We start from the raw sequence: 69982 nt of genomic DNA on the forward strand, positions 1-69982 counted from the left end.
ATATATTATAAAATTTGTTTTATCTCTAATTGAGTTGGGACTTCAAATAAATATTGAGTATTATAAAAAGAATAAAAAACTTATGTAAATTTATTGTTCAAAATATCGATATTTCAAAGTTTTAAAAGGAAAGAAGTATACATCTTCTATAAAAGTTGAGTTTGTTTCTTATTAATGTTTTATTTTTTTGAATTATTCTTTTAAGAAATCTATCGCTAATATTAGAAATATAAATGTAAGACTAAATTTTATATAAAATAAAAATAATAAAATTGAATAGCATAAAAATTATACATTTATTATGATGGTTCTTTGAAAAGAGTATCCTTATAAAAATATAACACGAGCCAAAATTCAATCTCCACGTGAATAAATGATTGACATCATCTAATAAAAAAATTTAAATTTATGATTTTTCTTCTTTTCTATATATTATTATACTTTCTATTTTTACATAGTTAAATTAAATATTATTTTAACTGCTTTTGTTAAAAGAAAGTTTATAAATTGATTATGGAAGTTGGACTCTTATATTATAGTGTTATATCTTTTTTTAATATTTTTCTCATAAATATCCATCACTATTAGAAGGCACTTATTTTTAAGATTAATAATCATATGAGAGTTTATGATTATATCGCCGTATAAAATTATAAAATTATTATGTAGTTATTAAACTCAAATAATATACTCGATTCTTAACATGGAGGTAGAGTATATAAGGATTATTGGATCCGTTTGTTTAAGATTATAATACAACTTTTAAAATAATTATTTATCTTTATTTTTTATAAAAAAGAAAAAGTGATTGATTTCTAAAATAAAAAGAAAACAAACATATGAACTTTAGAAAGCTTATTCACATATTTAATGTTTAACTATTGGAGTTGCTTGTAAACAAAAATTGTGTTATTTGCATTCATATAGTACTGGAATTTAGGATGAATTTTGATTTTATCAATTTGTTGATAAATATTTGTTAGTTAAATTTGTAGATAATTTAGAATTATTGTTTTTGAATTTTTTTTTCCATTAGTAAAATAGTACTATATTTTTCATTTTCTTTTAACTATTTTATAGTGAAATTTATTGATAATTTAATTTTCATCTTATCATCTCTTCGAATGTAACAACACAACAATATTCTAGTTATTTTTTAAAGTTAAATTTTATATATAGATAAGATTTTAATGAAACAAATAATAAAGGTTTATATCTATTTATAGATTTTATATTATTTTATCTATTAAAATTTATCTTTATTATATTTAAGTTGTTAAAAAATATCAAAATCATATTCACTCCTAATTTAAAAGAGAAAACTAAAAGTTTGTGTTCTTCTATTGCTTATAACAATGTGGCTTTCAAAGTTTTGATGATGAAAGATTCTTTCACATTTTTTTTTCGGTCGGTCGAGACTTTATAAAATAATTGTCTATTTACGATCTTTATGCAAATATCATATTATTCTCCGTTTTCTTGAAATATTTTAGAACAATAGAAAAGTACGAACTTGTTACGACGTTTTTCATATCCGTTTTTTTTATTATTTACTGATATTACAGGTATAAAGTACCATAGATGTTATTGGCAAAGAAATAGAAATTAAATATTTAAATTATTGCGAATACATTAAAATATGAAATTAAATATTTATGAATGCCCAAATATATTTTATAATTGAACCATGATTATCATAAATTAAAATTATTTGTTGTGATATTATTTTTAAAAGTTATTGAATACAAAATTGATTATTCTGAAGTAATACTACAATAGCAGTTATTAAAAAATGAAATTCAGATCTCCATAAACAGGTCTTAAAGGCTTAAACAATGGGGAAACAGAGAGTTGAAAGTGGATTAATTAAATTTTGATGAGAAAGTGGGGCCATCTAATTATAAAAAAGAAAAAACAAAGAGTGAGAAAAGAACCTTTTTTATTGAGTGAGAGTGAAGATAAGGACGGTTTTGAAGAGAAAAAGTGTTATGAGATTTGATGTAGGTTTATTAGGTCTTGCTTTGAAAAGTGGAAGTGGATTATGGGAGTACATGTATATTCATCTTTTTTTTTTCTCTTCTTATCTTAAATAGTTATATTCACATCTCAATTGATTTAACTCAATCACACTCAGATCCTCACGTCCTTTGGTACAAAATTATATATATTCACCTTTTCTTATGCTTTTAATAAAATAATATTTAAATTATTTCTGAATCATTATAATATATATGATTATATATATATATATATATATATATGGTTTACTCAGTGATTCTTACATTTTCAAATTACTCTTTATATTTTTCATTTTTTACTAAATTGAGTTTTAATATTTGTCAAATAAATATAGTTAATTTAGTCTTTAAATCTAAATTTTTTTGTTATTGTGTTCTATTGAGCTATATATTGAAAATTTTGTTTTTTTTTCTAATTACATAGGACTATTTTCTTTTATATGATACGTTTTATTCTTCAAAAATGATTTAAAATAAATAAAAACTAATCCAAATTTTGATGTATGATTAAGGGTGGTAACGCGGACCGTTCTGACCCGTTTAGCCCGACCTGCACTTGGTTCATCTCACATATTTAATGCGGATTGAAAAGTCTTGCCCATCCCATATAAGTGCAGGTTCACGGACCTGCGAGTTAGCCTGCCTTTCCTTCTTTTTCTTAAAAAAAAAAACTTATGATAAAGCTTTCGATATTCAATAAATTGAAAAACTTTAACAAGTTTACAAAATTAAACAAATACTTTGGAGAGTTAGATGATAAATTGATAATTCAATATTTTCATCGTATTCATATTCATACTTTGACATACACGATGTATTCTTCAAATTTTAACACATTCAAAAATACATAATACTTGTCTTTTTTCAATCATATAAGAATTTGGAACATTACGCAGGAGTCTAGAAGAAAAATAACTAATATACATAAATACAAATTATTTTTTATGCGGACTAGCAGATCAACTCGCGAGGACTCAATATTTTAGTCCACCCTGCATTTTTTTGACGAGCTTGCGGATCGGCCCGTCAAACCAAGCTCACAATAGTTAACAAATATATTTAACAAATATGGGGACTTATAATAAAAAAAATATAAGACCAAATTAATATATATATATATATATAATTGTTTAGTGTATATTTATATGTGTATTTTATAGTCCGATGCGGGAGATTTTTTTATTTTTTTCTAAATTTCTAATTTTGTAACTCAAATATTTTGAAATAAGAATTTATGCTTTTAAAAGATAACCATTTATGTTCATAAAATAATCTTCTAGCAAATGTCCTGTCAGACTTTACTAATAAGATAACACGTTCTTATAAAAATAGTCAAATCGTATTTAGGAAGTAATATTTTTCAGACACATTTAATTTATGACACTGGTACACTTCTACAGTAATAATCTAAGTATAGTATAGAGGCACTATTTTCTCATAACTTTCTTATATTATTTATAGATTTTTACTGTAATAATCCAATTACACTAAAGAGGTAATATTTTCTCTGACTTTTATCCCTTCATTTCTGATTATCACACCAAAAATATTAACGATCCAAACAAAAATCCATCACTCTCATTGATTTTGGAACTAGCAATAAATATTCTACGATTTTTCATAGAAATGGTAATTGGTTCTAATTAACTTATACCTATGAATAGAGGGTTATTTTTTCTCTCAAGTATTCTATATTTATAGAAGGTTAATTTTTCTAGCAAATATATTTTTTTCACATTTATAGTTTTTCTGTTGAGATCTTTTTGTGATTTGAGCATTAATTACAGTTTGTGTAATTAACAAAAACCAAATTCTCTCTAATTTCATCTCCACTTTCAAACTCTCCATTTATAATTGACCTTTTAATTAGTTTTTATTAAAAAAAAATTGTAATGTAATCATAACTTTCTTGTTAAATAATGCAACTAATTCAAGCTTAATCAAATGCTTATAAAGAAATATAAAAATCATATCAGTACATTAAAAAAAACATCTACTGTACTAAAAACATTGATGCATGTGTCGGTGTTGATGTAAACGTTACAGTGAAGTATAGCATTAAGTGGCGAAGAACATAAAAAAAATGACATTAATATTTTTTTGCAATCAACGACAAAAATTAATCACGGACCTAGACATTCTAGGTTGGCCTTATTGGGCTTTAGCCCATTAAATCCAAAAGAAATTTTAATTATATATACAATACAACAACTGTAGAAGCCTATTAATACAGGACTACTATTAACTGATGTAGGATAAGGATGTTCTGAATTTTCAAAAGATTAATTACCGATAAACTATAATTTTAAAAGATTAATTAACTTTCTAATGATGAAGTAAAACCACTTTTAAAGAAAAAGGAAACTTTAGCATAATTTTTAATTAGTTTGGGGTTATTTGTCTCGATAAATTTTAGCACAAACTTTTATCAAGAAGATTCGCGAAAACAAACTTCAATTTAAGTTAAAAAATAATATGAATTATGAATAAGTTTGTCCTTTATAATTCATGTTGATGGTTAGGTGCTTAACTTAAATTATCAAACTTCTCTTAATTCGGCATAGTGCTATGTCTAGATTGAAAAGGGGACAATTTTGAATTATGACTTTTTTATACTTTTTCATGAATATAATTCAGTCCAATAAAAATATACAAACAAACAAAAATAATTTTTTATCAATATATTTTCTAAATGTTATTAAGTATTTTGAACCACGAACTCATTTTTTTATCGCTAATAATTTAAAAAATAATAATTTTGAAATTATTAATACATAATTGTGTTAAATAAATACCTATAAAGTATCTTTAGGATCTAAATCCAACCTAACAGAATTAATATATCATAAAAAGTTATTGATAGATTCTTTTCACCACTCACTCTCCCATTAAAAATTTCACACTCTAACTTACCACCCTTACAATATTTTAATTCAGTATTTTTTTTTTTAGTCATTTTTACGAATCATTAAACAACATAGAAGCATGAATGATAAAAAAAATTAGTCAGGAAGTTCATTTAGTAATAGTGGGTAAACAAATAAAATATTGTATTATTATAATTTAAATCTTTTTGATGTAGTGTATGGTTGTTGTATTCAGCTTTAACTTCAGTGGAGCCATCTAATTTTGTCAGATTTTTTAGGTGACTATTGTCAACAATAATTAAGTAACATCAACTAATAAAGATGATTTGCCTTTTTTATGTTAAAACAATAGAAATAATCTTCATTTTTCGTCATTTTTTTTTTTTGCTAAAAAACAAAAAAGCTTACCTTATTCATTCCATTCACATGAATTATGCACATGTAAGCACGGTACGTCATAAGATTCTCACGTTCCCAAGTTTCGTTGAATCCACTTGAATTATGTGAATGCAAACACGCTTTCCACTTTTATGCAACATTTTTTAATGTTAAGGTATGGTTTTCCACTTGAGTTATGGTATTTTTTTTTAATTGATTATAGTAAAAGATAAAAAGATGGACAAAGAATTTTCGATAAAATTAAAGCTAGTCAAATTGAAGTATATATATCCAACTCTCACGAAAGTGAAACAAAAAATAAAGTTAAGAAAATTATAGCATAATATGAGCATAAATTTTATAATAAGAAAATGTAACTCTTACAAAACCACATGTAAATAGGTTGGCCTATTATACACAACTATGTGTAGGGATTGCAAAATGGACACCATTCAAAGTGAGATGAGAATTTTAAATCGTCAATCAGTTTTGGTTTTATGTGTTTGGTTTGTGAATTTGATAGTCCAAAATGAAGAAAATATTATATTTAAAAGATTAAAATTTTTATATTATATTTTTTGAAAGTTTAAATATATGATAATATTGTATGCTAAATTATTAATACTCACAGATTAAATTTTAATTATTAGTTTATAATAAAATAATTTAACATATAAATATAATAATTATTTTAATTTATCTAATTAAAAATATTAGCTAATTAATTAAATGTTTAAAAAATATACATATGATTAAATATGTTTTTAATATTTATTTATATATATATATATATATATATAATATTTTTTTAAAAATAATTAAAAAAATAAAAAAAGAAAATATCACGTTTCATCTCGATCCAATTCACTTTTGACGGGTCAGCGACAAGTTAGGTCAAAACATGTTAGATTGACTCGTTTTACCTGTCCTAACTATATGGGTATTTAATGCATTTCCTCGCAACATATCTTAATTTACTTTTTTATGTTTAAATTTAATATTCAGTTATGGATTTTTTTATTATAAAATACTAGAAACAAAAAACACGTTATTATTTTTTTTAAGTTTGAATTTACTGATTTTATAGTACGTAGGATTGAAAACGTATATTCTCTAAGTATTATTCTTGAGTAGTATTGTAAAATCAACTCATTTTTATTTTTATCTTAGCTACTTTAAACGATTTATACCCATCACTGCATTCATACCTGTTTTTTTGCATCTGGGTGGTCTTTGGATGATTTTGAAAAACATTTTGGTTGTTTGATTAAACCTTAAAAGCATCTTTAAATATATTTAAAAGATTTTCATTTTATAAAAACCCTAAAAATATTTTTAATCGATTTTTATTTTTAAATAAGATTTTTTTTAACTAGTAAAGATGCCTTTATAAATAAATAAGTTTTAAAACAAAAAACAAAAAAAAACAAATAGACTTGGCCACATCAATTACATTGTAATGAATGAAATGGGCTTGTTTTTGGATTAAGCACTGCTTGAAGCAGAATTGGGCTATTTCGGATTACCCAGAAAATGCCATGGCACTCAATTGAGGGAGTTGCTATTTACACTCCCCTTTCTATTATTATTTCCACAAACACTCTGGAAATTATTCTTTATTTTTTCTGTGAACAATGATTCTCCTATGCACATATTTTATTTCATATATAACATCAAGTTTGTTAAGACAATATCATCAAAGTCAATAATTAAATTTAAGATATTGGTTTGTTTTAAAATTTGATAGTTTTATTCTGGTTTGGTTTTAAAAGCCGTCTTAATAAATTAAGATAGAAAATGATTTTAAAATATTTTTTTTTATGTAACAAATTTTGAACGTTGTGAAACAAGAAGTCTTTTTTTCTTCTATGACTTAATTAATATTTTGATCTTTGTATTAATATATTTATTTTGGTTTATATATTTTTTTACTCAATTAAGTTGTAATATTTATTAAGTAAAGTTAATTGGATTCTTTTTATTAAATTGGTGTTAATGGCATATAACTAAATATACGAAGCCAATAGTTAATTAAGCCTTTTTTCTCAACTCAAGACTAATCATAGTCTAGAAATAGAAGAAAAGAAAAGTTCAACTACTTAAAAGTTTAAGATGGAGGGGAAAGTACGTGTGGGGGTATTTTTGGAAAAGTAACTCTAAAAGATGTATATTAGTAGAACAGGGAGGTGTTTATAGAATAAGCGCTCACTGGACTCTGAATCAATGAATCTACGGGCTTTTGAGTCCACTAATTTGCTGGTTCATTCTGAAAGGAGTGTGGTGTAGTATAAGAAATGAATGAGGTGTAACAAGAAATAACCGATACGTGTGGTGTATCCCTTAAAGGGAAAGATAGCAGCGGAGACGTATGATTATGAAGTTAGGTTTGGTTGAATTGAATTGAAGAAGAAAACAGGCCAAAGAAAACTGCGACATTATGGGATTCTCAGGTCAAATAGGCTGCTGCTGATTTTGTTGTTACAACACGAAACCCTAATCAATTTCTTATTTTAATGATGTTTTTTCTTCATTCATCCTATTCTTTCGCTCTACGTATGCGTCTACCAGGTTGCACTCCTTATTATTCCTACCTACGTATTTCACTCAGCTGTATACAAATAATTATTATCTCAAAAATTAAAATAATAATCGTGATTATCAAGGCTACCCATTTCATTAAGCTGTTTACAGATATTACTTAATTAAAAAATTTAGCATTACATAAAGAATAATATTGTCTATATTTATGTTTGGTAGCTTGTCATTGCCTTGTCTTAAATAAAAGAATACACGTTAAAGATGTTGTCAAACTAGATTTTGTTCTATATTTTTCAATAATTTGTCAAAAGAATAAATGTATAAATTATTCTAAAAGTTATTTTAGATTCTAAAAAGGGTAATTGAATAACATCTCCATTGTTTAACTACTCTAAGACGTGATCCTTAAAAAAACTCTAACAATTGTTGCTTATAAAAAAATTGCATTGAAATTAATGATATTCTGTTGCTCATCAAGCAATGATTATTTCAATAAAACATATCTTTCAAGAGTGTACGCTGTCACATTTTTTATTTACGAAGAATACATTGGGTTGTGTATAAAATAATTATAGGATGGAATTCGGTGTTGTTTCTGTACTATTTAAAAAAGTAAATATATAATATTTATGTATGTATGTATGTATGATTAGACCAAAAATTATAGTCATTAGTCAGGATGTAATTTTTTTTTTACGAAAGAGTATACTAATAGTCCAAGCATTACGATTCAATTGTGATCCAACCCAATTGACTTCTATTACAAGACAATTGATGTTACCTGCAATAATTTCTCCCTCAACTGTTGTCTTACTATAAATTTTACTAACTTAGTCCACCTGACCTCCGTCACAGAATAATTTCACAATCTGCAACAATGTATACCATTATAATTTATTGAAAATAAAGATATCGATAATTATATTTAATAAGTTAAAAAATAATTTTTATAAAAAATAGAGATCATTTGATTAGTATTCATCGTAATGTATTGTGTGTAGTGTTGTTGGGAGGCCTAGTTGAAGGTAGGCATGGCCAAAATTAAGCAAAAGGAGAATGTAAGAGCCAAATATGGGAAAGAAACATATTTGGTTTGTTTTTCTTTAGGTAATTGTCTATACACTCAATCACATACACATTTTTCAGTACATGTTCAATGAATTGAATTAGGACAAGGGTCGTGAAAACTTGTTTTGCCTTCACATTTATGGATATTTATTTTTATAATTTTTTAAAAATAAATTATTTTAGAAGATGCGCATTATAACTTAACCCTAAATCGTAAGAGTTAATGAAAACCTAACGTTGTGATGATACATAGATAGATACATGCAGTAGTATTATTGCCTAGGGTGTGATGACAATAACATTGACACACATACCTATGACATTTTATGTATGACAGTGTATGAAAAGAAAAGGAGTGAGAAAAGGACAAAAGCTTCTCATTATTAGTTTCTAAAGTTATGTGCCAACTTTTCTCTCACCTCTATTTAGTCAACACACACTCACGTATTCTCACATGCACAGGCTACTATCACTGCCCTGTCTTATTGAGTTTCCACAAAAATAAAAGAATAATAAATAATCATAATAATATCGATAATAACAATGATGTTGCTGTAAAAGTAAGACTATTTTATTTTTACAAATTCAGTTAATAAACTAAAATTTACACGTCTTGAATTTAAATATATCCCAAGATAAAATCAATTTAAAATATATACTCATATATTGATTTTGATATTGAATTAAATTTAAAATTTATTTTGATATCAAATTTATTAGTATATTATATTATTCGTTATTAAAATATTTGTTATTTGTTGATTTTACAATGTTGAATTATATTTCAAGTTTGTTTGTTAATATATACTGTGATATTTTCTGCTAAACTTTTGGTTTAGTACTCTTATAAGTGTTTTTTTATATATATTTTTTCTTAATAAATTTGATGACTACCATTTTTATTTAGTTTTCTTCTCACTATTGCAGTGACTCCGTAGTGTTAGAGAATCTTATTACGAAGTCTTAGTGTTTTAGTATATTTACTGGATATTATAAATAAAACTAATACATTAATATAAGTTACTTTATAAAGAATTAGCGAATTTTGACCACTCAGAGAGTCAAAAGAATACAACCTATAAATTACTTTATAATTATGATGTCAACATAACTGTTTAATTATTATCAAATTAAATTAGCTATCAAATAAACCTCTGTTATTAAAAAGTCGTCTTTTAATAAAAGATTTAGCTTTGAATATACATATTTCTTTTAATTTATTCTTTAACCAACTAGACCTACCAAATAAACGCATTTCTAAACTCTTATATCAACATATATTAATATATTTTTTTGTAACAGCTATAGCGAAAAAACAAAAATTAATCCTAAAAACACAAATGTCCTAATCTGAAAGAAAGAAGACACTTATGTTAATCAAAATACTGTTCAATTATTTTACATTTACTTTTTCTTATCCTATAACTCGTAACTTTTAGGAAAAAAATCATTAATAAAATCTATAAAATAAAACAGGGAAAATTTAAACTTTAAGAAACCAATTATTTTATAAAAAAGGAAGAATAGGTTTACTTTATATATTTAACTTTTACATCTCTTAGTTGTTCATTAAATTTATCTTTTAAATGAAAGACTACTGCTACATTCTTAAAATTTCAAAATAACCAAAATATGTTATTTTAATCAAATTATGCACCTATGCTATAAAAAAAAACTTTACATTATCAATAAAAATATTATTGTTAATAATTAAAATTAACAAAATGTATTAATTACTTAAAAATCAGTTAAACTTACAATTTATTTCCTTTTTCTTGAGAAAAAAAGCTTATTACAAATAACAATTCTGATTGAATAAATTGTGTAATTTATTTGAGGTATGAATATATAATTTGTGGAAAGAAGAGAAAACGACATTGAGACCTTGTTTTTCGCTGGTCACATTTGTTTCCTCCCGGAATTCTCTCATTCCAAAAGTTTTACTGTATAAATCAGTACACTGTTCTGGTTTTGTTCAGAACAGAACTGATACCATTCTGCAGAAAGAAAAAAATAATAATAATAAACTTTATGATTATATTTGACAATAAACAATTATTAAGTAGATTCTCCTCCCACTTGCTATGTATTTCAGCAATTCAACAATTACTTTCATGATTTTGTCCCATTGAAGAAAAAAAAATGCACACTTTATTTTTATGTTGAGTTGGGTTTCTTAGTCATATTTGTGTTTCCAAAATAACGGCTACGACGGTAAACTTTCTCATTCTACTCAACAACAAGTTACTGTTATCAGTATTTTGCGTCATTCTTCGCTCAAACCTTCTTTCTTTCTTTTTCTTGCCGTCAAAATTTTTCTGAACTGGATATCAAACCCATGCGTGATTATTGCACCATTATTTCATCATTAAATATTGCTTTCTTCTCTATCATTACAAATTTATTAAACACGTACGAGTTGGTGACAATGCACACGTCCACTTAACCCATTAAATTATTAACCAATTTCACCCTTCTTTCCGTCTTTGTTACAGAGAGGTTATGCAGATATCTGTTATATGATTAAATAATACGGAAACGATGAGGATTTTTCTAAACAGTGAAAAACTATAAATTGAGTTAAATTTAAGTGTAAATAAGTTTTTTTACGTATGATGATAAGTTCAAAATTGTTTTAAGCGCACTTTATTTTGTTTTTAATTGGTAAAATTTTTTAACATAATTAATCCATGTACATGTTGAATATAAAAAGATTAAATATTAATGAATGATCTTATATTATAAATTTATATTATTTTTTATATAATTATTATAAAAAAATATGTTTAATTTTAGTGGAAAAATATAATTAATAACTATAATGATCAATTTATACCAATTCATATTTAGAGACATACGTACATCAAAATTGTTATCTTTTATGAAGATTTTTAGTAACAATTTTAAAATTGTTACCGTACTGAAAATCATAATCTATTATCTACCGCTATGCTTATCTAGAATACGCCTAAAATATTGTTGTCTAAACTTTAGTACATAATTTTTGTGATTTAACTCACAATTTTGTGTTGTTCTCTAAAGCAACTTTTGTTGTAGTGTGTCAATGATCAATTTAGAGACCAATTCACTATAGAGACAAATTTAAAAAATATTTTAGTTACCAATAATTTTTAATTTATAAGTTAGTATCTAAATTGGTCACTACAATGATGAATTATATTTTATTCCTAAAATTAATCATTAATTAAATATATTATTGTAGTGGAGTTTATTGTAAGTGCAAAACTAAACATTAATTAGTGATCTAATTGTAAATAGTATGATAAATCTAACAAACAATAAATCTCACTAAAATTTAAATGATTACGATACTAGATTAAAAATATGTTTTAAACCAAACTTACAAAAAAAAATTTGAATTCACTTTATAAACTTGTATGGTGTAACTGTATTTTATTTCCAATTATCGTAAAACACCCATTAAATAAATAAACGATGCGCAATGCTGAGAGAATAAAGTTATCGGACTTTTTCAATTTAGATAAGAAATGATCTAATATTTTATATGAAGGGATGACACGAAGAATTGTCAAAATTTAAATAAATAATCCTTCTTAGAATGTAGCTATATTATGTGAATGATCTTTGTAAGAATGAAAGGTTTTTGAAATTAATGCGAGTAAACAGATTCTTATTACAAAGCTCAAACCTGATATTTCAAAAGATTTCAAAATTTGGCAATATGAGGAAAAATACAAATTCGTTTTGTGACCGAAAGAAGAGGACCAGTATTATAATGATGCAGTAAGTTAGAATTTGTTGGGAAGATGAAAAATAGGGTTCTTGGGTCCATTTTTAGGGATAGATTTATGAGATATTGAACAGTGAAATCACGTGGAATTGCAGAGCTTAAATAATGGTTTTGCATCGATGGCGTAAATCTTTAAAGTGAGACGATAAGGGCATTAATAATGTATGAATGAAAATTGAAGAAGAAAAACGAGGAAGCGAGAGATGACGTGGCAGGTCGATCTTATCCAAAACTGAGGAACCTAGACGCCCACGAGTAAAATTCCAAGTGGGAGCCACGTGGCATGGAACCATGGAACATTGTTTGAGTAGTTCTATATTTTTGTTCCGATTCGGTTCGGTTGGATTTTGGATATTTAAAATTGAGGTTGGTAGTTTCCAGAGAGAATCAGAAGTGGGACCCATCACCTGTTCTAAGACGTCACTGTCATTCCCACCACCACCACCCTTCGCCGACAACTCCACACTGCTTCTTCACACTCTCTCACACACACCTCACCAACCTCTCTTCAATTCTATCTTTTTCTTTTTTATCCTCACTCCATCTTTTCGATCTAGATTCTCTTACATGCTCCTTCGCAATAAAAAAATATAACACTTTTCTTCAAAACAATAAATTATTTTTGTATAATAAAATTGTAATCTTACGGATTGCATTATGACTGTACAGTTATTATTACACTCGATCAGCAATAATAGTTTTCAAACATTTAGTTATTTTTAAAACTATTTAAAATAGAAATATATATGTTTCTTTTTTTGTGTTTGTTACGAATTTAAAGTACATATATATTGATGTAGGCATAATTAATTATATAAATAAGTCAACTATCTTTATTACATTTGTTTACGATCGAGTAACATACATTTATTTCAAATAAAAGAGTCAACTATGTGTATAAATATGCCATTATTAATTATTTAAGTAAATTAAAATTTAAAATTTAATTAAAATTAATTTATAACAACCAAATGCTATATACATTACTTTAAAAAATAATTAATCTATCGTCATCAATTAAATTATTCATAAGTTTTTCTCTATCTTTTTCTTTCAATTACTGTTTCTTAAACATTAAAGTTAATTTTGTCTTACTATTACCTTTAACATTATTTATCATGATAATGAATATGATTAAAATATATAAATTAAATAATGCAATTTGTGGCAAGTATCACTCTGCATAAAATAGTGTAATTTGTTATAAGATGTTTTTGAAAAAATTCTTATTAAACATGCACAGATAAAAGGGTCACAACATATCCATTCATAAAGTGGTAAAATATTTATCGAAAAACATAAACATAATAATGATTATGTAATGAAACTCACTTAAATTATTCTCATTAAATTTTATTACTAATAAAGATAAAATTTGCTTCCATTTATATAATGAAAATCAATATATTCTTATGGATATGAAATCCCCAATACATTTTTAGTGCCAAAGATATTTATGATCATGTCTGAGAATTGAGAGCACATAAGCAAGTCACACATTAAACTTAAATTTCAATCAAATTAAACTATTTGTGGTTACAATATCATATTAAAGTAAAAAAATTTATGTCTAACTCAACTTTATTAAATCAACTTAGTAAGGCAATGTTTGTTCTTATTTATATATTACAAAATTGTCATTTCTCTTAAAGACGTAAGTTTTTACTTAAGTAATACAAACAATATAGAAATAAATAAATAATAAAGATGACAAATAATAAGATTTGTCAAGAAATTGATTTTAGTGACCCGTTATATATAATTTTTTTTCTCATTTGCAAAACAAGTTTAACCATGCAATTAATTTTAAAATCCACAAAAATAACTTCATTTTTAGATTAACAACAATAAGCAATCAATATATATTAATTTGTTTGTTTGCCTAAGATAATTTACAATGTTAGTAACATTCCATTTTGAATTTTTTATTTGAAGTGTACTATCATATAACATATCTCTTTAGGTGAAAAGTACCAATGATTATGATAATTATTTTTGACAATTCTTAAGAGTAGTCATGGTTTTATTTAAACTCCATCAATCAGCTTAATGATTATTTAAAATAAAAAATATGTTAATTAAAGAATAGAAAAACATAAAATCATAATAAAATAAGTTAAAACTAAAATGATTTAAAAATAAAAAATAAAAATCTAATTATAAGTAAAACTGTATAAGTGGAAATTATTTAAAATAAAATTAAACAATAGCTATAAGTTATAACATATTAATGATAAAAGAAACTAATTGAGTATGTCTCGGGAACAATATTAAAATAAAATCATAATCACTACATTGACATCCATAAATAAAATCGACCCACGTAGGAGAAAAAGTATGACAAATTAGTTTATTGTTCGCTTCTGAACACTTCTGTAAAAAAAAATATTCCTTACTATAATTCCATTTTTCCCTATCGGACATTCCATTTATTGTGTCTCTATTTTTTCGACCGTATCTTTTATCCGTTTTCACCGAATAAAAACTCATAATTTTTGAATGGTTCTAAGTTCTTAATTGGGAAATTTCTGACAGTATAGGATTCATCGATCTGATTTTTTATTTAATCGATTTAATTCGGGTACTTGTACGGATAAAGTGTCACCTACGGCATGTTTACACTTTATACTTACATGTCAGTTGTACGGTCGGTAATAAAAACATTTAATTTTATTCTTCTTAAAGTAATTACTGGGATGTGACGTGCAATTTAATTTTTTAATAAATATTGATGTCTATTTCCATAATTAAAAGATTAGTACAAGTTGACAAATTTTATAAGAAAGAAAAGAGCTACTCACTCATAATCTTTTACAAGTAGGGTTAGGAAACTAGTTTTTATGTAGGAAAGTCAAACTTCTAATTATATATTTAAATATAATTCCTTTTATTGAAATACCTTAATATTACATATTGTTTTAACTTTTAATTATAAAAATATAAAGTTATTATGAAATAAAAATAAATTAAAACATTAATTAATGTAAATCCTATAAAATTCTTGCATTAAAGTAAATATTGTAGGACAAAGTCTTTTCAAATATTAATTAACTATTATTTGCTTTTTAAATCAATCTCTCTGTCCGGTAATTTGTGTTATTATTTAAGTCAAGTTTGGAGTTTGAGTTTTATGAGTGAATTGAGAAAAACTTTTTGAGTTCCATTAAAATGTTTTTAATAAAAGTTGTTGTTTAAGTAAAAATATTGTTCTAATGAAATATTAATAAGGATATTAAAGTGACTTAACTCGGTTTACATGATCAGGTTAAAAATAAGTTAATATAATTTGGCTAATTTTGTGAAAGCTTGTAAATTTTATAGTTTGTCTTGACTTGTCCAAACATTGCGTTATGTAGTAAAATGACTCACATAAATAAATATGATACCCAATTTATTTTATATATTTACGTAATATTATTAATGTGAATTGATTCAATTGATGTGTTATAGCATATTAATTAGAGATAAAATAAATATATGAGTGTAAATAACACTTTATAAATCAATTTTGTAAGGTTAAGTTAAGTTTGAACTCTTTTTCTTAATATGATATAAGATCATAATAAAGTTAGTTATTTGTTAAACCTATTGTATCATCCATTGTTGGAGACCTATTAATGTATAGTCTCACTTTGAAAACGTATAAATTTTGCCTTTGACGGGAAGAATGTATTTGAGATATTACATCAACTAAATAAGATAATTTAAAAAATATAAATGAATACAAATATTATTTATAAACTAATTTATAGGATTATGTTAGATAAAAAAAAAGTAAAAATGATAATAAAAACCAAAATATCAACTTATGTAATTAAATAAACAAACAAACATTTTATTTTTAACTTGTCAAACTACATAACTAAAACTATTAAACAAGTAAAAAATAATTAAAATCATATACAAATAATTAAATGTTGTTATTAGTATGATAGGATGAAACAAGCTTTATATATTTATTATTCAAAACATTAAATTAAATATTAATAAATGATAAATATTTTATTAAAATCAAGTAATATAAATAACTTATATTTTTCTATTTTCTCCACCGAAGTATACTTTATTTCAATTTCTATTTATTTTTAACCAAATAACTTCCGTTTTCCCCAATTTATTTTCCAATCAAACAAACTACCTTATCTAGTCTATTTCTAATGTATTTATTTACTTTTTTTTTTCCTTTAATAAACGAGGGAACTTTTACTCATATTATTACTATCACGAAGAAAAAAATAGAAAAAGAAAAAAAAGAATAATTCATTTAAAATTTATGTAAAGTTGACATTCATGTGAATAAAGCTGCTGCTCCACCGCTTTACTTCTAACAAAATATCAATTGAACTGACATCTGAATACAAAATTTAATAGTTTTTTATATTTAAATGAAAAAAAAACTTTTTATTTGCTCCTTAAATAAAGCCACACATGACATAATAATGTAGATGTTTTTACTTATAGTGATAGTATGATACGAAATACCAAACAATTAAAATACATATAATATTTGTATATGTGATTTTATTATAATCTGTAATATATAAAGTAAGCATTCCACACAATGGTAAGGAAGAAAAATATGGTAATGTCCATGGATGTAAAGTGTCATTTAAATGAAATTTCTCGGTGTGGTGATATGAGAAACTTTAATGTTTTATTTATTTTTAGAATGAGTAAAAAATTTACAGAAGAGGAATCACATTGATAAGTAATCGTTAAATTTTAACCTTTATTGCACCCTTTTATCATTACCAGATATTTTTCTAAGTGTATTAACACTGGTCATACAATGATGGTCTTGTGCTTGGTCCTGTGTATTAGGTTTGAATTACAATAACAATATTATTAATTATTTTGCTTTTATACACTTGTAATAATATAGTCACAAAATTTATTATTTATATTTTCAGGTTATTAATGAAGTGAAAAGTAATCAATAAAAAACAATAATTACTGTTAAGTTGTACGTAATGAAAGTGTTTTGAATACAAATTAAAAATACAATTTCAATTTATTAGAAGATATTTTTAAAATAATATAATTAAACAGGACATAAGTAGTTAATTTATTTGTAAAGGCTTGGGAAATTAGTCAATATTCCAGCTATGACATATTTAATTAAATTCTGTCTTTGAAACCGAGCAACTGGAGCATCACAAACATTTTTATTTTGTTGAATTCTTAATCTTTTCAAAGTCAAACTATGGATTTTTTCCTGTCAAGTCAAGTTGTTTTATTCAGGCATCGTACGGTTGATTTTAGGTAAAAAATTATTACTTTTTTAAAGTGTAATTATAAATAGAGAATTTTTTTTCATCCACGGTACAATAGCTGCACTATAATTTTAATACAATATTTCTCCACACAATCACTTGAATGTTTGTTAGTTTTTTCTTCGGTGTTCCAATATAAAAGAAAAATTCTTACACATTTTCAAACAAAAAAAAAACAATTATTAGGAACTTTAATCGAACATGTGGCATACGTCATAATACATGCACCGATACTGAATTGAATTTGAATCTCAATCGGTGCTTCTATTCAGAAACAAAATTTATGAGTTATGATTCTACACAGTCAACCCACCTACATTGAAAATCACTCCAACAAAAGCAATATTTCAGAAACGAAGAACTTTTTACGAAAAACATCATATTTACCAATACATAGTTTATTCAGTTTTGCATTCACGATGGGTCAAAATCAGTGTTGAAGAAGTATAAAGCGAATTAAGCAGCATTTTTCTAAAGTGTTTTTTACCTTTCCTATGTTCTAACACGAGGGGTAAAGAAAGTGTTTGATTAAAATAGTAAAATTTAAGAAGTGGGTGAGAGAAGAATAGATAATTGTAGATTCCATGGATAAACACAGAAAAGATTCTACAGTTAAATTGATGGAAGAAGAATAAAGTAAAAACGGTTGGTGTTGGATTCTATTCGCCAAAGAGTAATTTATTGGTGTCGGTTTGACCGAAGAGACTTTTTATACAGAAAAAGATGATGAAGTTCGACTAGAACACATTCTTCTCTCTGCAACCACGCGAGGTTTCAGGAATTGGAATGAGAAAACGGTACTCGAAAAGCACAACAAAATGGAAATTTTCTTCTATTCGCTTATCACTCACACCTTTGTTTTGAAACCAAATTGGGAAGTGCGTAAACCCAATACGTTACTTCTATATATCTTCAACTGCATCTTCACTCTCACCCACATTCACAACGAAAGAAGCCACTGTCAGAGAATGGAATCGTGTTCACTTCACTATGCACACACCAAAATCATATTCAACCAAACCAAACCACATGCAATCACATTCAAGATACTATGTTTCTCTACTTTATTACATTTTCAATCTCATCAATTTTAAACTTTTTTTTTTACTAATATTTGCTGAGAGTGAATTTTAATATTAACCCAATTTTATAAAACTGATCTATAACATGAAATTTGTACTGAAAACAAATTTAGTAATTTTTATATAGAAAAAATCATGTAAATTTCGTTAATTTTTTCAATTTTTAATTTTATTTTATGTTTGAAAATGGAAGTTGATCATTCAATACATGAAAATCAACTAAAGTCGTACAATTTTTTGGAAAAATAAGTCATTGAACTTGTTCTCAATTTACATCACTTATGTATCATAAATTATTTTTAGGTGTTATTGATGTAAAACTTTCAACTCATGTCTTTATATCAGAACATATACATATTTAATGAAAAAAAATAGTGATATTTTGACAACTAAATTTTAATAATTTTTTTCTATAATTTTTAAGTGATTTTAAAATATAAAAAAATAAAAAACTACTCAAAAGATATCGTCTCATATAATAATAGAAAATTGTCAATTATTAAAAAATTATTTTGCAAAAGTTGAAAATAAACATTAAAAAAATTCAATAGCGATGAAATAGAAAAATATATCGAATAAACAGTCATATTTAATTATGTGAATTTCATTTAACTCGTATTTGTTTTGAAAAGGGCTAAAAAAAGTTAATAAAACTAAAAGTGAGTATGAGAAGTGTAAATAAACACACTTGCATGAAGCACAGCTGTCCGACACGTGTAGAAAATAAATAAGAAAAGTGAAAAAAAAAAGATGAAAATGCAATGAATTTGTATATGAGGTTGGAATGATTAATTATAGTGATTGTTTTCCATAAAGAGAAGAAATGAGAGTGCAGGTTTCTTAGCATGCACTGTAGAGTTTGAGAAGAAACAAAAGAAAAAACAATAAAAGCAAAAACGTGTTGGTATTGAAGACCCTATGAGCTGGTCCCACCAGAACAGATTTTCCCAAACCCCACCTAAAACTAAAATAGCTTTTTTCATCAACAATGGTTTAAATATTAATTTTCTTCAAACCCAGTTTTAATTAAATTCGCCACCCCTATAAATAAATCGCGTTTTTTTCCCAAATCTCTCACCAAACGCAGAAGCGAAATCTCCTAGAAAGCGAGACTCTTTCTCTCTTTCTCTTTCTTTTTTTTTTCTCTCTCTCTCTGCTTTTTTGGTTTCGCGTAGTCAGCGAAAACAAAGAAACAAACAAAGTGTTGGAACACGAAACACGACCCCAATAGAAGCAGAACCTCACCTTGTTCATTGTTTTCAATTCAACTGAGAACACGACACCCACGATGTTTCACGACAACAGCGTGACTCGGTGGCAGCCCCAGCCGGTTCAGCCCACTGAGTGGACTCGCTACCACGACAAGCTCTTCGAGCGCGCTCTGCTCCTCGTGCCCGAGGACCTCCCCGACCGCTGGAACCAGATCGCCGTCCACGTTCCGGGCAAGACGCCGGCGGAGGTCAGGGAACACTACGACGCGCTCGTTCACGACGTGTTCGAGATTGACTCTGGCCGAGTCGAGGTCCCGAGTTACGTGGATGACTTGGCGCCACCACAACTCAGTGGCGGTGCCGGGATTTCTGCGTGGGACAGCGCTAATCAGATCTCATTCGGGTCCAAAGGCAAGCAGGGCGAGACCGAAAGGAAGAAAGGCACGCCTTGGACTGAAGAGGAACATAGGTTTGTCAACGATTTCGCTTCAATTCGATTCCTTCTTCTTCTTTGCGTGTGTTAGTGTTTGGGGTTTTCATTTTTGGGTTTATTTTCTTTCATTTCTCAGCGACCTGTTTCGTAATTGTGTGGAATCATCTTAAAAAAAAGAAGGGGAAAAAGTTCAAACCAATTTTGAGTTTTGCTGTTTTGACCCGCAAAAAAAATAAAAATAAAAAAATCTTTTCCTTTTCATTTTTCTGAATTTTACTTTTTTACGATCGTTGTGTGTTTTTGTTTCTAAAATAAATCCCTTTTATTTCGAAGATTTTATTTTTCAGCTACACTCAGCTGGCTCTTAATTTCCTCTTCTTTTGTTTTCTTAATTCGCGAAATCGCGAGTCCTCTGTTTTCTTCCCTCTATAAGTTACAGTGACACAGCGTTATCGTCTACGCTTACGATAATGCATTTTTTGTTACTAACAGAATCAGAATTTCGAAAATCGCAAATATCAAACGTGTGCATTGCAATACTTTTTTGATCGTCATGCATGCATTTGAAGATGGTCGAAACCCGCAATTTGCTTCTTCTCACACGTTAATTCAGTTAAACTTTCACCAGCAGAATCCATATCCCATCATCACTAGTTTTGAGTCCTTATTTCAAGTGCATTCATGGTTACTGATATAGTGTTTGTGTGACATGTGACATGTGACATGTGATATGTGACACAGGCTGTTTCTGATTGGGCTGAGCAAATTCGGAAAAGGAGATTGGAGAAGCATTTCAAGAAACGTTGTTGTGACAAGAACACCAACTCAAGTAGCTAGTCATGCTCAGAAATACTTTCTCCGTCAGAATTCTGGGAAGAAGGAGAGGAAAAGATCAAGCATCCATGACATAACCACCGTGGACAGTAACTCTCTGCCTGTGCCCATTGATCAGAACTGGGTTCCTCCACCTGGTGCTTCAATGCCTCAGTCACAAGACATGCTCTCGTACGCTTCCACCAGCATGCAAGATCAAATGGGTCCATTTGGGTATTCCAACTATGGCTTTGAAATGTAGACACAACACAAGTTGCTGTGTATAGTGTTGTAGCTTCGGGTCGTGTCGTGTCGTATCGTATCGTATCGTATGTTTGTAAAGCTTCCATGGTTTCGCTAGCTGACAAGGGTCTTTAGTAGAGTCGTTGTTGCTGTTGTCGTTGCTGCTAATTATTTTATATTTTAGTGTAGTGTAGGTTATGTTCTGAGTACGTACGTGTACCTTGGTGAATCCTATGAATGAAGCAGTGAGGATGAAAGGGTTACTTTAGTAGTCAATAAAAAAAGTTAATCTTTTAGGATGAATCGAATAGTAATGCAAATTCTTTTCATGTGTTTCAATTCAGTTACTGCTTTGCAATTAGGATTAAAGCGTTGAATCAGCGATCAAAGCCTGTTTTGATGGTTGTTTCGACTTTATGGTAAAAGTCTGTAATCTTATTAAAGGTAATGAAAAGCGTTGCAGAACTTTTATCAAGCATAATGCGGGTGTCTCAGAGACGCACATTGTTTACTGATCTGTGCCCACTACATCATTGTAATTTTCCCCGTTCTTAGCCCAAGACAAATCAATGCTACCTTAAAGTTGGTAACAAACGAAATAACAATTAATAAACCAATATGTCTAAGAATTCTGAATGTAAATTTTGAGGATCCAGAGTACAGTTACGAGTGTGAACTTATTGCTACACCCAGGCCTCAGGCCCAAATAGTTTGTGTTGAGAACAGTGATGATACGACACACCACCAGGTGTAAATTCCTACAACATGTTTCGATCTACCTTTTTGCAAGCTATTTTTAGTGGCTTTAATTTAAGATGTTTTATTTAGGTAATTGTAATTACAACATTTTTTGTTGTTGTCGTTGTCGTCATCAAATGTTAACAAGAATATCTCAGATGATGGTCGATTAAATAAGTTACATCATGTTCGGTGGGTCATTGACAGTTTTATCTTACACTTGACAGAGAAAATCAAACAACAGTATGAAAATTAGAATGGGATGGTTAAAACTACAACTCATAAAACTAAAAAGGAAAATTCTTATAACTAGAGATAAAAAAAAAAAAAAATAGTAATTAAACTCGATGTCTGCTATCCAAAACTCCACTTCCACCCCGTGAAAATTAATAAATACCTTGAGTTTTAATAATTTACTCTGGTCTTGACGAAAATATTCAATTTAATCTCTTTCACTTTGTTGTTTATTGTAAAAGGCAAAATAAATTACGTTAGAAAAGTTAATTAAAGGTGTAATTCGAATAATATAGACTATTACGGAAAATTGCTTCATAAATTACTGCATTGCAACTTCTGGGTTACCGTTCCTTTCATGTAGCACCATTATCCGAAGAAAAAATGCAGGGAACGTAACTCGATTTTAAATCCCCAACCATAGATTGCATTCGGCGTTCATCTGAAAGATCCCGTGATTGTCCCCACTTTCTGTAATTGTATCGTTGTCACATTAAGAACACGTGATTTCAACCCTTCAACAATCATCAGTTTTGGCCCAATTTGAAAAAGCTTTTATCGAGTGCTTTTGTAAAAAATTAAATAAAAAAAACATTCTTACAAACTATATACCTTTTTACATAAACCTTACAGTTCAAAGATTATACAAAACTCTCACATTCATTTTTCTATTTGATCCTCTCATTGCCGAAAAAAGCTCATGCAACTTAATTTTGACACATATACCCCTAAAGAAATTTATTTAAAGTAAACCATAAACGAGTTCCAACTCTTTTGATATCTGTCCACAAAAATAAAAACACTTCTTCATCCAATTTATTAAGAATAAAAATCAAATTATAGATATTAGGACATACTAAATTGATTTAATAAAACATAAAATAGTAAGATCATTCTATTTCTATAAACTACTCACAAATTCCATAGTTTATGTGAAGTGGTAGATAAGAGATTTTATAATTTGACTTTTAAATAAAATGGCCTCTTTCATTCTCATTCTTATTAGTTTTGCAATGAGTTGCAATGAGAGGTGTTAAGTTTTTTATCATCTTGACACCAAACTATTTTTCTGCAAGACACTTCCCTACAATATCATCACCATAGTAAGTTTAACAACCAAATCCATAATGGTAGGCATGACATGAAAGCATACATATTCGCTATTTATTTTGAGACCCTAATTCTTGACTGAGACACCAAAAAAAAACTCTGCCCTTCAATCCTTGGATAGATAGAGAAGGCACAAAGTTTTGAGTTTTTTCATGTCAAATATTTGAACAATATGTAATCGAATTACTAATGCCTAATTGAACCTTGTAGGAACAAGTTCAAGTATATCAGTCCCTTAGGATACCTCATGCACACATTACTCCACTTCCACCAATAAGGAATTTTCTTAATAAAAGGTCCTTTTGATCTTTTAAAACAACTTGATCAAGTTGATGAATTTAGTAGACCTTTTTGTTTACGTACCAGCTGCATTGTTTTGTTCACGTACTAGCGGCATCCACAGTTTTCTTTTTAGGATCAATATCTACACTACAATTGATAAACGTAATTTGAATTATAAAACTATGACATCGTATACCCAAATAAACAAAATGTTAAATTGAATCTTACCGGTGGAGTTATTACTTACTTTTGCAGTTGCTATCTTATTTTCAAATTATTTCTTCAATTAATTAGAATTAATAAAAAGAATAGTAAAGCATTTTGTAAAAAGGGGCAAAGCATTTCTCCTCTTGGATACATACAACTTGATTTTTGTATTTCACAGCGACAAACTAAGTCATTAATCAAGAATAAGCAGGCCTCAAAATCCAAACAACAAATTTCACTTTTTTATACCTGACTTTACACTAGAGCGGTGTAGATAGTCATTGTCCGTTCATAATCCAGCCATCTCATACTTAATCCAAATATAACAGCCATGTTAAACAGTTATATGCGTTCAAATTGATAAATGGTTAGTTACTTGAAAAAAAGGTATAAGCTTTGATCTATTACCTAATCATTCCTAAACTGAATGCATCAACGGTGAAACTCATTAACTTTACCATTTTTTTTCCTTAAACAGAAGTGAAAATTAAATGGAAAGGATCATATCATAACAAACATACCAAGTTCTGTGGATGCAACGACATGTTTTCATCCATCACTAAAGAAACTACAGATCAACAAGAAACACACTCTATACAAAGACCAAAGTTCAGTACTCAGGGTCATTGTGTTTTATTCGCCATGCTTATTTCCCCACAAAGTGACGTTGACGGCTTGTGCGAAGCGTAAATCACTCCTTTTGAGGTTTCTACAGAAGAAAAAATAAGTGTTAAATTGTGGAAAAATTGGAGAGGCAAGAACATAAGATCCACAATAAAATTCCAAAGCGACGAAGATGAAAAAAAACAGATGCAATGAAAACAAATCAAGTTCTTCCCATTTCAAAGATAGATTATAAAGATCATTTTATACAAGGACCAGGCATGACTTGATGGAACATTCCAATCACCCCTAGCTGGCTTTGATAAAGTGCAAATCATGGTAAAAGGTGACCATCCCCCTAAACTCTACCGCTGTCCATGCATGTAGGAAATGGCCCTCTTGGTTTACACCAAAATGAATTTGACCAAAAACTGAGCAAAAGCAAACAAATTATTCAAGAACAAACAGTATCAGCAGTCAACATTTTAGAAGAACTTCAATGCGGTTTTTCAAGGCTGTATAATTTCCCTTTAAACATTGCATTGGATAATAAACCACAATTTCATCCTTAAACTATTATTCTCTCCAATGTAGTCTTCAAAGTGAAAAGAACAACTTGAGTAGTCTAAAAAATATTACAAATCGTACAAAATAGTCCACAAAATATTTAAAAACACATGAAATTGATCCAAAAACTTCATTGAAATACATCAACTAAGGGATAAAAGTGATTGATATTCACAGCACTTCCGAAAATACTTACATAATTCTATTGTTTTGGGAAAATCTTAGACGGTGATATGATAATTTGGAGACCAAATTAGTAGTTTGTTTAATCACAGGAAAAAAAGAAAAAGAAAAAGAGAGACAGAAAGAACGGGGCTGAACAAATTCAACAAAATGACGACTAGTAAAGAGAATTTTCAAATGATCTCAACTGCTAAATATTGCAGAAAAGAGGTAGACAGACCTACCAGTCACCCGTTCCCACAAAACTGATAACAACGAAATTCGTAACCCAAAAAAGAAACGGTAAAAATTTAGAATATGATTCACAACGAGTAAGTTCAGTGTTCTGTAAAACCCCTATATTAGTTTTAATAAATGAACCGCTCAAATGACGACCACAACAGATTGTTAGAAAAGAACTGCACAAATCAAACAAAATGTCAAATGAGTAAACCCATCAATCATGTAAAATTTCATAGTTCTGGAAGTTGAACTTCATCGTGATCTCTACAGCATGAAATAAGAAAAGTAACAAATTCCAAAAAAGAAAAATAATGTAATTGACACAGCAGTGGTTCAAAAACGTGGTTTCTTGACATACACAGAATAAATCAAATTTGACAATAAAAATAAAAGTATGAGTAGAGCGAAAAAGAAAAACGTGTACCTTATCAGCAGTGCCTTCGTTCTTCTCAGCAGCGTTTTTGTCATTCTCAGCCCTAACCTTATTACCCTGAAGCTTCTGTTTCTCCAATCTTTCCCTCTCCCATTTCTGCACACAGAAGAAAAACGTGTAACATAGCATTACAAAGATTGATTCCGAAAAGGGCGAAAAGTGAGAGTACCTGGATGTAGACATTCTCTTTGGCCTGTTCTTCCTCGCTCAGAACGCGACCTTTGTCGCTGAAGAAGCGACTGAAAGCACCGCGATTCGTTGAGTCCATCGCACGAGTTACGGATCCTCGACTCACCCACGATCTCATAGCCATTAAATCAACGATATTACACGGTGGTGGCGGTGCTTTTATCACTACAAAAAAGAAACAAGAAAGTCAAACACCCTAGAATTTTCTTTCCTTCCTTTTATAGAATCACCGTGTCGATCTCTACCCGACCCGAATTAACCAACCCGTTAATTTTATTTATTTTTTACTTCTTCAAAACGTCTTTTGAGAATGTAAAATCTTATGCATGAAAAATAAAACATTAAAGTTAATAAATGCTTGTATAAGCTGTTTTATATGATTTTCGTAATTTTTATTTTTTAATCTTATGAATGATATTATTTTGCCTTGTCAAAATATATTTTTTATCTCATCCAAATTACTCGAACTTCGTTACAAATTTAAGAAAATTATATTTGCTACCAATACTTTAAATATGTATAGATATTCTTTCTTACTAATTTAATAAGTAACTACAACGATATAATGGTTAACTAGAGCCTTTAAAGACCAATGGGTCTAATTTTAGTAAACACCACCCAGTTCGTGTTAAATAATATAAATATATTTAAGGGAATGTAAACAAAAAATTGTAATGGTTGAGTTAATTTGTAAATTTTTTTTACACCATTAAATATTGTTGATGATAAATACATACTTTTTTTATTATTTTTATTACTTATTTTGAAACAAAGCCCTTCTACTTTAAAAAAAAACACACACACACATTATTGTAAGAAAACAAATTTAAAACTTCATGATATAATATCTCATTAGGTAATTTACTTTTTGTAAAAATAAAAATAATAATATTTTTTATAAAAAAAATATAAAAGAAAAAGAAGTGTATAAATAAATAAATAAATAAATATATATATATATATATATATGTGTGTGTGTATTTGTTTTTCTAACAAATTGTAAGAGGTACTAATAATAAAATTTTAAATTATAAATTATATTTTTTTTTCTAAATTACATGACACTAATAGAATCAGATCTCACATTCATATCTTATTATACTTTATCAGTATGGATCCTTATCTATAGTATAGTATGTACTCTAAATAACTTGTTGACACCTCATCACACTCAGAAAGAAATTTTATTGTGATTTGCTTTAAAGATTACATGATATTCAATATACTGGCAGGTGGCATTGAGCTCTTATATTAATGAGAAAAATATTTTAGCACTTGATCACACATCACTTGAATTCAGAGTCATTTTACCCATTATTATTGAATTAGCTTGTTTTTTTGTTTTACATTATTAAGTATTATGCAGAAAAAATGTATTATATATATATATATATATTCTTATGTTTTTTTCTAACAAATGGTGAGAGGTACTAGTAAAAACATTTTATCTTATAAAAGATCTTATTTTCATAATTTTTTTTTTTCTAAATTACATGATAGTTACTAGAGTCAAATGTCACATTCATATCTTATCATACTTTATCAGCATGGATTCTTATCTAATATAGTATGTACTATAAATTAGTTGTTGACACCTCATCACATTTAGAAAGGAATTCTATTGTGATTTGCTATACAGATTACATAACACTCAATATACAGACATGTGAAACTGAGCTCTTATCTTACTTCATGAGAAAATTTCTATAGCACTTGATCACACATTAATTCAATTCAAAGTTATTTTACCCCTTAATATTTAATTAGCTTATATTTCTGTTTTACATTATTAAATATTATCAAGAAATAAATGTATTGATTATTTTTTATTTACTTTTTTACGCCATGTTCATATTATAATATATATATATATATATATATATATATATATATATATATATATATATATATATATATATATATATATATATATATATTCTTCTAGTTTTCTAACAAATTACAAGATGTACTAGTAAAAACATTTTATCTTATAAAATATTTTATTCCCATAATGTTTTTTTGTTCTAAATTACATAACTCTTACCAGAGTAAAATGTCACATTCATATTATCATACTTTATCAGCATGGATTCTTATCTAATATAGTATGTACTGTAAATTAGTTGTTGACACCTCATCACATTCAGAAAGGAATTCTATTGTGATTTGCTATACAGATTACATAACATTCAATATACAGACAGGTGACACTGAGCTCTTATCTTATTTCATGAGAAAAATTCTATAGCACTTGATCATATATTAATTCAATTCAAAGTTATTTTATCCCTTATTATTTAATTAGCTTATATTTTTGTTTTACATTTTTAAATATTATCAAGAAAAAAAATGTATTGATTATTTTTTATTAACCTTTTTTAAACCATGTTCATATTATACTATATATATATATATATATATATATATATATATATATATATATATTCTATCTTTCTAACTAATCATAAGAGGTACTAGTAAAAATATGTTATCTTATAAAAGATTTTATTTCAATAGTCTTTTTTTTTCTTAAATTACATGACACTTAATAGAGTTAAATGTCACATTCATATTTTATCATACTTTATCAGCATGAATTCTTGTCTATAATATAGTATGTATTGTAAATTACTTATTGACACCTCATCACATTCAAAAAGAATTTTTATTGTGATTTGTTTTAAAAATTACATGACATTCAATATACTGAGAGGTGACACTCAACTCTTATCTTCATCATAAAATATTTGTAGCACTTGATAACACATTACTCCAATTAAGAGTTATTTTATCCTTATTATTGAATTAGCTTGTATTTTTTTTACATTAGTAAATATTATAAAAAAATGTATTGATTATTTTTTATTAACTTCTTTTATACTATGGTAATTATATATATATATATATATATATATATATATATATATATATATATATATTTTGTTCAATTTTTCTAACAAATTGTAAGAGATACTAGTAAAAATATTTTATCTTATAAAAGATTTTATTCTCATCATTTTTTTGAATTACATGACATTTAATAAAGTCAAGTGTTACATTCATATCTTATCATACTTTATTAACATCGATTTTTAAATATAGTATGTTGTAAATTGCTTGTTGACACCAAATAACACTCAGCAAGGATTTTTATTGTCATTTGTTTTAAAGATTACATGACATTCAATATTCTGACAGGTGGCACTGGGCTCTTATCTTAGTTCATCAAAAAAATTCTTTTAACACTAATCACACAATACTTAAATCTGGATTCATTTGACCTGTATTATTGAATTACCTTGTATTTTTGTTTTACACTATTAAATATTATCAAGAAAAAAGTGGATTGATTATTTTTTATACCATGTTCGTTATATATATATATATATATATATATATATATATATATATATATATATATATATATATATATATATATATATATATATATATATTATACTGTTTTTTTAACTAATTGTAAGAGGTACTAGTAAAAACATTTTATCTTTTAAAATATTTTATTCTCTTAATTTTTTTTATTAAATTACATGACACTTAATAGAGTGAAATGTTACATTCATATCTTATAACATATATGTAGTATAGTATGTATTGTAAATTATTTGTTGACACCTCAACATAGAAAGAATTTTTATTGTGATTTGTATTAAAGATTATATGACATTCAATACAGTGACAGGTGGCACTGAGTTCTTATCTTACTTTATAAGAAAAATTTATAACATTTGCACACATTACTTCAGTTTAGAGTCATTTTATCCCTATTATTGAATTAGTTTGTACTTTTGTTTTCATTATTAATTTTTATCAAGAAAAATGTTTTGATTATTTTTTATTAGCCTTTTTTGTACCATGTTCATATTATATATATATATATATATATATATATATATATATATATATATTCTTTTTGTTTTTCTAACAAGTTGTAAGACGTACTATTATAAACCGTTTATCTTATAAAAGGCATGATACTTAATAGAGTCAAATATCACATTTAAATCTTATCATACATTATCAACATTAATTCTTATTTATACTATAGGATGTACTGTAAATTACTTGTTGACACCTCATCACACTCAGAAAATATTTTTATTATGATATGCTTTAAAGATTATATGACACTCGATACACTGACATGTTGCATTGAGCTCTTATCTTAGTTTATGAGAGAAATTTTGTGGCAATTGATCACTCATTACTTCAATCCAGAGTCATTTTACCTCTATTATTGAATTAGCTTGTATTTTTTTCTTACCTTATTAAATATTATTAAGAAAAAATTGTATTGATTATTTTGTATATTAACCCTTTTTTATACCATGTTCATATTATATGTATTGTTCTATTTTTCTAACAAATTATAAGAGGTATTAGTAAAAACATTTTATCGTATAAAAGGTTTTATTCTCATATTTTTTTTCTAAATTAGATGACACTTAATAAAGTCAAATGTCACATTCATACCTTATCATACTTGATCAGCATGGATTCTTATCCATAGTATCGTACTATAAATTACTTGTTGCCACCTGATCACACTCAGAAAGAATTTTTATTGTCATTTGATTTAAAGATTACATGACATTCAATATATTGACACGTGACACTGAACTCTTATCTTAGTTCATGAGAGAAATTCTATAGTACTTGATCACACATTATTTCAATTCAGAATCATTTTACTCCTATCGTTGAATTAGCTTGTATTTTTGTTTTACATTATTAAATATTTTCAAGAAAAAAATTTGATGATTAGTTTTTATTAGCCTTTTTTTCATACCATGTTCATATGTTTACATATATTTAAGTGAATGTACACTTTTACACACACACATATATATATATATATATATATATATATATATATATATATATATATATATATATATATATATAAATATAAATGATAGAGATTCTATTTATGAGAAATTAATATATGTGTTTCATTTGTATAAATATTATAATAATATATTATAATTTCAATATAAATATAATTATAATTTTTTTATAAAATTTTTTAAAACGTAAACAAGTTAAACAAAAAAGTGTTTTATGAATTAGCTACTAAATAAATTTAATTTAATTTTAGAAGAAACTAAATTACTTCATTTAAAAGTTGTTAAATTTATTTGTTAATTGAAGGAATACATAAATATAAATATAAGATACATCAAGAACAAATCTTAAAAAGCTCTATAAATCTTTTTTGTTTTTTGATTGAAAGTATTTTATTCCCCTCCTATTTTATATTTGTTCATATTTGATGGTTACCACCAGATGTGAAGAAAGGGGTGAATGATCTGAGTCTCTCTTATTTATTACAATTTACTACAGCAATATTAATTACAACTATTCCAGGCAGGTTTCTTCAGTTCAAAGTGATTTTACTTTGTTATAGTTTAATTTGTAATTTTCTTTTACATTATTAAATATTGTTAATATGAAATGCATAAATTTTTTACTATTTTTATTACTTATTTTGAAATCAAGTCCTTTTACTTTAAATAAACACACAAATTATTATGAATAAAAAAATGTAAACATGCATGATGTAATATCTCATGAGAGTAATTGTAACGTCCCATTTAATTATTAAACGAAATTAAAGGAAACGTCACGCGATAAAAGTATAGCAGCGTAGTCTTGGGGTCCTTAACTCAACCCCTACAAAAGTCGGGCACACCACGATGTCAAGGGAAAGCTGAAAGCACAACTAACAAAGAGTGTAGAGTAGGAAAACGTAAAACGATACAGGGGTCGTAGCCCTAGAGATAACATGAATAAAATAACTCTAGCCCCGATGGCTAAGCAGCGGGATCGTCATTCCCTTGTTGACCACGAGAACCTCGCCCATCTGCTCCCATCAACCAAGTTGATGATCATCGCAAGAAAGAACAGCCACATACAACACAATCATGCAACAAAACGGGTAAGCTAGAGCCAACAACATATGCATCATACAGTCAAATGTATTTTCATCATTTCACATCCATATAACAACCAAACATGTTATGACCCTTCATTCGATACACTACGACTCGACTCGACTCATCCGGATACGTATAACTTAGTCGAATTCAGCGGATGCTTGCACTTATGGTGGATACCTCTGCTCGACCCTGAGCTGCTCGACCCTGAGCTACATGTTACAAGTGTTATGATGAATCAAATTTCCCTCACCACAAGGTTAGCCCTTAATGGATTTCAGGCCTCTTGCTACTCTCACCACAAGGGTCAGTCCGCTCTAGGTGAGACTAACTGGCTCCTCAGAGTGTCAGGATGCAACCTTACCTTGAATTCTTACCTAGTTATACAGATGGGGCACCACCATGGACACCCACTAACAGGGGCCATGAGATTACGTCCCGACCACTGAAGCGCAACCTCGAAAGTCTCACCTAGAGACCCCCAAGGAAATTTACAGGCTGACATAGACCAACATTCATAAATCAGCAATGAAAGAACATTAAATCATATTTACATTTCCATACCCATCCCTGAGGTTAATTCCTCATACATATCACATTTTGAATCCACATATTTGCTCATCGCCACCCCATGAGTCTAGGGCTTCACCTCATATCAATACCATGTTCCTTTAGTTTCAAACCACTCATTCATTTCACATGCCAAGTTCCCACAACACCCATCATTCATCATTTATGAATCATATCACGCATATACAGCAGGTCATTAGGCATACATTCATACATCAGTACATACATCTCATCATGGCAGTCATACCCAAACAATTCCAAGCATAAGAGATTAAATACGCAACCAAACGCCACACTGTCTCGCCCAATCCCTCGCTCAGACTGAAGGGTCTCGCTCAGGCGGAACCCCTTCGCCTAGGCGAGGGCTCGAAGGAGGAACCAGGAGCCAACGCGGGATCTCGCTTAGGCGAGTTCCTTCTCGCCTGGGCGAGATGCTCGCTCGCTCAAAAACAAGGAGCGGGTCGCCTAGGCGACCACTCGCGAAATCTGGTCTAGGCGAGCCCCTATCTGTCTCGCTTAGGCGAGACTGACCCGCCTGAGCGAGATTAACAAGTCTCGCCACTGTTTCACCTGCAGCAGCCAAGTTCTTCACCCAAACAGTTCATGCAATATACTCTCACGCATCAAAACGAAATATCACACCATAAAATCAACAACCAACTCATACATGGTTCAGAAGAATGACTCGAAATTAAAAACCCTAACTTCCCGTACCTGAAAATAGGTTCGTACAGGACGTTCGACGCGTAACCAAGGAGCACAGCAGCTCTAGAACTCACTAAGGAGCTGAAAACAGAAAGTGCACGGAACAATGGCAGATTAGTATTAAACCCTAACTGCGAAAATACAAGGGAAAGCAAAAAGGGAACTCCGATGATCTAGAGGGGTACTTACGTGGAGTAGAAACTAATCCGGAGCTAGCTCGAGAGACTTGGGGAGGAACCCTAACAGAGCTCTAGTGCGGAAGGGGAAGGTGACGGCTGCTGAGTTTCTGCAAGAGTGAAAGTGAGTGTGGAATTAGGGCAGACCTAAGGACTTTATACGTTGGGCCGGCCTTAGGCCCACTTACAAGGACAGTCCACTAATCTTTAGGACAAAAATTATAAAAGGGCCTTACAGTAATTTCCTTTCTCTAAAAGTAATAATAGAAACATTTTTTATAAAAAGTTTATAAAAGATAATATATATATATATATATATATATATATATATATATATATATATATTGTTTTTCAAATAAATTAAAAGAGGTGTAAGTAAAGATATTTTATCTTGTAAAAGATTTTATTCTCATAATATTATTTTTTAAATTACATGACACTTAATATAGTCAAATGTCATATTTATATTTTATCATACTTTATTAGTATGGATTCTTATTTATAATATAGTATGCACTGTAAGTTATTTTTGACATCTTGTCACACTCAGAAATGACTTTTATTATGATTTAATTTAAAGATTGCATGATATTCAATAAATTGACAGGTGACACTGTGATCTTGTCTTATTTGATAAAAAAAAAATCTTTGTCACCTCATCATACCTTACTTCAATTTAGAGTGATTTTACCTTCTATTATTATTTCAGATGTAATATTTATTTCGCATTATTAAATTTTAACAAAAAAAATTGTTAATTATATTTTATTAGCCTTCTTTTCATACCATATTCATAATTTAAATTTGTTGAAGAGATTGAAACGTAAAATTATATATATATATATATATATATATATATATATATATATATATATATATATATATATATATATATATAATTATTGATTGTCACCTTAAACATTATAGAGATTATATTTAAAAGAAATTAGTATGTGTGTTTCATTTGTATAAATATTATAATAATATATTATAATTACAATATAATTATAATTATATCTTTTTATAGAAAAATGAAAACGTAAACAAGTTAAACAGAGAAGAGTTTTATGAAGTAGCTAACAAGTAAATTAATTTAAATTTAGAAGAAACTAATTTAGTTTTTTTAAAATAGTTTAATTTGTAATTTTCTTTTACATTATCAAATTCCTGTTAATAAGAAATACTACTCTTTTTTTGTTTATTTTTATTACTTATTTTGAAACCAAGTCCTTTCACTTTAAGTAAACACGCAAACTATTGTGAATAAATAATAATTAAACCTTCATGATAAAATATCTCGATAATAATTTAGTTTTTTAATAGTAATTATAGGAATATTTTTTATAAAATGGGTAATTTATATATATATATATATATATATATATATATTACTATTTTTTAAATAAGTTGTAAAAGGTATTAGTAAAGATATTTATTCGTATCAAACATTTTATATTCATATTTTCTTTTCTAAATTATATGACACTTGATATGGTCAGGTGTCATGTTCATGTTTCATCATACTTTAATACTATAATTCTTATATATAGTTTTTATTTATAGTATAGTATGTACTGTAAATTATTTATTAACATCTCATCACATTAAAAAGGATTTTTATTATTACATGATATTTAATATACTTATGATTAACATTGAAGTTTTATCTTATTTCATGACAAAGATCTTTTTACACATGATAACACTTTTTATTTTGTATTATTGAATATTACCAAGAAAATAGTTTATTGATTATTTTTCATTAGTTTTTTTTATACCATGTTCATATTTTTAAATATAATATATTTAAGAGAATGTTAACTTATATATATATATATATATATATATATATATATATATATATAAAGTTATTAAAAGATAATGTTACTTTAAACATTAAATATGATAGAGATTATATTAAATATTAGAATACATTATAATTATAATTATAATTGTAATAATTTTTTTATAAAAGAAATAAAAGCGTAAATAAATCATACAAAATTATTTTATGAATTGGCTAATAAATAAATTAATTTTAATTTTATATGAATCTGGTTTATTTTTTTAAAAGTGGTTAAATTTATTTATTAACAGAAGGAATGCATAAATATAAGCTACGTCAAGAAACAAAACTTAAAAAGTTCTATAATTTCTTTTTTCAATTGAAAGAATTTTATTCCCCCTCTTCTACTATATTTATTCATCTTTGATGATGGTTATCAAATTTAAAAAAATAAGTGAATGATTTTAGTCTGTCTTATTTGTTACAACAATATTAATCACAGCTATTTTAGACACATTTCTCCAGTTCAAAGTGATTTTAATTTGTAATGGTTGAGTTATTTTGTATTTTTATTTTACATCATTAAATATTGTTAATAAGAAAGACATACTTTTTTTTATTATTTTTATTACTTATTTTGAAACCAAGTCAGTTCACTTTAAATAAACACATAAACTATTGTGAAAAAAAATATTTAAACCTATCTCTCGAAAGTAATTTAGATTTTGTAAAAGTAATTATAGGAATATTTTTTATAAAATGGAAAATTTATATGTATATATATATATAGATATAATTATTCTTTTTTTTTCTAATAAATTGTAAGAGACATTAATAAAAATATTTTATCTTATAAAAGATTTTATTCTCATAATATTTTATTCTAAATTACATTAGACTTAATATAGTTAGAAGTGATATTCATATCCATCATACTTTATTAGTATGAATTCTTATTTATAATATAGTATGTGTTGTAAGTTACTTAATGATATATTATTACATTCAAAAAAGACTTTTATTGTGATTTATTTTAAAGATTACATGGCATTCAATATATTAACAGGTGATACTGATATCTTATCTTATTTCATAAAAACATTTCTTTTTAACCAGATCACACGCCTTACTTCAATTTAGAGTGATTTTATCTCATATTACAAAGTTAGATGGTATTTTTATTTTACATTATTAAATATTACCAATAAAAGAAGTTATTGATTTTTTTATTAGCCTTTTTGATATCATGTTTCTATTTTTAAATATATTTAAGGGAATATAAACTTATATATATATATATATATATATTTAAATATATCAGCTGGGCCAGTCTGCCACTCTTGGGCCGAGTTACAATTTTTAAACTATGTTTTGGTGACTGTTTGGTGGCGGACCATGCCGGGCCAACGTGACCTACCCTATTAGTGAGGAAGCATTAATATTTGACTCACCAAATTCAAGAATTAGATGTTCATGATCAATGATCAAATACAAATGCTGGCACACGGATTCTGGAATCCCGCTGTAGAAAAGCAGTTCATTATTTTTCTCTTTTCTTTTCAATTATTATGCACTATTTCTGAAGATTCCCCTGTCACTTAACTCCCTTTTCTGGGAACGTGATTTATGTATATCAGTTTCAAAACATATTCTTTTCTTCCCCACTTTATCAGCAGTAATTTATTTGGCCTGTGGGAATGGTTAAAAATCTAAAATATTAAGGAGAACAAAAATTAAGTACTGATTTTACATTTGTTATCTTATCATATCGTATATGTATTCTACAATATTTTCAAAGGGTTGCATGGTTAACTTCTTTCATCCATTTCTCTTGTTATATTTTAGTCTTCCATGGTTGAGTATATGTTACTTCACATCTCACAATAAAACTTTCCGATCTCTCTTAATACTTCAAGAGTATGTCGTACATTATACCGTATACTTTTTGCGTTGTCTATTCTTCTTTTTAGTTGCTTTGAAATTAGTAACACAATACAAGGCCCAAAGGAACTGAACTTTGAACTATCAATTAATGTAACTTGTTCACTCATCTTATAGTTTCTATAAATGAAGAAGAAATACTTTTATGTGATGTGTGGTGAACATGATTGAAGAGCATGCATGCAAGAGAGCACACTGGTTTTAAAGGGCGGGTTTGTAAATCGACCATTACACTACAAACCCTCTGTGCTTCGTGTCGTTTTTGTCGCTGTGTTTGGTTCATGTCAACCTCACAGTGACATATACCAGTTTTCTGCATGTAGCCTCACACGTATACAAAATCATGGCCTTACACCTATTGAGTGAAATTAATTAATGATCCATCGAATGTGCTTCTGTGCCGATTACCTTTCTGCACTGTGTCCCTGTCTGTTTCCATAATACAATAACTCATTACCTTAACTGAGGAATATTCTGTGAGGTTGTGTTGGATCTATATTACATTTAGCAAAATCTGAACCAAACTCTCTTATACTTCACACAGATTCTAGCAAAGAAAACAATGGCAGATTGGGGCTGTGTCACCAAATTTGAAGTTCAGCAAAACCCTCTCTTAAGGGTTCCAAACACAAAGCCTCCGTTCACTATTGGCCAACTCAAGAAAGCCATTCCCCCACATTGCTTTGAGCGTTCCCTCCTCTCTTCATTCTACTATGTTGTTTCTGATCTTTCACTGGCCTTCATTCTCTACACTGCCACCACCTTCTTCCACCTTCTTCCTCACCCTCTTTCCCTCATTGCTTGGCCAATCTACTGGGTTCTCCAAGGTTGCGTTCTCACTGGGGTGTGGGTGATTGCTCATGAGTGTGGTCACCATGCCTTCAGCAAGAACCAATGGGTCGATGATCTAGTTGGTTTCACACTTCACTCAGCACTTCTGGTCCCTTACTTTTCATGGAAAATAAGCCATCGCCGCCACCACTCCAACACAGGTTCCCTTGACCGTGACGAAGTGTTTGTCCCAAAATCCAAATCCAATGTTGCATGGTACCACAAGTGCTTCAACAATCCAACAGGAAGGGCTGTTTCTCTTCTCATCACGCTCACACTGGGATGGCCTCTGTATCTAGCCTTCAATGTTTCTGGTAGACCCTATGATCGTTTTGCAAGCCACTACCACCCTTATGCTCCCATATATTCAGACCGTGAAAGGCTTCTGATCTATGTTTCTGATGTTTCTTTGTTTTGTGTCGCATTCTTTCTCTACCGCGTTGCAACTGTGAGAGGACTGGTTTGGTTGGTTTGTGTTTATGGGGTGCCATGGCTCATCGTAAATGGCTTTCTTGTGACCATCACGTATTTGCAGCACACACACTCTGCTTTGCCACACTATGATTCATCAGAATGGGAGTGGTTGAAGGGTGCTTTGGCAACTATGGACAGAGATTATGGGATTCTGAACAAGGTATTTCATCATATAACTGATACGCATGTCACTCACCATCTCTTCTCTACAATGCCTCATTACCGTGCAATGGAAGCAACCAATGCAATCAAGCCTATATTGGGTGAGTACTATCAATTTGATGACACCCCATTTTACAAGGCACTGTGGAGAGAGGCAAAAGAGTGCCTTTATGTGGAGCCAGATGAAGGAACTTCACAGAAGGGTGTGTATTGGTACAGGAACAAGTTTTGATGAAGCAAACAATGGGACATTTGTTTTTGTGATGTATCAATGAATTAGAAAGTTATAAATAAGTGGATTTGTCCCTTAATGAGTTGTGTTTTGTGAACAGTTTGTTTCCGTTATGGTCATAATTGAAAAGTAATTGTGTTCTTAATTATATGTGGAAAGGGATGTGTGATGTATGCCTTTAACTTTCCTCCACAAATACTCATAGCAATGTTGTTGGTAATGTTTGTGTTTAGGTGTTTACCTATGCTTGAAGCTTTGTGAAACAATAAATATTCATCGTTTTAATAATTATTTGTCAGATATTTGATTATTCCTGGTTAAGGAAAATAATGAAAGCATGAATCAATTAATAACCTCAAATTTTTCACATGAAAATTCAAAAGAGCTACTACGAGAAGAAAATATTTAAAAAACTCTAGTTTTTTTGTGTGTATTTTCAATATAAAGCTTTTATCTAAGTAAAAAAAAAATGGTGGATATGAGTTTTGAGGCAAATATTATAGAAGTCAATTATTAGTATCGGTTTTATAAGTGATTTTGTATAAAAATTACTGATACGGATATATATTTAAAAAAAGTACGTAAACGAATAAAAATGATTAAAATTGTAAATTCTAAAACCGATTTAGTTTATTAAAAATATGAAATTGTACATAATAATAATAATAATAATAATAAGTTTTCTTTTAAAATTAAAAGTCGTACTTTTCAAAATGTGCAATAAGTAAATTTTATACAAAATTATACTAATTTTGTAAAAAAGCCGGTTTAATCTCCCAATCAAAATTATATTTTTTTATCTATATCTTATTCAAAGATATTACTTGTCTATTCGGAAAATCAACTTGTATATTAATATATATGAATGAAATTCTTCAAATATTATCACACTTAATAAAACAGCATGTAACAATTTTTAAAACACAATTTTTTTTTTCTCTACAGATATAATGTTATGTTGCGTTAGTATCTAAAATTAAGAAAAATTTAAATTGCTTCACTTAATTAAGTCTATAAGTTTTATCATTTATTATTAGTCTGCTCCTAAAATGCTAATGTTATAAATAAAGTAACACATCTTTTTAATTGTAAACTATTTAAAAATAAATAAAAGGTTTCAAGCACAATATAACTAACATATAAAATTTCATAAACAAAAATGATGATTTTTAAGTGAGAGTGTTATTGAACAATAATATAAATTTGTACTTAAAGTCTTATAATACATATTTTATTTCCATGCTTTTTATTCTTAGAAGATCTCACGATAAAAAGAAACATATTGTATTAAGAGGTAGAATATGAAATGAGGTAAATGTTAGTTATAATTTTTATGTTCCGTATTAAAACTTTTCCGATTCAAATGTAATTGTGAAATACTATTTCACAAGTCTAAAGTCTAGAAAAAAAATTAACCGTCATTAAATTAAAACGATTATATTAAAGTTTTGAAAGTTTTAAAAAAGAAATATTCAAGTTTGAAAGAAATGAATTCTAATTTATAACTTCAGGAATCTAAAAATACTTAACCCTAAGTGTTAACTTTAGAAACTTTTGTCTAAAATTTAATTAACAATTTAACACCTGATTTTTTAAAAAATGTATAAAAAAAATTTAAACATGTGATTTTTGTGTGTGTTTAATTTAGTGTATTTACAGTTTAATTATTTTCATAATGAAATTGAAACTTGTTATTGTCTGATTAGAAAATCAGTGTGGGTGTCATTCCTTCTTATCTTAATACACACGCAAAGGAAAAGATAAAAACAACAAGAAAATTGAAGAATTTGTGTTAGGCAGAAGCAGCTGAAAGACCAAGTTTCTTCTCCAAACTGATAAAGGCTAGCGTTGTGATTGTGTTTGTGTTGGGTCTTTGTTGGATCATCTCCTTCGCTACTTCACTCAGGTTGTTATCTTAGGTTTTCTCTTTCTGTCTCTCAATTTTCATCTAACAAACAATTCGCACTCAGATTCGTAAATCTCTCTATTAGATCACATGGTTCGAAACCCGTCTTTTCCCCATTTTCATGTCCGTCTCATAAAATTCAGGATCTGAAACGAATTGTTGAGTTGGAGTTTGACTTTAGATTTTTGACAAATTCAGAGTGTGCATGCACTGATGCAACCCCGTTCCCTTATCGTGAATCGAGATTTCTCTTGCGATCATTGAACCTTTTGAATCAAATTAGGTTTAGGTTCCGACTTCGATTGGATTTAGCATTTAGGGTCTGTTAGGTCAGTACTTGCTTATTGCGATTACAGTATGTGTGTTTTTTGTGATTGGTTTTTCGTTATTTACATTTTGGATTGGTTGTTGTTGGATTCAGGTGTTGGTGTAATTGTTTGTACCTTCTCGCGGAGGAACTTGTTGGAGATTGGAGATGAATCAGAGGGGTTTAATATATAGCTTTGTTGCCAAAGGAACTGTTGTTTTAGCGGAACACACACAGTATACGGGGAATTTCAGTACCATTGCTGTTCAGTGCCTGCAGAAGCTACCTTCAAATAGCAGCAAATACACGTATTCCTGTGATGGGCACACCTTTAACTTCCTCATAGACAATGGATTTGGTATTTGTTTTTATGTATTATTGCCTGCTCTACTGATTTAACTGTTAATACATATGCCAATGTCAGAATTTTGTTCTCCGCTTTGCAGTTTTCCTTGTTGTTGCTGATGAGTCAGTTGGAAGGAGTGTTCCTTTTGTATTTCTTGATCGGGTGAAGGATGACTTTATGAAGCGCTATGGAGCAAGCATTAAGAATGATAGTACCCATCCACTTGCTGATGATGACGATGACGACGATTTGTTTGAGGACAGATTTAGCATTGCGTATAATCTTGATAGAGAATTTGGGTTCGTTGTTACTGATCCTTTTCAATTTTTGTTTACTTCTGTTTGTAGTGGTTTTAAATTTTTTATCTGGTTGTGCAGACCAGCACTCAAGGAGCATATGCAGTATTGCTTGAATCATCCAGAGGAAATAAGTAAACTATCAAAGTTGAAGGCTCAAATAACTGAGGTTAAGGGAATAATGATGGACAATATTGAGAAGGTACGTATATGTAACTAAGCCTAAAGTGGAATGTTACTCCGCTCTGAATCCTTGCACAAATGCTAACTAGTTATTTTTGGATATGATGTTAGCGTTTATGTGATCTTCCTTAATTTTGGGGAAGGGTGGAAGGAGTTGTAAATAAGGGATGATAACATTAATATTGCATGCTGTTTCAAACTAGTGAAATTTTCATGTGGTTTCCTAGTGAGACTCATAAAAATGTGAAGCCCGTATGCTTAATATGTATTTGTATTGCTACGACATGATAGATATGGACATACTGAAAATTCTTTCTAATATAAGATATGATACAGCCTACATATATTAACATGAATTTAGGGGCGGATAAACACCTTACATAAAATGCACAAAATGTTAATAGAGAGAGTTTACCATTGCTCGAGAAATACATGACTATCTTAGCGTATGCGGTTATTCCTATGTGTCTTTGAACACAAACAATAAAAGTTAAAACACAACAAAATGTAGAAAAATAAGAAAGGCTGGGTAGTGGGATTATTATCCCCAGCCCTTTCTCAGCTTTTTCGTTTGCCTTCCCATTTCTGAAAAGTGAAATCATATTCTATGGACCATGGCATTCGATGTCCAATTTTTCTTAATAAAGTTAACCACAATATGAGATTCATGAGAACTTGAATTGAACTTAAATATCAGTTGCTCTCATAGTTCACTACACTGGACTTTCTTTTTCCATTTTTCTTTGTGGACCACCGATGGAGTTTTTGTATTGCTCAAGAAGGGAAAAGGACGATTTAAAAACAGAGAAGGGTAGAGAATGTGTCACTGCACAAGGACTGTGCTGCTTTCTTATTGTTATCATTAATTAACTTTTCTTATTGTCTTCTTTTATGTGTAATATTTTGTTTGGTTGTGTTTAAAATATCAAATGTTAGGTTTGTGCTATTGAAGAATTACTCGGTGGGTGATGTTCTCTACAAGTTAAAATAAAATACTTTTAACTTTATGAGCTCTTTTTTTGTCTGTCTTCTATCATACAAATATTAGCCATTTATTTGCCTTGTTAATAGAGTAGTAAATGAAAGGCATGTTAGGGAATTACTAATATTTTCAATATACATATGAAAAAGGATATTAGTAACGTTTCTTAATCACTCATCAATAGCCTTAAAAGAGAGTAAAAATGGCATTGGTGTTTGAAAAGATGTATACTTTTGTATTTTGGCTTTAGGATTGTGAGTATGTGAAGACTGGCTGCTGAAGCTTTTTCTCGTGCATGTATAAAAGACTGGCAGCTTCTGTTTATTGAGCCAAGACTTTTGGAAGGTTTTTAGGCTTGAGAATAAAAAATATTAGTTTCCAGTGCATGCATAAGAGATTGTGCTCATATGGCTGGTAAAATGACATGGCTCATACAAGAAATGTTTTCATATATTTGAATTTCAAGTTTAGGCATACTAAAAGATCCTTTCCTATCACACAGGACCATTATATTAGTTGGAGAGAGACATTTCTCTGAGTAGATACCTGCCACTGTGGGTTATAAGGTCCTTTAGCTGTATTTAGAACTGCACCTTTATTTCTCTGTCTGAACCTTCTATTGTTATTTTAACAAGAGAGGTTCTGGATTAAATATTTACTGGAAATGTCCATTTTATGCCATGGTAGCTTGATGAGATTGCTTGGTTTGACTTCATAGCATATTAGTAGGTTCTTCAAAGGCTGTAATTCAATAGTATCCTTTTGGTTACTCATAAATGTATATGCGTAAAAGCATAAGTTCAGTGTTGTAACAGTTAGACCAACAAAAGGGATATTGACGCCCCTCGGTAGGTTTGGTGGATTGATATTTAAAAAGGTATGCTACTGTAGAATTTGACCCATGTAGGATTTAGGAAGAGATTTTCATCACATTAAAACTGTCATTGAACTGGTAAATCGAAACTGAAATAAGAGACTGCTTAAACATTTCAACTTTTTTCCAAAAGCCACTTTTCTCTCAATGTTAAGCACTTCTAAAACATTTGTTTTTTTCCGTTTTGAAGGTTTTGGATCGTGGAGAGAAGATTGAGCTGCTGGTGGACAAAACAGAAAACTTGCAGTTCCAGGTATGTATTATTGTCCAAATTAAGCATTTGCATATCTCCTTTTTTAATAAATACTTTGTTTATCTAAAAGAAACATTGTTTGAATCAACTAGCCTGAATTCTGAGATAATCATACGGATGCTATTGTATTTCCCATTCAAATTTAGGCTGACAGCTTCCAGAGGCAGGGCAGGCAGTTGAGAAGGAAGATGTGGCTGCAGAATCTCCAAATGAAGCTGATGGTGGGAGGAGGAATCCTTACCTTAGTCATAATTCTGTGGGTTATTGCATGTGGGGGTTTTAAATGTTGATGGAACCACAAGAAGTTGAAGTCATAAACTGTAATTAAGCTTGTGTGGAGAACTGCTAGTTATCTTGAATCAAGCTTATACTTTAGATGCCATTTCTGGATTTGTTGTGTATATCATGACAATGATTTTAGCATTATATAGACTATTGCCACTTTCCCTGTCTTCCCAGTTTTTTTTTTTATTTGTTTCAATTAAAATTGTTAACTGTAGCAGCAGGGTTATGCAATTGCATGCTTCCACAACTTCTATTAGCATTAGCCTGAGACCTGTCCGGTTACCAGTAGCCGAAAACTCAACCACAATTTGACTTTAACAAGATACAACTTCCATTAGCATTCACCTGAGACCTGTCCCGTTACCAGTAGCTGAAAATTCCAAAATTAAATTTTAGTCGATAAGTTTCGTATATAATATTTAAATTTTCATCAATATTAAAATAAACTATTAAGTATAAATTTTAATATTAAAACTACTCTAAGTATCAACTGAAATTATTTAATAAAATTTAACATTAAAACTCTTAAGTAAAACAATTTAAAAACTTTAAAAACGTAATTTTATATTAAGACAATTCTTAACGTAATTGATAAACATACTATACTAAAGTGTCCTAAATATAAAATAAATTTAGTAAATGTTCAATAAAAGAAATTATTTCATTTTTTTAAAGTTTCAATTTATTTCATTTGTATTCCATTTGGGTTAATCTTCTTTTCTTGGATTGGATTCATTTTGTGCACATCCTTCTCATGTGTGTGGAACCTTCTCCCTTCACACATTTTTTTTCATTGATGAAAAAGGATAAGTACTTCTCCATTTCAACAACAATTGTGCTGCAATTTACAATAGGAAAAAACTCTGGATATTCTACACATAATATGAGTTGCCTTATATGCCGATCTGCTAACGTATTGAATACTATAATGAGGATAGGTAGTAATAAAACTATGAATCTGACTTCCAATGAATCCCCTTATTCTCTAGTCATTTGGACTGGCTAACCCTCCATATAAAACACTTTCATATTCTTGTGTACCCTAATATTAAAAGATAAAGCATTTTACTAAAATAAAAAATATTTTAAACTGCATGGAACATTAAAAAAATGAAATTAGAAATTTTATTTGTCTTCCAACATATTTGAGACCTTCCATAGTTAGTTACAAGCTCCTCTAGCTGTAGTTAAAAAAGTGTTTGTGTATGATATCTTTCTTTTCGGCCATGGTTGTTACATGGGATTGCCTGGGTTTGGCTTCGTAACATATTAGCATGTCCTTCCACGGTTGTACGTCAATAAAAGACTCCAACATTACACAACCGAATATTGCATATTCTATAAGCATTCGCAAGAAATCCCAACTCACATCAAAGAACAGAGGTGAGGGAATAGAAGTTCCACTTTAAATACAGTACGGATTCAAATTAGAAGTTAAACTTCCCCGTCTAATTCAATCTAATAGAATAGTGTATTCGATTAGGATGTTTTAGAAAAATACAAGACTCGTCTATCACACAGAAAATGGAAGCTTGGAAATGCATCCTTCCACATAAAAGATACACATGCTACAGATACACACACTTAAGTATTAATTGTGATAAATCATACTTTGCGAAGTAAAACTAGTAAGTACAAATTCATGAACTGAGAGGAGTACAACATGGAGAAGAAAATCCTATCCATAAAAGAACTGCGACTTTAAAAGCAAAACTGTTATAGGAGCTCAAATTCAAGAGAAAAGTCAATCACACAACTTGGTAGTTATCCGTTATCAACTGTGTTCTCTGAGCAAACTTGGGGGGATTACCACCCTTCAATGGAATGATGTTGGTAACCTGAATTGAACAGTCAAAAAAGAATAAGTTTAAGCTCCGTTAAATCAATGTTCGGCTCAATTAATGTGATCATTTTGAAACTTGTCAAATATAAACAAACCTTGAGATCACTAAAAGTATCAGTAGCCATAAATCGAACTGAAATAGGAAAGAAAGCTGATGAATCTGCTAGAGGAACAACAAACTCCATGGACCCACTGCCAAATATGTTAGTCAGACAAAATAAATGTAAAGAGAGATTAAAGAGAGAGAGAAATAATAGATTAGCTACAAAAAAATACTCTAGATTAAGCACACCTGCGGTTGGAATTATCAATTAGAAGGACAGACCACTCCAAAATGGAATTCCTGGAATCATACCTACAAAACCAGTTTTATAATAAATCAAGATCGTAACTTGAAATTAAATTATTTAGAAAAAAAAAAACATAATACTAATTATCATAATAAAAAATTTGTGATAGAAAAATCATCAAGTTTACTAATATCGCAACTCAAGTCATTAGATTCAGTACTTACAAGTTTCTAAGACTGCAAACCACGATTAGCATGCTTAACACGATAACTTATAATTAAAACCATCAGCATTTTACTTCAAAACTCAACCCAAAACACTAACTATGGTTGTCCCTAACACTTATTGTGAGGAAGGAAAAATAAATCCGTACCTCCATTCCCCATCAATCTGCCTAACAGATGGGGCTTCACGAAGAGCTGGAAGAGGTACAAAGATCACAACATTCCGCAGATCAAACAATGATGAAGCCTCATATTCAATGCTGACATATGTTTCATTTCCAGAAGAGGAAGGCCAACAGTTGACTGCAATAGAGACAAATAGCAGACTAAGTTATTACTACATCAATACAAAAGTAGTAGAGCGCATATATCGATTGTAGTTATTAACTCACTTGTAAGTGGCACCATTGACTCGTCAGTACTTTGCATTCTCCACTTCAAAAGACCAACACCTCCAGCATCACTGGCTTGACCAGTGGGGAAAGGTCTGTTGGGATCCTTTAGGCCTAGTATAGAATCATTGGAAAATAATTCTTTATTCATGTTAGGGTGTGTCTTGAAAGCGACAGCTTGATTGTCACCAGTTTGGACCTGCAAAAGTAAGGCACAACATACAAGTATTAATACTCTTAATTGACCTACTGGACCTATTTCTGCATTCAATACCAGTCTTGAGCAAGAAAAATATCTAGGAGCACTATAGATGAAGGAAAGTGAGGATCAACATTAATTACCATGCAGAAATTTTGAAAACAGTAGGGTGAAACAAAACAAATAAAACTGGATCTATTGGCATGACATGTTGCATTTCAAACATACATATACCTTTTTTGTTTTTCCTGATTCAATGATGAAAGAAACTAGAAATCCATGCTCTAACCAAATTGATTATTTCAGGAAACGCTTTGATATACACTACATACCAAAAGCACCAGAATACTTCATCAACAAACCAAGGAAACAACACTATTATCACACTACAGGCATTGTAACCACCACTTTTCCTTTCAATGTCCTCTTTCTTCCTAACTGAATTGCCACTGCTATACGTTCTCTTCTCCTTTTCGCATTTTCCCTTTCTCTTACTCCCTCATAATTCCTCTTTTGATTGTGCGTGGCAAAAAGATTATTTCAATGACTGAGTACACTTAGAGCTACTTATATCTAGGTCTCATATAAAATGTCATTCTAAACTTATGGTTAACTTATTTGAGGATTTCACCAGGCTTAAACACAGACTGCTTTTGAAACATTATTCTTTTGAAAATTAATTAATTGTCTACCTGATATACTACTCTTATAAAGCATGCAAACTGTGGACAGTATGAGGACAGAGTAAAGAAAACAATAAAAACAAAATATATTAGTCAGAGGAAAAAATCTGTTTCATAGATCTGAGGAATTTGTTCTTGACATGACACAATAGTGTTATTTGATCCATATAACTGATCCCACCTACCAAAAAAGGTTTTGATTATTTTCCTTGTAGGAAAAAGTATTTCATATTAATTTCTTTCCCTTAATACTGATAAATTTAGCAAAAAATTTGTCATAAAAATAAATAATCAATAAATTAAAAAAAAAATACTATTCAAATTATAAAACCCAGAAGCCTAGTGGACAGACACATATTAAGTTAGAGACAGTGAGAATCTGATACCTGTACTTGAATATGTCCATCCTCTTGGTTAAGAATTTGGAGAGACAATGTGCCTTGAACATCAAAATTACTAACACCACCATCTCGTTTCAGTGTCACATTTAGTTTCTCCTCAACAGTCAAAGTGATGGGATCAGTAGGTGGTGGGGCGGCACCACGAGACTGGGAGAGTTTTGGCTGAACATCTTCAAGAATGACCTCACCTTCCGCTTTCAATGATTCCAAAAATTGATTTGTCCTCTGAGATTTACCAAGCTTCATACCAAGACCTTTTGGTGGAGCAGTGGCTGATGAAGTTGGACGACCTAAGCAAGAGGTCAATGAAGTACATAAATGAAAAGGCTACTCATTTAACAAATGTTAATTCAGGATATAGAGTAAACCGCAACCAGGGTACAGCATGCTTCAATACCCTTTTAAGTCATTACATAAAAAGCATTCTAGAAGGATTCAAGAAAATCTATGAAAGCCAACCTTTAGGCTTGGTTGAAAAGGAATCAACATCAGTAGCCAATCCAAAACCAGAGCCGCTTCCAAAACCAGTTCCACTGCTAGATATACTCAAATCACTAAAGCTATTTTCAATTCTACCGGAGCCCATTGACTGCAATGGACCAAATCCTCCTTTATCACCTCTGTTCTTTTCAATCTGTAGAACACATGACTTAATAAAAAATATGCAATCCCAGGCTTTACATATAAGCATCACAATGAAACATAGATCCTTCAATCATACCTTGCTTTTATCAATCTCACTAGCTTTTCTCTTCATGACATCCTTAGTTTCATTAATCTTGCTCTGCAAAACCAACTTGTGCAGCTTCTCTTCATGACTCTCCATCTCACAGTATTGCTTAACTTGTGCAACAGTCACATTTTCCTTGTGCCCCAGAGAGATGACTTCATCAAATGCAAAAATCAACTCAAAGGCATGTTTGCAAATACCCTCTTCATCAAGGGAGTACGAATATTCAGGTACCTAAAAGTATTAAGGAATGAACTGACCGAATGACTCTAAGAAGACCAATAAATCCAAAACAACCTCCCACTGCAACCATTTGATCAATCTTAAACCCTCCCTGACCCTTCCTATAGAAATCAAATACTAAATGCTATGTTTATGGTAAGAGAAGCCTATAAACAAATAGATTGCACAGTTAATACCTTTTGAGAAAACCAATATGACAGGAAATTACTAAACAAGGCACAGATGAGACAAGTCATATTGGAGAGAATACCATTAATGCCACAAACCAGATAACAAAAGACAAGCAATTGAAAACAAATTTACGTAATAACATAAGATGTCAAAATTCAAGCATCAGAAAAAGGATACAAGTTTAGAGAGAAGTCTCAGAGTTTCCAAATCTTCCAGTATGTTGCTGTTTTTGTTTGTTACAAGAAGCAGGTACAGTGCTTCTATTGGCTGGTAAACATAGCGCACATTCTCAGTCTCAACATATGTGTGTTGTTTTCCAGTCCCAACCAACTTGGGAAATGCTGCTAGTAGACCCTCAATTCTTATGCGAGTCATGTCCACAAACTGTCTAGAAACTAGCACTGCAAACAAAGCAAAAGTCTTGACAGCATGAGAGCAATGATGTCTAATACAAAATTATTTAGGCACCATCAAATTCAACATCAATTCTTGTTAAGGTTTTTCTTTATAAACTAAAAAATAACCGGAATTTAAAAAAAAAAAACAATTAACGACAATTTATAAAGTATTATTGAGAATTCTACACGACTAACAGATTGAATTATCAAAGTAAGGATTCCATAAATATGCTGCTTAAAGTCTAATGAGAAGTATCCTACACACTACTACAGATATAGAAAACATACAACACATTCGGGTTATGCTTCCCAACTTAATCATACAGATTACTACGTCAGAATTGGTTTTGTCTCCAAATCTTAATTTGACAATAAGTGATAAAAAGTAGCTTTTACTTAATGTTGAAAATTTCACAAAATTGGCATAAATTTATTTGAAAATACAATTAAACTCATCCAAAATCAATTTTACAAATGCGGTCATTCAAACACATTTGGTGCACTTTAAAATCAAGTTTCCCTGTGCTCACGAAGACACACACAGACCTTTTTTTTTCAAGGGCGCAGAATAAAAGTAACATAGTTACAGCTTATGTGTCTTAAGAATTCAAATTCAGATCATACTCTAGTTATGAGCTTTTGTTTTAAGATGCTCCTTGAATAGACTGAATTTCTAATGTGTTTTTGTTCACTTTGGTGAACTTCTCATTTAGTGGTGTACAGAAAATATGAGGACTAAACATGGGAACAAAACCACACTATATCAGTGAAAAAATACCATCAACAAGGAAGGAACATGGCAGGTTAAGAGATCTAGGTCTGCAGAAAACTAACCTTTGCCAGATTTGCTCACAATGGATGCAGCAAGGACAACCTGTTAGACAGGTAAAATGAAAAGATTAATGGTGCAAAGGGAAAGTAAAAAGTTGAAAAAAAGAGAATATGCACACCCCATTCGCAAGGGAACTCAGTCATTGCACATTCCACCCTCATCATCCCAACTAACATTTGGAAACTAAATTGATCTTACTACGATGTGTGGCACTAATTGAGTATTACATTAAACATTCATAGTTCCATAGCTATAATCAAGAGAGACAAAAGGAACACATGCAGCATAAGCTACGCCAGAATATCCAACAGCACCATGGGGTTAAACATTATACAAGGGCTTCTATTCTCAAGCAGATCACGACGTATTACTATGTCCATTCGGCCTGTAATTCTAGATCACAGGATAAAAGTACATACACACAAGAACATAACATTTCTAGGGGGAGAATCATGCCACCAACATCAATATAGATAACAGATAAAAAGACACGACAAATGACATGAAGAAACTACAACAACAAAGTAATAAGTGTCAAATAGTTTAACAAAAACAAGTCCTCCAGTATCAATCCATAGGAGTGTAAGGATTATTACCATCTTTTTCCGCTTAATTTTTGAAGAGCAGAAAGTGTTTCTTGTGTCCAATTGAATCTACCAAAAAATAATTAAACAGTATTGGAAAGCGGTCAGATCCAGAAGTGAGGTATTCAATGAGATATAATTGAATGGCGAATCAGAAGTTAGAAGAAAATGGTGAAAGTGGAGACTGAGAGAGAATTTACCAAGACGCGATCTGAGATCGGAGAGCGCAGATCTGATCTCAGAAGGAGAGAGCTGAGACTAGAGAAATGGTTTCACTGAGGAGAAAGATTACAATGGAAGACAAAGGGTGGTTCATCTCATGAAAACTCCTGATTTTTTTTTTTAGGTTATTTTATTGGACTGAAAAAATAAATAAATAAATGTATATATAATTTTTTAATTAATTATTTATTTAAATTAAAATTACTGATATAAAACATATATAATAAAATTATAAAAATTATTTATCTATATTATTATATAAAATGATACAATTTATTGTATTATTTTTTAATTAAAATATTTTACTTATAGAACATAAAAAATTATTTGTTCTTTAAAAACAATAAATTAATTAATTTTTTATTTTAAAAATAACTGCTACATAATTTTAAACTATAAACTTTGTAAAACATTTATTTAATAAAATTAATAATTTCTGTATATTTAAAAAAAAAACTAAATAATTTCTCTTTTTAAAAACAAGTTACATAATTTTTTAATATTATTTTTGTAAAAACACTATATATAGGAAAATGATATTTTAACCCATCTTTTTTAACCTATTTTTAACCCAGTACTTTAATCACCATTAGATCATCTATTTTGATTTTTTCTAGTGATGTAATGTGATGATTTTGAAGTGGTAGGTTAAAAGTGGGTCAAAAAAAAGTTGGTTAAAATATCAATATCCACATATATATATATATATATATATATATATATATATATATATATATATATATATATATATATATATATATATATATATATATATATATTAAATTTTCTATTTTTTTTAAATAATTATTCATAAAAAATAATAAAATTATATATTTTTTAACGTGATAAAAAAATGTGATGTGTTTTAGTTCTCTATAAATTAAAATTTTAAATAAATAATTTTATTCAAATTTATGAATTATATCTTTCATTTATAATACATGCAATTATACAAAAATAATACAGTTTTTTAATCGACATTAATGTCATTATTTTTTTATTTAATAAGGAAATCAAAAGATATTTTTTGTTTAACTATTGTATTAATCTTTTTACATGAGAGTCTAACTTTTCCACCAAAATATAATTATTTAACTTCTCCATTTAAAATAATTTAACCATACATTTTTCTTGATTTTTAAATCTTTGGCTTATAATTATATTTTATCCACCATTGTATTATTTAAATTAAAAAATATAGATAGAAATGTAATCAGTCCTTTATACATATATGTTGTAACTTATTATTATAATTTATTTTATTCTTTTATTCTTTATATTTTATAACTGTTTTTTTAAATTCAATTAACTACTTTTAGTAAAAAAACAATTACATTGTAAGAAAAAGCATAAATATTATTTATTTTATAATTAATTTTTACAAACATATTTTTTTTTATTTTAATTATTTTATTTTATTTTAATAATTATGGTAAAAAATATATTTTTTATTTTTTATCATAAGAAAAAACTAGTAATATATAAAGGAAATTATCCAAATTATTTCATAATGCTTGCGCTTAATAATATGTATGTAATTTTTCTTCATTTTAGCACTTCATATGATGGAAATTTCTCCAACCTATCTAGACATTTTATGTTTATACTATTTTTAATTATGTAATTTTAACATTTCATTAATAATAATAATAATAATAATAATAATAATAATTTTTAAAAAGTGTATCTAACTCTTCAATTTAAATATGATAATAAAACTTCTAATCTCTATTTTTACAAAATTATTATTTTTTTATTTTAAAAAAGTTAATATGATTGGAATATGGATTCACACTTTTGTGAACCTATTTATATTTATATTTTCTACAAATATTAATATCTTAAATATAATAGAAATGTGGACTTTCATACACTGTTTCCACTAGTATTAAAAAATAATATATAAGATGTATGATTTATTTGAAATTAAGATGTAAATTTTTGTGGTTGATTGATAGGTAGAAATGACTCTTGTGTGTTTAACTGTTAAGAACAACTTTTACATATTGTAAACTTTTTTTTTTTCATATCCAACAAGCTCACAAAATACGCTTTCATAATATTTTCATCGGACCATTACAAAGAGTCAAAGGCCCAAACCAACAAAGACTCAAAATAATGTTTTTACTTCCTGCACTCCTACGATATCTTTTGCAGTCTCAAAATTTTAAAATAACTATATTACCTTCTATCAAATAACTTTTGGATTACATATTCCAAAAAAATTTCAAAATTTAAAAAACTAAGATTTCAGAGTGAAATTTTTTAAACAAAATTTTCAAAATACATTTCATTCATTCTAACTTAACTTGTTTGGAATTGAAAATTATCAGGATACATATTGTATTTTTAAATGAATTTCTTTGAACACTGGAATTTTTGAAATAAATCTTTTGCTTTTTCTCGTTTATTCTTCTTTTAAACATTTTATTTTCTTTCTCAGGAATGACAAAAGTAAGCACAATAACAGTAATGATGACAAAAATGAAGTGGTGTAGTACCAGAAGATATCTAAGTATTTTTCATTAGTGTGAGGTGCAGTTGGTAATTAAGGGGTGCAGGAAACAATACCTTGAAAATAATTGCTTTTTTTGGGTTGTTTCATTAATAGCAAAATTATTTTCCTGCATTTTATCGTTTTATTCTGTTCCTTATCATTTATAGAATTTATTTTCTAGAATATAATAAAAAAATTGATTCTTTTTTTTTATTTTGAAAATCAATCACCTTTTTTTTATGAAAATATTTTTCAGAATATTTTTATGAAGTGAGAGGTAAAATTTAATGGAGTGGAAGAAGCTTTAGCCGAGTAACAGATATAAGAGAATCAAGAGAGTCTATTTTACTTACATGTAGATCTTCATCAACAAGGACATCATGGGAGCATGTGGGGTTAACATGCTTTGATGATGTTTGTTGCACAAACATGAAATTTTCATCTGAGAATACATATTTTTTCTCCATATGGATCTTTTACCCTTTAACTTTTCACACAACTTCTTCCATAGATCCTTTATTCAATTTGTATTAAGTGGTCATGCCCTACAATTTGATGACAATATTCTTACCCCTTCCTTCACCAACAAAACATCTATTTTCTTCCACATATACACACAATGTTGCACAACTGAGGAAACAACATTTGTAATAACTGCTAGAAGAGTAAAGTCTTTGGTTTTTATTGAGTTAGAGAAGAAAGAATGGTTTTTGTGGTACATTTCTGAAATGGCCAACAATAACCTAAACATGGTCCACCATTTGGACATTATTAGCATCAACTCAATGAGGAAACTTACATATGCTTCCTTCATAGCTTATACCTTACTCACATGGCTACTTGCACATGTGCTTTTTCATCTTCTATCATCCACTCATTCTCTACAACGGCTACTTCTCCCAATCCATCTCTCATAATAAATCAACTTTATCAACAAATACAAATTATTAATACTATCTACAGTAATAGGCAACAAGATTTTCCTACTTAATTCACATAAATTATATTTGCATGCAGTGACGGATTTCAAAATAAATAAATTATATGAACTTAATTAAAAATATAAAACTGTTGAAGGTTCAATGTATCATTAAAATATAATAAAGAATCAATTTAAAATATATAAATTTATACAAAATTTGAAACTTAATTAAGTCTTTAATAAAATACCAAACTTTGTTTCTTAACAGAAATAATGAATCACAATTTATATATATATATATATATATATATATATATATAATGTTTACTTTTGTTATAATTAACTTACTTTTATTATAATTTAATATACAATATATTTAAATATTTTATTTTTATAAAATAATATATATATATATATAATTAATATAAATATCAAATCTTTACCGATTAAAATAAGATAGTTCAAGCAAAGATACCAAGTCACACAGTAGAAATGTTTTTGTTTAATAGTAGCATAATAACATAAAGTATTCAACCACTCATTATACCATCTCAATTATCTAATCTTCTTCTGTGTACTGGGACTACTTGGTATGTAAGCTTTATAATAATTATAATTACTCTCAGAACAATATGTTTGTTTTGGTTTTATGTGGCCGTTAATAAAAATAAAAATAAAAACAGAAATATTTTTCTTAACTTTTTATAACACAATAGTTGTTGTAATATTAAACCTAACTCTTAATCATTAAGTCAGTCTATCTTAACTAAAGGTGTTTAGTTTTAATTTTTTTTTATCAGTTCCATGACCAAAATTATTTCACTTTCAAAACACCAGTGTAGAATGATAAATAATTTGATTGGTTCATTCCATCAGAAGCATTAATTTAGTTATATTAAATATAAGTTAATGACTCCAGTTGTCAACATTATTTATAAGATCTAGTTTAACATGTAAAGGAAGACAAGTAAAATTTGACTAGCATTTTGCTGGAATTTAATCTAGTTAATTTTGGATTTCAGGAAGATGTTTTCCATGCAAATTTATATAGTTTTATTAACTTTTACCAGGGGGTGCTATCTTGTTTGGGACGAGAAAAAAAATAAATCTGATTTAAAAATTAAAAATAAAAGTAATTAAGATCTCACCTAACACAAAAACCTATTTCAGATTTACAACTTGTTGTGGTACTTATCATCAGCATTTTCTAAATTTTATCTGTTAAAATTAAAATTATAAAATGCTTATTATCTGTATTTTATATAAAAAAATGTTTTTTAATAAGAAAGGGAAAAAAATTGTTGATTGATTTGACTCATTAAATGTGAGCACCAGGTCCAAGGATTACAAAACAACAAGACAGTGTCTGACGGTCACTTCGAGGAAACAGGAAACACAATTATCGATGCACTCTTCTAAACAGAGAAAAAATATTATATAATTTGTTTATTTATTATTTTTTTAAGTACTCGTTTTTCTTATTTTAAAATTAAAGAAATAAAATATGTTTTTATTTTTATTATCATAACCTAAAGTAATAAATAAAGAAAAAAAGTAAAATTAATAACTACTAAATATTTCATCACAAAATTCCCATTGACTTACTTAAACAAAGCACTTTAATATCCTTCACAGAAAGCACAGTTAATTTTTACTTAAATGGATTTTTGGTTAATGTAAATCCTGTATCATAAACATTCACTTAAAATTATAAACTCACATTCTTTTAATTCATGAACAGTTAAAAATGTCATATAACATTAAAAAGAAGGAAAATAGTAACTTTTAATATTTTAAAAGAACTGGAATAAATTACACCATCAAAATTAAAACTAATTTGTGTATGTAGTAAAGAAAGTATTAAATGCGCTGAAAGTTTGGTGTTGACCAACAGTATTTGCATCAATTTATCTGTTGTTATCAAGTATACTGTTTTTAATGTATTTTTATATTATTTATTATTTATAATATAAAAATAATACATGGACGTAGCTTACAAGATCACGTATCTATGAAGGGTAACTAAGCCCAAAAACCTTGGCACGTGCTGAGGAAGAGGACTCAGTGATGCTTCCACTCTCGCACACTTTTTTTCATGATTAAGAAATGAGAAGTGTGAGATTGAGATTGCATCTCGTAGATGTTTATGGTCAAAACTATTGATGTTATAAATTTGAGTGCAGAAAAAGGGAGTGGATTTTGCTTTCTCTGTTTCTTCAAAACTAAGCATAAAACAGAGTTTTAGTATCCATTCATGGCTTCACATGGAAGCCAACACACCAGACTTGGGTCAAAACCATATCAATTCCCTTCTTTTCACTCGCACAGCAATAGCGTGGCAATAGAATCTCAAATACGGTGTCGTTTTCAGTTCGTTTAAGTGTCATCCATCTAGATTTTATTCCTATTAAGTAAGAACAGACACTTCCACTACAACGGGAATCTTAATCCAATCCAATCCCAAACTCAACCATTTTTTTTTGTTATGGGAAACTGTTGCGGGAAGTCGGAGAAATTAACGGCGGAGATAGTTCCACGCGACGGGGCGCGAGTGTATCCCACCGTCCGGTTACATGGCTCGCCGAAGAGTATTCTCGCGGCGTACATTCGGTTTGCGCTTCTCCACAGGGAGGTCTCGTTGGACTTCGTGGAGACAGAGCGCGTGGGAGGGAATGACCCGGAGGGCACGGTGACGTTGCAAGTTGGATCGGAGGTTGTGTCTGGGTCGAGCGAGACACTGCTGCGTTTCATCGACTCGCGGTTCCCGGGACCTTCGGTGAGGGGTGAGAACGGGAGGGAAGACGAAACGGCGCCGTTGCTGACTAGCTTGACGCGGGTGCAGCATACCAGCATGCTGTGGCACGTGGAGCGGATGGTGAGATGGGCGGAGGATCTTACTACACGTGGCGGAAGGAAGACCGTTGATCCTTCCATGGGGACTCCCAGGATGGAGATTAGGAAATTCGCCAGGAGCTACTCGGAGCTGCTTGAGATCATGATGGAGCACGCGCAGATGGAAGAAACCGTCCTCTTCCCGATTTTCGATCACGCCGATCGAGGTAGTTACCTCCACAAATTTCGTATTTTTTTATATATATTTTTGTTGTTGTAGTTATGATTTTATAAGATTCTTGTCACATTGCTGCATATGGTTTGGGATAGCCCATGTGAAATTTTACTTGCCTTTGAAGCAATGCGGTGAATGGATGAACAAATATATGTCTGTTATGTGGTAATTGTTTTTGGAAAAAAAAATGCAGGGCTTGCTAAAGCTGCAAAAGAGGAACATGCTAGGGACCTACCTCTCATGAATGGTATAAAAGAAGTCATCAAATCTGTTGGCGTTTTGGACTCTGGCAGCCCAGATTACCAAGAGGCTTTGTACAGTCTTTTTACTCGGTTGAAGTCATTGCTGGTATGTTCAGCACCTAGTAATGATAATTCTATTTGTCATGCTCTAAATTTGGATGTTTTGAATTCTATTTGACTTTGCCATGGTTGAAAACCTGTTGAGAAATAGGAAATCAAATCTGGGATGTGGAAACTATAACTATCACTGTGTGTTTGGAAACTGATCTCAGATGTGTTTTTTTAGGTTAAAAGTGAACAACACTATTGGTTTTAGTTTGTGCTTTTTGTTTTCGCACCATGAATTGTGTTTTGTAAGGGCAAAACTTGTTTACAAAAGCAGACTATTAGCTTCTTAGTAAAGTTGAAAAGCAACATCTGGATTATGGAACCAAACACAATATTTGTGGCGTGATCCATATAACTGATTTTGCTCGGCAAGAAAAGATTCTGTTAATTTCACTTGATTTTTTTTGCATTTTCTCTAGTTCTTGTTACTGGAGTCAATTTGATATCTGGGTGTTTGTGTGTGTATTTATTGGGGGTGTGATTTTGTTGATAATTTTTTAGGGGAAATGCAAACAACATTTTGCGGAAGAGGAGGTGGAAATACTTCCACTAATGGAGGCTTTGGAGTTGAGCAAAGAACAGGAATTGAGTGCACTAGAGCAGTGTTTTGACGTGATGCAAGGAACACACAGTCGGTTATTGAAGCTTCTTCTTGAAGGTCTCCCTTCCCGTGATGCTATGAAGTATCTGGACTTGATCAGCAAGTGCAGGGACAAAGAAAAAATGGAATCTATGCTCAAGATGATAGTTAAGTGACAGATCTTGTTAATGGGTTCAATGGTTGTGTTGTGCACACATGGATGAACTGTCAGGCTTGCTTTGTCAATTGTCAAATAGATGTAAAATTGCTTTTCTTTTTTAGCCACTTCTTCTTCTAAAGGAAACAAGTACCCAGCATATGTGTGGGGTTTCATTGTTCGGCTTTTGTGACCTGTGACATTCTGCTTCAACGTGTCACCCTGGCCTTTCGGTTAAGGAAACAGAAAGCAAGGACAGCACTTGGAAAAGCAGGGCATTTTCTTTTGCTTTTTTCTTTTCCTTTTCCTCATCATAGTTTGGATAAGGTTGTCATGAACATGTTCCTAAATAATGTACATCCAAATATACTCAAAAGTAAGTTAAGTTTGCCAGATTGTTTTGATTGGTAACTCCACAGTTTGTTCAAATTATTTAGTCAAGTTCTTGTTTGTCCATTAGCTGATCTCCAAAGCATCAGATTCAAACTTAGCTTCCTTATTACATTAAAATTAAGTCTCTTTTTTGGATCCACTATTCAAAACCTTACAGATTCAAATAACTGGGATAAAACTTGAATGGCATGTTAATTGTACAGGGTTTGAGATATACGACAATGTATGACTGGGCACACTCCTGTAGCTAGAAGAATAAATCCATTGTACAGGGTTTGAGTGTTTTGCATAATTTTGTCAGCCATAACATCATAATTTTGCTACCAATTTGAACCAGTAACATTGCCAATACGGCACTACCAAATTCCATTAACTCTCCCATACCTTCGTCATTGTTTTTTGCTGTTATTGTTATCATTGTCACTGCTTTCTACAATCTACTCTTCCTATCTTAACCACCTCACTGTCATTATTAACAATATATTACACACCTCTTTCATCATCACCTCATTATTGTTACCTTCACTGCACTCATCTTCATTCATTACAATCACACAACGTCACCACTGGAGAAGCTTCACTCTCACCAGAACCATTCCAACCACTAACAACCGCTTCAACATTCAGTACTACCAAACACTCTCACCTATTATTCATAAACTCTTTAAATTTGATTGTTACCTTTGCCCTAATGGTGAACTTATCACAAAGTAATTGTGTAATATTATACAATGCTTTCGTCAGTGTAACATGTCTCGTTTTATTTTCTTACTTCTGTTTCAAGCTTTCATCCTCCATTTTTGTGTTAAAGAGGGAAAATGTGCACATATGAAATTCAGTATGGCAATGTTACATGATTCATACAGGAGAACAATGCTAAAACAATCTAAAATACATGTGTAAAAACAAAATAATTAAGAGGTGATACAATTTAACGAAATAAAAAATAAACATAAACTTGATTAATTTTATTCCGATGATATATGTAACGAACACACTTCTGAACCTTTCAATATGAATATTATATTTAATTTTTTATTTTATTGTTCAAGTTAATCTATATTTAAATTTGAATATTTTTTGTTTATTTATTATTACATTGTTTATATAAGCTTTATAATATAACTGTGAAATTTGAATACCAGTAATTTTAATTAGAATGTGGTGTGGTTTAAACCAAACTATTATTGTTTTTTTTTTTTTTTATGGAAATAATCGTAAAAATTTAAAAGTTGTATTAAACAAACACTGTGATCATTTGGCAAATAACACTAGAATCATTTAGAGTACTAGTAAAAAGAAACAAAAGCATTAACAAAAGAACATGCTCATGTTTTCAATATTTTTTTATTTCCACATTTGAAATTTATACATCATTAAATGAATTACTGTATTGATTATTTTGTTCGATCGCATAGATTGTTGTAATTATAAAATTAAATAAATTTAAGTTTATATAAAATCTATTGATTTTATTGGTTTAATCAAAACTATTTCTATTTTTTCAATAAATTAAAAATAAAATAAAAAATTGAATGACATTTTGTCAGAAAATAAAAATGAACCTAGTGTCACAATTTACAACGAGATATTTATCTATTTTGCAGATGCTATATTAATATAATTGATTACTTTTAGTGTTATTTACAGAATACACAGAATTAATATAATCGATCTATTTTGCAGAATGCACATAACTGTGCTTATGAGTAGAAACACACTGATACTGAAACATGTGCTATCACAACAAAGATTGGAAGAAATTTTCTCCGCATCATTTTTGTATGAAAACAAATTTTAATGCATAAACTCACAGTCTGGGGAAGAACATGATCTTGGAATACTTGCAGTAGTGTACATGAAAAAGGTTTATTTATGTAATTCGAGTACTTAAAATAAAATAAGAAATTCAGATATTAATAAGTAAGAGAATCATTTAACATAAATTTTTATTCAAATTGATCAGAAGCAGCATTACATGATTAAACTGAAATGACAGAAATTCAGAAATTAAAAGAAAGCCACAACTCACAACTACAATAACATAAAATAACCAAATGGACATATCTAGCTTCTGAAGACATGAACTTGAAGCTGCGGAATTGCAGTATTAATCAACTCAAAGACACAAACGTCACCATCTTCCAAATTACTCTCTTTTGCAAACTTAGGCCAACCAGAAGAGAAAAGATCATATTTTTCACGACAACAGATTAACTTCACCCACCAAACCCTGTTCTCCATCTGCAACATCACATCCACCTGGCCCCTCGTACAATCCAAAAACTTTGGCACATGTTTCTGCATTAAGTAACAGTATTACTACAGTGGGAAAGAAACTCAGAACAGAACCTATTATAAATTCATTAAAACAATGACCAGCATTTGTATTGAAGCGATGTACCGTAGCATTTTCTTCCAACTTAGACTGTTCTATCAAAAGCGTGAAGTAAGGATGCTTTGATTTAAATTTCTTGGTTACTTTCTGAGCTTTTAGTGACCTTGGCCTATTCAGACATGTTCCACCTTGAGTAGGACTCATCCCTGTGAATTGCACAAATAGAATTAGTCACAACCATTTTGAAATTTTAGACCCCTCTTGAATTTGACAATGTTAACAAGCTACTGTACATTCATTTTTTCAAACAATTTACGTGCAGTAGATATATTTTCATGAATAACTTACGATCCGGTTGCTGCTTGGTTTTTTTCTGAACATTTGTCCCTTGATGGGAAGGACCACCCTTATCTGCATACACTTGTTGCACATTGGGGTCTCTTTCCACATTCCACATTTGGGTTTTCCCACGAGGTTGAGAAGGGACCATTAATGGCATTGGTCTTGCCTCTTGCCCCATCTGAGTTGCATTCATGGTGTTAACTGGTCCTTTCCCAGAAGAAAAATAATCTAATTCTACAGAACTTTTGTCAAGTATGATTACATCAATCTGGGAAGTTCCTTTGAATCTGAACAGCACAAAATATCCATAACTCAAGGAATAATTTTCAGCAAACTCTTTCCAACCCTTATCGAACCAAACCTCACCATCCTCTTGTGTCCAATATACTATCCATTTCTTTGAATCTGGAGTACTAAGAGACACTGGATTTGACAGACAACTCCCATGTTTCCTTGTAAACTTACTAGGTACTTTCTGCAAAAAAACAAGCATTAGTATCCTAAACAAGGGTTCATGTTTCTATCATAAATATACAACCATTTTTCTTAACTTTTTGCTGTTCTAATCAATCTTATAATGCATGTTACGTAGGTTCAATCTATTCCAAATTATGCAACGCAATAACAAAAACAAAAATATGAAACATCTGATACATCTCATGCAAACATGTAAGTTACATTGCTTAGAAAGACCAAGTATACGAAAACTTATATGAAGAACACTTACTATCCTTTCACCATTAGTTTCAAGAATAATCTTGAAAAAATGGATTGGAAGGGTTGCACTCCTCTGACCAAGATGGGAAGCCATGAGATGAATCTGAATTTGGGAACCTGTATGCAAATTTCTCGATAATTCACTCCCATACATATATAAGTAAAGTCTTGTACTCCTATACTCAACCTGAGACTCATCAGAATTATGGAACAAAGTCTCTGAGACTCATCGGAACCATGAAACAAAATTGAAGTTTGAAGTGTAGCCTCGAATCCTATTGTAAGTCACCCACTCAGGTTTCACTTTAATGAAATCATCATTTAATATTATGGTCAAAAGTAGTGCTCTCCCCGTGTATATTTTTCAACGCCCTTTTGAATCAACCAACAGGAAATAGAAAAAGGAATAATTGTGTTGGTTTGATGAAAATCGAAGCACAAACCATAAATGTGTTGTAATTTAAGCTTTATTCCCAAACGTGCTAAAGTATTTTTACATATAAAACAACTAACAATATATTAAAAACTTAATTAAATGAAAAGAAATAAATTATAATAATATATATTTTTATAATATAATGAATAATTAAAATATATAAATATAAATAACAAATAAATATTTATAAATATATTTTATTATTATAATTAAAAGAAAAGAAATTAAAAAATAAATCATTTAATTATTTTTAATGTATTTATATCAAAACTAAAATATTAAAATGATAATACATTAATTTAATTGTACTTATTTATTAACACTAAATTTTATATTGTATTATTTATTAACATTAAATTTATATTTTATAAAAAAACAAAAATCTATCTAATTTAATTTTCATTTATATAATATATACTACTAATTTTAAAATATTTAATAATGTAAGGGAATGACCCTACTGCACCAAGATTTGCGTATGATTAAAACATAACAAAAATTAAAATTGAGGATTCTTTTAATTGAAGAATAGTGTTGTTAGTTTATATCATGCCCAAAATATTTTAGTATGATATATCCTTACAGTTTATTATTATTATTATTATTATTATTATTATATATATATAACTTTTGAAATTAAAATATTTTAAGGAATTTTATTAAAGTGCAGTAAGGTCTAAGTTCGTCCATATACTCAGATTTCATAACGGATACACAATTGTTTACTTTATATTAGAATGAATAAATTTGTAAGAATTTTGTTTTTTGGGTCGAACGTATAGAGTATAGAATATATATATATATATATATATATATATATATATATATATATATATATATATATATATATATATATATATATATATATATATATATATATATATATATATATATCGTGTTAAACAAAAGACTTTTAATATTTGATGTTTCTAGTATTTCATTTTATATCATTTAGAAATTTAACCTAAATGATATTAATATTAAGCCATGATATAAAACTTTTAAATAATCTAAATCTATAAAAGAAAAAAATTACTAAATTAATATATCTTTTACATATTTATTCAGATGATCAATGTAAAAAAGTCGCATATACTAAGTTCATTTAGACTATAAATATTATACTATATAGATTGTTTTAAAATTATAATTTTTTTGCGAATTTTACAATAAATTATTCTAATCTATAACAATATATAAAAAGATTTTCTCTTTTGTCTACATTTTAAAATACTAATTTTATCCTTTAAAATACAATTCTTTATTAAATTTATGAAAATTGACCATTACTTTTACAAACTTTTTTTCTCTATTTATCAACAATTATTCTCTCATATTTTCTTATATATTTTACTTTATTTTTAATAAATATAATTTTATTTTATATATTAACTTAATAATATTATATTATCATCACCTATTAATATAATATTACGCAGATATAAAAATTGTTGTCGCGCATGTGTCTATGCTAGTATATATAAGTAAAGTTTTACATTGCTGCTCACCTTGGCATAAGCGTTTCAATCCAATGACGTGTGTGCAATTATCAAGACTCATTGGAATTTTGGCATGAAACAAGTTGGAGTTTGAAGTTTAGGCCTTATAAGTAAAGTTTTTTCATTGCTGCTCACCCTAGCATAAGCGTTTCAATCCAATGACGTGTGTGCAATTATCAAAACTCATTGGAATTCTAACATGAAACAAGTTGGAGTTTGAAGTTTAGGTCTTATAAGTAAAGTTTTGCATTGCTGCTCACCCTGGCATAAGCGTTTCAATCCAATGGCGTGTGTGTGATTATCAAGACTCATTGGAATTTTGGCATGAAACAAGTTGGAGTTTGAAGTTTAGGCCTTATAAGTAAAGTTTTGCATTGCTGCTCACCCTGGCATAAGCGTTTCAATCCAATGGCGTGTGTGCGATTATCAAGACTCATTGAAATTTTGGCATGAAACAAGTAGGTGCAATCTATTCCAAATTATGCAACGCAACAACAAAAACAAAAATATATGAAACATCTGATACATCTCATGCAAACACGTGAGTTACATTGCTCATAAAGGCCAAGCATACCAAAACTTATATATGAAGAACACTTACTATCCTTTCACCATTAGTTTCAAGAATAATCTTGAAAAAATGGATGGGAAGGGTTGTACTCCGACCAATATGGGAAGCCATGAGATGAATATGAAGTTATCGATCATTCACTCCCATACATATATATATATATATATATATATATATAAGTAAAGTTTTGTACTCCTATACTCAACCTGAGACTCATCGAAATTATGGAACAAAGTTTCAACCTGAGACTCATCGGAATCATGGAACAAAATTGAAGTGTGAAGTTTAGTCTCGAATCCTATTGTAAGTCACCCACTCAGGTTTCACTTTGACGAGATCATCATTTAATATTCTGGTCAAAAGTAGTGCTCTCTCTATATATTTTTTAACGCCCTCTTTGTATCAACGGACAGGAAGTAGAGAAGCGAATACGTGTGTTGATTTTATGAAAATCGAAGCACAAACCATAAATTTGTCGTAGTTTAAACTTTATTTGCAAATGTTGTTAAGAAAAAATAAATTTAATAAGTTTTATAGTATTTTTTCATATAAAACAACTAACCATGTATTAAAAACTTTATTAAATGAAAAGAAATAAATTATAATAATATATATTTTTATAATATAATGAATAATTAAAATATATAAATATAAATAACAATTAAATATTTATAAATATATTTTATTATTATAATTAAAAGAAAAGAAATTAATAAATAAATCATTTAATTATTTTTAATATGTGTTTATATCAAAATTAAAATATTAAAATGATAATATATTAATTTAATTGTACTTAATTATATTATAATATTGTATTGCTTTATTTGTTTTAATTTTAGATATGATTTTTATTTATATAATTAAAAGTTTTATATTATTTTTTACTTAAAGTGATATATATATATATATATATATATATATATATATATATATATTATTTTGAGATATACAATAATTTTGATTTTATAATTTAAAAATTATTTTAATTTTGATTTATATTTTTTAATTTATGGAATATATCATATCATTCACTAATTTTTACAAATTTCTTTTTCAAATTCACTTAAATCATATCATCTTTCTCTTAATCCAAACTATCTAATTTTCACTCCAAATTCACTCTAATTCATTCATTCATCCAAATATAGTATAAATCTTGGTGGTCTAAATAATATATTCAAAATTTATGTTCCCAAAGATAATACAAAATTCCCACATTTATACCTCTAATGTTTTGTATCCTTATTTTCAGACTTAAAATATGTGAACAATGAATAAGTAAAATTTGTATCTTTATTGTATCCCTCTTATCATCTTTAAAAAATTAATTAATTCTTTTATTATTTATCTATATATCTATTTTGAAAAAAAAATCTAAGAATAAAAATATTTTTCAAAATCTATTAAAAAAATTGAAAGACATAATTATTTAAAAGAAAAATATATAAGAATTAAGTCACAATTAAAAATATATGCTATATAACTTTTTCTTTTGTATTCATAAAATAATTAATATACAAAAAACATTTATGAGATAAAAAATACTATTCCTTAAACTAATATTTTATCATAAAAAGAATTACTTTTTATCTTCAATAATAAAAATATATATTCAAGAAATAAGAATAGAAGACATGAGTTGTGTTAGGTCTAACTTCCCATTTTTCTTCATAAACTAAAGAAAATACATGAGGGTGAAAATATGTGAGAAAAATAATAATTAAAAAAAGTAAAAAATATTTTAATAAATTTATTTATTTTTTATTATATTTTATTTTATATTTTATTATTTATTAACACTAATTTTATATTTAATAAAAAAATAAAAATCTAACCAATTTAATTTTCATTTATATAATATATACTATTAATTTTAAAATATTTAATAATTTTGCACCAAGATTCGCGTATGATTAAAACATAACAAAAATTAAAATTGAGGATTCTTTTAATTGAAGGATAGTGTTGTTAGTTTATATCATACCCAAAATATTTTAGTATGATGTATCCTTTCAGTTATATATATATATATATATATATATATATATATATATATATATATATATATATATATATATATATATATATATATATATATATAAACTATTGAAATTAAAATATTTTAAGGAATTTTATTAAAGTGTAGTAAGTTCTAAGGTCATGAAATGTTCTACTCTTTCAGTCATGTCAGTGATTACTGATAAAACGTGAAATTTTAATTTAATGGCATTTTTTTGTAATTTATATTTTTAAAATAATTTGAGTTTTTAGTTGTGTGATTAGGAAAAATATGATATTTTAAATTTAATTTCTCCTTTATTCATTGTGTCAAGTGCACTATCTTGCACTGCACAACGTATAGTTCATCCACATGCAACGCTTGATGTTCGTCCATATACTCAGATCTCATAATGTTTTCGGATTGTTTACTTTATATTATAATAAATTTAAAAATAATGTTTTAGCCATTTTTATTTTAGATTATCGTAAGAATTTTGCTTTCTGTGGGTGCAACGTATAGTAACATATACTAAGTGTCAATAATATTTACAGTTTATTTTGAGAATATATATATATATATATATATATATATATATATATATATATATATATTAATATATCCTTTGTATTTTTAAATAATCTAAATCTGTAAATGGAAAAATTACTAAATTAATATATCTTTTTTATTTAGATGATTAATGTAAAAAAGTCGCATATACTACGTTCATTTATACTATAAATATTATACTATATATATTGTTTTAAATTATAAATTGATGCGAATTTCACAATAAGTTACTCTAATATATATAAGTCAAGTTTTGCATTGCTGCTCATCTGACATAAGCGTTTCAATACAATGACGTGTGTTCAATTATCAAGACTCATCGGAATTTTGGCATGAAACAAGTTGGAGTTTAAAGTTTAAACTTTGAATCCTGTTATCCACTCATGTTTTTTGGTGTACCTTGAAACCCGAAATCATCATTTATTTTCAATACACTTTGAACTTCTCTCGTCAAACTATAGTGCTTTGCTCTCGTAATCTGTGTAAAATTGGTAAGCGATGGTTGAAATAGATAAAAAAAACATTAAAAATGAGATTCTCTTATTGAATTAACTATTGTTAGTTCATAGAATAAAAAAAAACATTTTATTAGATACTTTTGGTTTATTATCCTAGTAACTTACGTTACTGAAAAGAAATTGATTTGAAATTAAAAATTTGGAATCATCATGATACTTTATTTTAGAAGAAAAAAAACAAAATCCACAAATTTTGTTTGTAATTTTTTTAATTTGAATTTTATATAATTTTATATTTTATATTTCATAATTTTATAATATATTAAATATGTTTATAATTTTTTATTTTAAATTTATGAGTTTAATTAAATTTAAAAATGATTTTCACTAAATGCAATAAATGTTTGAAAAAATTATTGTCATCAAGGTATCTTGTAATAAAATATTATGTAGCGGAGATTTAAGGAGAGTAACCCTGCAAAATAATTGTCATATCACAAAGTTAACAAATATTGAAGACTTAATAGATTACAAAAATTTATTAGGTACTCAACTGAAAATTTCCAAATCTAACATAGACTCAAAACATAATTAAACCTAAATAATATCACATATCTCATCAATATTATGTTCTCTTAATTTAGGGAGGTTAATAAATCACATGGATCTCTCACTTAAATTCTTTGTTTACCAGGTTGTTGTAAGGCCTACCAAATAATAATAATAATAAGGTTTAAATACATTTTTTTGTTTTCATTTTTGCTAGATAATCTAAAAAAAGTCTCCCATTTTTCTTTTCTCAATTGGGTCTCACTTCTTGAAAAATTAATGTAAGTTGGTAATTTTTGTTAGTATTGTACCAACAACATGAAAGATATGTTAAGTGTTAGTTTGTCTTTCTTTTGTTTTCTTTTATCTCTTTGAACTTTTTTTTTTTTAATTTGATCGCGTGTCAAGTTGGTATCATATCACGTGACAGTGACTCTGTCATGTGTCACTACCAACATAATGTGTCATTGTCTTATATTCATTTTAGTTTATGTATTTGTTGTTTGATTCAATTCATTATATTTTTTTAAATAAAATAATTTTAGGCTAAATGTCAATATCGGTTAGCCCCGACCAAAGGTCAAGATCGGTCAGC

At 28.5% G+C, this 69982-nt stretch overlaps 7 protein-coding genes across 9 annotated transcripts; 4 read left to right on the forward strand and 3 right to left on the reverse strand.

Annotated features, from left to right (window-relative positions):
* Positions 1-20057: 20057 nt before the first annotated feature.
* Positions 20058-21999, forward strand: LOC114189478 (transcription factor DIVARICATA-like). The gene is made up of 2 exons (XM_028078048.2): positions 20058-20676; positions 21382-21999. Exons 1-2 carry the CDS (start codon positions 20285-20287, stop codon positions 21713-21715), a joined length of 726 nt encoding a protein of 241 aa, XP_027933849.1. The 5' UTR covers positions 20058-20284; the 3' UTR covers positions 21716-21999.
* A 2707-nt stretch (positions 22000-24706) lies between these two features.
* On the reverse strand, positions 24707-26720 carry LOC114190146 (F1F0-ATPase inhibitor protein). Its single transcript, XM_028078929.2, has 3 exons — positions 26445-26720; positions 26267-26371; positions 24707-24976 (listed from the first exon to the last, which is right to left on the reverse strand). The coding sequence occupies exons 1-3, from the start codon at positions 26586-26588 to the stop codon at positions 24959-24961; spliced, it is 267 nt and encodes an 88-aa protein (XP_027934730.2). The 5' UTR covers positions 26589-26720; the 3' UTR covers positions 24707-24958.
* Positions 26721-37989: 11269 nt separating this feature from the next.
* Positions 37990-39583, forward strand: LOC114190784 (omega-6 fatty acid desaturase, endoplasmic reticulum isozyme 1). The gene has a single exon (XM_028079816.2). The coding sequence runs from the start codon at positions 38159-38161 to the stop codon at positions 39293-39295; it is 1137 nt and encodes a 378-aa protein (XP_027935617.1). The 5' UTR covers positions 37990-38158; the 3' UTR covers positions 39296-39583.
* Positions 39584-40997: 1414 nt separating this feature from the next.
* VAMP727 (vesicle-associated membrane protein 727) lies at positions 40998-44894 on the forward strand. 3 transcript variants are annotated; one of them, XM_028081441.2, is made up of 6 exons: positions 40998-41201; positions 41623-41866; positions 41955-42153; positions 42232-42352; positions 44380-44442; positions 44589-44894. In XM_028081441.2, exons 2-6 carry the CDS (start codon positions 41677-41679, stop codon positions 44730-44732), a joined length of 717 nt encoding a protein of 238 aa, XP_027937242.1. In that variant the 5' UTR covers positions 40998-41201; positions 41623-41676; the 3' UTR covers positions 44733-44894. The 3 variants fall into 3 exon arrangements, with proteins under 3 accessions (XP_027937242.1, XP_085532425.1, XP_085532426.1); XM_085676300.1 differs by adding an exon at positions 41400-41530 and having other exon boundaries at positions 41044-41201; positions 41955-42352; XM_085676299.1 differs by having other exon boundaries at positions 41955-42352.
* Positions 44895-46154: 1260 nt separating this feature from the next.
* LOC114191963 (clathrin adaptor complexes medium subunit family protein) lies at positions 46155-52058 on the reverse strand. The gene is made up of 12 exons (XM_028081440.2): positions 51918-52058; positions 51730-51786; positions 51136-51175; positions 50081-50304; positions 49481-49723; positions 49219-49393; positions 48745-49049; positions 47477-47675; positions 47234-47387; positions 46863-46925; positions 46666-46762; positions 46155-46565 (listed from the first exon to the last, which is right to left on the reverse strand). Exons 2-12 carry the CDS (start codon positions 51730-51732, stop codon positions 46476-46478), a joined length of 1593 nt encoding a protein of 530 aa, XP_027937241.1. The 5' UTR covers positions 51733-51786; positions 51918-52058; the 3' UTR covers positions 46155-46475.
* A 5518-nt stretch (positions 52059-57576) lies between these two features.
* Positions 57577-59923, forward strand: LOC114192693 (hemerythrin HHE cation-binding domain protein). Its single transcript, XM_028082477.2, has 3 exons — positions 57577-58417; positions 58619-58773; positions 59277-59923. Exons 1-3 carry the CDS (start codon positions 57844-57846, stop codon positions 59529-59531), a joined length of 984 nt encoding a protein of 327 aa, XP_027938278.2. The 5' UTR covers positions 57577-57843; the 3' UTR covers positions 59532-59923.
* A 1924-nt stretch (positions 59924-61847) lies between these two features.
* Positions 61848-63625, reverse strand: LOC114192490 (B3 domain-containing transcription factor VRN1-like). The gene is made up of 4 exons (XM_028082229.2): positions 63313-63625; positions 62592-63060; positions 62310-62449; positions 61848-62206 (listed from the first exon to the last, which is right to left on the reverse strand). The coding sequence occupies exons 1-4, from the start codon at positions 63454-63456 to the stop codon at positions 61973-61975; spliced, it is 987 nt and encodes a 328-aa protein (XP_027938030.1). The 5' UTR covers positions 63457-63625; the 3' UTR covers positions 61848-61972.
* Between the last annotated feature and the right edge of the window lie 6357 nt (positions 63626-69982).

This window comes from Vigna unguiculata, chromosome 7 (genome assembly GCF_037176805.1).
Source record: "Vigna unguiculata cultivar grain cowpea cultivar isolate G323 ecotype 2 chromosome 7, ASM3717680v1, whole genome shotgun sequence".
NCBI lineage: Eukaryota > Viridiplantae > Streptophyta > Magnoliopsida > Fabales > Fabaceae > Vigna > Vigna unguiculata.

Coding starts and splice junctions, on each gene's coding strand:
- LOC114189478 (XM_028078048.2), top strand. CDS start 20,285: ATGTTTCACGACAACAGCGTGACTCGGTGGCAGCCCCAGCCGGTTCAG. Junction 20,677..21,381: donor TGGACTGAAGAGGAACATAG/GTTTGTCAACGA, acceptor TATGTGACACAG/GCTGTTTCTGATTGGGCTGA.
- LOC114190146 (XM_028078929.2), bottom strand. CDS start 26,588: ATGGCTATGAGATCGTGGGTGAGTCGAGGATCCGTAACTCGTGCGATG. Junction 26,372..26,444: donor AAGAGAATGTCTACATCCAG/GTACTCTCACTT, acceptor TTCTGTGTGCAG/AAATGGGAGAGGGAAAGATT.
- LOC114190784 (XM_028079816.2), top strand. CDS start 38,159: ATGGCAGATTGGGGCTGTGTCACCAAATTTGAAGTTCAGCAAAACCCT.
- VAMP727 (XM_085676299.1), top strand. CDS start 41,677: ATGAATCAGAGGGGTTTAATATATAGCTTTGTTGCCAAAGGAACTGTT. Junction 41,867..41,954: donor CCTCATAGACAATGGATTTG/GTATTTGTTTTT, acceptor TCCGCTTTGCAG/TTTTCCTTGTTGTTGCTGAT. Junction 42,353..44,379: donor TGATGGACAATATTGAGAAG/GTACGTATATGT, acceptor TCCGTTTTGAAG/GTTTTGGATCGTGGAGAGAA.
- LOC114191963 (XM_028081440.2), bottom strand. Junction 46,926..47,233: donor CAGATTGATGGGGAATGGAG/GTACGGATTTAT, acceptor CTGGTTTTGTAG/GTATGATTCCAGGAATTCCA. Junction 46,763..46,862: donor ATTGATAATTCCAACCGCAG/GTGTGCTTAATC, acceptor CATATTTGGCAG/TGGGTCCATGGAGTTTGTTG.
- LOC114192693 (XM_028082477.2), top strand. CDS start 57,844: ATGGGAAACTGTTGCGGGAAGTCGGAGAAATTAACGGCGGAGATAGTT. Junction 58,418..58,618: donor TTTCGATCACGCCGATCGAG/GTAGTTACCTCC, acceptor AAAAAAATGCAG/GGCTTGCTAAAGCTGCAAAA. Junction 58,774..59,276: donor CTCGGTTGAAGTCATTGCTG/GTATGTTCAGCA, acceptor ATAATTTTTTAG/GGGAAATGCAAACAACATTT.
- LOC114192490 (XM_028082229.2), bottom strand. CDS start 63,456: ATGTATGGGAGTGAATTATCGAGAAATTTGCATACAGGTTCCCAAATT. Junction 62,450..62,591: donor AACCAAGCAGCAACCGGATC/GTAAGTTATTCA, acceptor TGCAATTCACAG/GGATGAGTCCTACTCAAGGT. Junction 62,207..62,309: donor AGTTGGAAGAAAATGCTACG/GTACATCGCTTC, acceptor TACTTAATGCAG/AAACATGTGCCAAAGTTTTT.